Genomic DNA, 72,089 nt, shown 5'->3' with positions numbered 1-72,089 from the left:
CAAGGCTGCCAGTGTTGCCACCGAAGTATCAAGCTACCCACCAGAAGAGACCTCTGAAACCACCAGAAATCCACTGTGCTGGATGTATAAAGAGTAAATAAATATTTTTAAAAATGTGTTTTTTTGTACTTTTTGCAGTACCTAAGAATTTTTCATTATTTTTAAATGAATTATATGAATCCAAACATTCCAAATCTAAATTTATTTCAAGAGCTCATTTTTAATTAATTTTTAATGAAGCTCGGTTTCTCTCTTCCCGCCACTTCACATTCATGACCGAAAAGACTCTTTCAGTAAATGCTGAAGTGGCGGGAACAGAGAGTATAATATAGCTAATCATTTTTTTTAAACAAACAAATTCGTTAGGACATTTTTTTAAAATAAATTGCCATTTTTCTGCAGTGGACTTTTGCATAAAATCTTTGTTATTCAACAATTCGCCTTGGAGTTCTTTTAAAATAATAACTTCTGAATATAAACTGTCCATGTGTACTAGGTTGATCCAAAAGTAATGATAATTGGGTATTTCCTGTGTACATAAAAATATAAAATAACTGTTTCTTGCTTGCTCATGTACTCACTACGTTATCACAAAACTAAACTAAAGTAGCCTACTCACGATTCAATTTCAGTAACAATCTGCTGACACAATCTGCAGTGAGCTGACAGATTGTGTCGTGAATAGTATAGTTGAGGGCACGTTGGGGGCGTAACCCAACATGTTGTGTATTGGATCGGCGCGGAAGCAACCCGACAAATTGTCTCAGCAGATTGTGTGCGTGTTGGAACGTGAGTATTGTGATTGCTCCAATCTCGCAGTGTTACCAACTCTCAAAAATATTTATCCCTAAAGTTTGTGTCAAAAACTCCTAAAAACGCCTAAATTATTCAGTTGTCCCCCTAAAAAAACATACAAATATAAATTCATGATGATTTAGAAATAATATGCTGTAATATGTTTCAAAAGTCTTTTTATTACAAGTTATTTAATACATAAAATATTTCGTCTTCATCTGAAGATTCAGCGTTTTTGAAATCATACATGTTGAATAAATTTAACATTTTATTGGATGGATTAAAATATGTTGTACAAGATCCACCATTTCGATTTAATGTAAATCGGACCATCATGATGCTTTGCAAAATTTTATTTACTTACGTACTGGATGTCGCTATGAGTCGCTAGGTCAAGAAATAAATATTAAAACTAGTTATGTAATTATCAATTTAAAAATATTAAACAGTCAAAAAAAAATCCCTAAAAATACCCCTAAAAATTTCAGACCCCTAAAAAATTCCTATCTCACTTATTTACCCCCTAAATCTGGGGGGAAAACCCCTAAGTTGGGAACCGTGCAATCTCGGCTCAATCGCGCAGCCGCGTTGCGGCTGGGAGTCACTTATGAAAAAGTGTATAGGTAAACCAGAATCTGATGGCAATTAGGGAAATCAAAATTTAGAGTGTGCAACCCTGGGGAAAATGGACTGAACGATCTTGATACTGCTTATTTTTTATTTTGATCTCAATATAATTAGTCACATTACATAAGTGGACAATACTGTTCTTAATAATGAGATATCCACTTAATATTATGTAGGTACATACTTACATGTATAATATACAATTATACATATTACTTTTATACAGGTAATACATATTATTATTTACACATACCTATATTTGTATATTCATTACCAGTATGCCATGTGAAAATATCGATATAATGATATAATGTAGATCAAAACTGCTTATAATTTTTTAAAATAAAATAAAACTATGTTTATTTTCGTAATTATTAACAGATACACACATTATAAAATTGACTTGGACAGCTTGGACTTGACGAATAGCCGTATTGGAAACTCCTGTAATAAGTTTTCATAAAATTATATTCTAATCAACAAACAATATTATAGTTACCTACATATAATATTTTGTAATTTAAAGTATCAAAACGGGTAAGTCCAATTTACCAATAAAATCTTCAAAATTGAAAATTGTGATGTGTTTGACCCTTCTTCATCGAATGTTTTTCTATAGACATTATAAACAAGACCTCTTGCTTGTGATCGCAGCGGCTTTTTCGACATTTTCGAAGATTTTTTAGACAAAATCCTAAAAATTATTCATCAACTGCAAAAAAGACAAATAATTTGACAAACAATTTGATAGTTGTCAAATAAGTTGCCACATGAAAATCTTTTATTTCTTAAATATAAATATGCCATCAGATTCTGGTAGACCTATAACGCTCGGTAACGTTACGATGAGTCACCGAAAGAGGCACGCGGGCATGGTTAGCCCGCCTAAGAGCGAGAGAGACAGACATAAAAAGTCGTTGTCACGTAAAACTTTCGCCCGTATACCGACTTTACAGGCAACCAATTATTTTTATTTTTGTTACATTTAAAGATCATCTAGAAAAATCTGCTTCTTCTAGAGTTTCAGTACCTATGTGAAGAATAAATTTCTGTGATAGAAATTTTGGTGTGTATTGAGGTTTGGGCATATTTAATGTAAAACCATATTACTTCACAAAATTAATTAAAATACGTCAAGCTAGAAGCTACCCGCCGCGGCCGCAGCGTAAAGCGTTGCCAATACGTAGGTACTGACAATTATTGTTTTTGTACACAAATACAGAATAAACATATAACCTTTTGAATCATCAAATCATACTTTATATCAATAGTAATAAAGTTTATAATCAAAAATATTCAAGAAATAGACAAACAACGGAGAATTCCCGAATGTTCGTTGAAACAACATGACACAAAATAAATCTTCCTAGTGGTTGAATGTCGTACCTTACCACTAATTGAACTCATCTAAACCACTAGGAAAATCCACCAGCCACTAAAACCAATATTTGTCCGCTAAATGGGGGAGCTAAACCACCCAGATCTAGTGGAAATTCCACTGAGTTGGCAACACTGGTCATCAGATTGAGGGTTGGATGAATCGTGAGTAGAGAACGCTCAATCGCGACTGCAACAAATTGTTTCAGCAGATTGTTGGTTGTGTTGAACCGTGAGTAGGGCCTTTAACTACTAAGTTATCACAAAAAAATCATATCAATAGGCCACGTTTCCAAGTATTTACATTAATTTCTGTTGGCAACACTGATCTGCTGTACAGCAAGCCTATTCACGATCAAGCATGCACGATGCACGATGCGCTTGCACGACGTTCGCGGTGGTGGGGATGCTCGCTGGACGAAAAATTCGTCGTGCACATCCAGCAACGTAATAATAATAATTATTGACGTACGTCAAGACTATTCACGGTCGTTTTGCGTCGTGCATCGTGTATGACCTTGGCGGGACGTACGTCAAGATGGACCGTGAATACGACGTTTAAGACGTGTAACTGTTACTTTATACGCATAATTTATGTTTTTGAGAACATAATACTTATTATTAAATTAAGTTATATTTCCATAAAAAACATATAATAATAACATTATTATTTTATATCAAAAATTAAATGTTTAGAAAAAAAACCATCATGTAGGAAGATTATAGTATAAATATAAAAAACCGGTAAACACAGCAAAATTCGTCAGAAAAATATAATAATGTTATAAGACAAACGAAACGATGCAACGATCAACACATCAACAAAAAAATGTTACTCGACATGACGTTTCGATCTATAACCCAACCATATTAAAATGTGTTTCTGTTCTACGAAATTGGTTTAAAATGTAGGCCTACATGATTTATACGCATAGTCATGTAAAGTTTACTTTGAGACCAAAGTCATGATTATCGGCTCCTTAGCCTTTACTAAGTAAAGTATAGTTTCTGGAAAGTAAAGATGAGCTTGACACGACTAAGAAATATATTTTTGGTTGAAAGTAGATCTTTCCATCAAAGTAAAGTTAAAGTGCGATCTATGAATCTCGGCTTAGGCCGAGTCCCCATATGAAAATCACATTAAACTTCATTCATTCATTTAGAAATTAAAGACTTTTTAACGGATTTTAAACGCGATTTAATCATTATATTATTTTCCCGACGTTTCGAACACTTTACAGCGAGCGTGGTCACGGGGAGACTTAAAATAATATAATAATAAAACTTAAAATAATATAATGATTAAATCGCGTTTAAAATCCGTTAAAAAGTCTTTAATTTCTAAATGTATAATACTCGCGTAAAATCAAACCCTAGAAAATACTTCATTCATTCAGTTTTATCGAGAATCAGTTCATTTTAATTAAGTAAAATCAATAATACGATACGTAATATTGATTTTACTTAATAGTTTTTTTGTAAAAAAATATCACTATTTCCGCTTTACTGAAACTTTTTTATATATGAAACATTATTTGGTTGTTCAAAAGACATCATTCGTTTCAATTTTAATAAAAATATTATTTTCGTATTTTGGGTGTAAATAGAACAAATATCAAAATATTATTTATTATTTAATATTAGAAGAAATTGTTTTAATTCTTAAGGGAATTTAACATTTAAAAAAGTACTATTGTTTAAGTTGTCCAAAGGACATTATTTCCCGTGAATAGATCGGTTCGTGAAGTTAAATCCACAAATTTATTTAATCAACATCACTGCTGCTTATATAATCTTAATCTACGAAGAATTATCTTCTAAATGAAATAGTAAAATGCTGAAAATTAAGTAAAAAAAAAAATACGAGAAAATTATGATCGGGACCTTTAAAAATTGATTGACCCACTTATACTATATATAAAATTCATTTTACTATTTACAATTTTTTTGCAACAATCTACATGGTGCCTCCTTTTTCCCAACGAACCATAAATAGGACGTTAAGGGTCAACTCACACCAAAAGAGCGGCGAAGCGCAGCGAAGCGGAGCGCAGTTTCAGTGCCATATGAATTTTAACTTTATTTTCATTACTATAATACTTATTTTCGCATGCGAAACTCGAACGAGTCGCGCGGATGCCCGCGGAATTCCAGCGGCGCCGCGGGCTCGAGTTTCTCCCCCCCAACGGTCCAGGCCTTGTCGCGGCGGAGGGGCTCAGTAGCTCAGAGTTATGGCCCTCTGAGTGAAGCGAAATTGGACCAGCGAGGGGCTGAACGGCTGGTCTAGAGTCGGGGAGATTCGACCGGCCCGACGGCCAGGGCTAGGTGTGGCCCAGCGGCCGCTGTGTGCGGCGTGGGATGGCGACCAGAGGTCGTGGCTTGGCGGACACTGTGTCCGCTAGGCAAAGGTGGCGCTGAACGGCAGTCGGGGTTGCGAGGCCTCGACTGACCCGACAGCAGAGGTCCTGTTTGTGGACCAGAGAGGAGCCGGCTTTTATGCGGCGGTGGATGGCGGCCAGAGGTCGCGGCGCGGCGGGCTCGCTGGTTTTGCAAGCCACGCCGTGCAGCGGAGGGCGGGATCCCTACGCGTCATTGTGATGACGCGCGGAGACTCCTGCAGAGAGGTGTGGGGCGGTGGCCGCTGTAAAACGGCCGTCTGCCAACTCGTAATCCGGTCCGTGGGGCCGGACCGAGGGCCGCCACCTCTGGTGAGGTGGGGGCTGCGAGGTAATCTCTATAAAAGTGCGCCGGAGGGTCCCCCGACGTGTATTTCACACATCGGAGGACCTTCCGGCGTGCACCCTCCGGCCGGACGGTGTTGGGGTCGGGGGTTCGGGGGAACGCGGATGATGGAGCGGGGAAAGATCCATTGTCTGCGCGTTGGTGGCGTAAGCCTTCGTTCCAGCAGCCGCCAGCGAGGGGGGTTCTAGTGGTGGGCCTGGAAACGGGCATCTGCTGGGCGGGACACGCGGTAGAGTCGTAACCGTTCCCGCAGTTCCGTCCAAAGCAGCGCGATGGAACAGAGTGGGGTTTTAGTCGGTAAAAATCCGACATAACCACGGCTCCATCCCCGGGAGCCGGGGGTATCTAAGAAGATTTCCCCACTATAAAAAAAAGGGCTCGAGTTTCTCAGGCGATAATAAGTTTTATAGTAATGACAATAAAGTTAAAATTCAAATGACACGGAAACTGCGCTCCGCTTCGCCGCTCTTTTGGTGTGAGTTCACCCTAAATGTAAACTTGATAAAAACCAAATACATATCATCAAATTCATATTAATACCCAAAAGCGTAATAAATATGAAAGCATCTATTAAAAATATTAGTTTACTAATTATTTAATATAAGTATTAAAAAAGGATAATATAATATAAGTAATTTATAGTTACTTATCTTTTAAGCGGACTCATGTTGATGTAATTTCACTTATTTCGATGACATTTTAATTATTTTAAATAAAAAATTGCGTATGGCACCCATTTAACAACGAATAAAACGTCTTGCAATAAAAAAATTATGTCAGATGGATCTATCTAAAGGCAAAAGATTAAAAATTACGCGTTAAAAAATGACTAAAGTTAAGTATATCTTCCTGTGCAGATAAGATGCGCACTAATAAACGCAACCACTGCGGCCAGCCAGACAGCCCGGACTGTAACCGAAATAGCAAGAGAAACAGCATATCAAAAACCCAACTATACTAAAATGACTTTTTTTAAAACGTTGGTAGCTCCCGTACCATTAGATTATATTGTTAGTAGGTACATATTTATAGTAAGGATACTAATTTGTCATAAGTCATATGAAATTATTAAAATTATAAAAATGTTTAACAAAGTGCTCTATCACAATTTAAAATTCATTCAGTTTGGGAAACATCTTTGACGTAAGAGAAAGTGTCGCTGGTCACGGCATCTGTTGAGTAATTGAGTTACTAATTATAATATGTCAGTCAATTGTAAGAGCTATCGCGCACGAGCAACTTTGTCTCCGCAACTATTTTGTCTCTCCCGTCAATAATTGTATGGAGAGTTGCGTCGCTACGTGCGCGCACTTTCATACTAGCCCTTGGGTGGGAGAGACAAAATAGTTGCGGAGACAAAGTTGCTCGTGTGCGCTGGCTCTTAGGGTTCAGTTTATTCACAAGTAGGTTTCCAATAGTTACAGTTCGATTCAAACTTAATGGCGGTTCGGATGCTAGATGCAGGTGCAAGTGCGGGTGCTCACAGGTTTCTTAACGTCCCGCTAATACCTAAAATTGTTCAATGCGCATCGGATCGTACGATGCTCGGACCATCGTACTGTATGATGTATCTTTGTATGACGTATGTTACACTGCCAGGTAATAACATGATCAAAATCGAGAGATCGAGGAAGGCTATATCTTCGTTCTCATCATGCTAAGACCAATAGGAGCGGAGCAATTCGGGTAAAACCGCGGGGCAAAGCTAATCAGTTAATAAATTCCATTAAAATATTGTTTCCTAAAAACTCGCTCCCGATATATTTACAGTACCTATACACAGACGCGTCGCGTCAGTCTTCGAGCCGGTATAATACGAGCGATAGACGAGTGGCGACCGTGATCACCGCCTCCATATTATTCCCTGCTATGGCGGATGGCCGTATACACAGAACACTAGTACTCCTAGCGGAGGCCTTATACCTCACCGTATACGGAAGTACATTTGTTAGCCCACTGTATGATTTTGAAATGTGACGTAGTATTATATAATCTGTGCTATGACCATAGAATGCAGTAGGAACATAATATTATAATTAATAAGAGCCAGCGCGCACGAGCAACTTTGTCTCCGCAACTATTTTGTCTCTCCCACCCATGGGCTAAAATGAAAGTGCACGCACGTAGCGACCCAACTCCCCATACAATTGATGGGAGAGACGAAATAGTTGCGGAGACAAAGTTGCTCGTGCGCGCTGGCTCTAAGAGTTCGCACTGTTTTGTGTGTGATAAGTGATAACTCATATCTACATTATATATTTTTAAATTATAGATTGTTTTTTTTTTCTCCTACACTAAACCCCTACATCATAATTTTTCGAACTGTACCTACTAGGATGGTAATTATACTCATTTATTATTAATCTACCTTAAATTAAAAAGTTCGACGACATGTGTCATCCGCCAACACGCACTTGGCCAGCGCGGTGGATTATGGCCTGTACCCTCATAGGAGGCCCGTGTCCCAGCAGTGGGAACGTATATGGGCTGATGATGATGATGATGATGATGATGAATCTACCTTGGGACATAGATACCTTATCTTCACCTCTCTTCAGGCATCGATCGCATCCTTTCTATCTATACCTACTAATATAATAAAGCTGAAGAGTTTGAACGCGCTAATCTTGGGAACTACTGGTCCGATTTGAAAAATTATTTCTTTGTTAGATAGCCCATTAATCGAGGAAAGGTAGGCTCTTAGGCTATATATCATCACGCTAGTCGCTACGACCAACAGGAGTGGAGCCACGGAGGTAAAAGCGCGCGAAGCAGCTAGTAGTCGATAACACGTGAACTGAAGGTCCTGGGTTCGGTTCCCGGAACTACTGACACGATAGATACAGATAGCTGATAACCATCTTTGTCCGTAAAGCGTCAAGCAAGCGTTTTATGCTTAGTTTGGACACGGGAAGTACATACACTCGCGTAGTCTATCTTAATGTATGTCTGTGATAGCGACACACACAATAGGCAGTGTTGTCATACATATAACCTATTTTACACCAAATACTATTAACCCCTCAGCTGTCGCGGCGCGCCGCCTCAAAAAGGTGCTGTCTGTCGGGCAAATTCGAGCTTTCGGCGCTGATTTGCCGATTTTTTTCGATATTAAAATTTGTGATATAAACTTTAACCTGTGAGACTCTTGTAAATTTTGATGCTAACTAGATAACCAAACTTTATATTAGTTACCTTACTTACTCCCTGGCATGCTTATTTTACTTATTAGAAGCATTTTTTCCCACACATTTTGAATAAATGTTACATTGTAAAGAAAAATACTCATAAAAAAATAATATCAAGGTATTTTAGATTTTTATTTTTGTATTTTCATACTAGAATAGACAATCTTTTGAGTGAATATAACAAAAACATAGGTTTATTTAATAAAAATTCGAGAAAGTTGATTATGAATATCATGGTTTACGCATGAGCATAAGCGGGCGCGATCTCCAATCATGTTCATACAAATACAGACTTTACAGGATGCTCCAAAATGACAACATTTCAAAATTTTTTGCTACTTGTTTTTAATTTTATTTTAATCAAAACTAGATAAAAACTAACAGTAATTTTTACTTTTTGGAAATATTTAGGTTTTTATTAATGTTTAAAAATCGTCTTATTCCTAAATGACGTTATTCTTATAGTGGGCTTTGTTCTAACGTCTGTATGTATAACGTCTCCACATGTCTAATTTATTTTCTCTTAAAATTTGCATTTAAGAAAATATTTTTTGTGGTAACAATAGCATTATGAAGAAATGCTTTTTTTTTTTCATGTTCTTAATTATTATCTATACATATAATAAATCTGTAGAAGGGTCAATTCTGTACATTGAAAATATTAATAGTGTTACTGGATCGATACCAAGCCCAAATATGTGATTAAAAAAATTATTGTCTGTCTGTCTGTCTGTATGTGAAGGCATCACGTGAAAACTAAGGTTTCGGTTTCGATGAAACTTGGTATAATTATACCTTATTATCCTGGGCGTAAAATAGGATACTTTTTATCCCGGAAAAATACGTAGAAAAAAATCTTAATTTTTTCCGTGCGGACGGAGTCGCGGGCGGAAGCTAGTAATCGTATAATATGAAATGTTGTCCAACTACAAATGTAAAATCTACATTTAATTATACCATAACTTAATTATAAACCGTTACATTTAATTTATAAATCAAAAATTTACGGAAATTTGAGTTTGAAACATTTTTTATAAAATACAGCTTATGTAAAGGATAAAAATCAATAAGCTTAAAGATTCAGAATAAATAAACAATTACATATAAATGATATTATACATCTAAATGTTATACTTATCATTCTAAAAATCAACAAATAATAGGAATCAGAAAACATACTAAATGAAAATCATTATATTATGTCCCTAGTTGTATAGAAGAAAGAATCGTATAATATTATTGTTTTATTAAAAAAATGAACGTTATGCCTTAATAAAATTAACGCTCCCAATCCTATTTATGCATATATAACTTAGCCACGCGTTACTCAAATAATTTTGTCCGTGGGCTAAATTAGCTTATGAGTAAATAAATAGTACAGAGATTCTTAAAAAAATATCAATCATCTAACGGATTGAAATAATAGGTAAGTACTTAAATAAATTTTATTTAACTGATAGCACTATAAAAAATTGTTATGAAGCTTTGTGTCTGTACTATTATATACTCATGTGGTTGTAATGTGTGATGTTGACGCCAACATTGGCCAATTAATAGGAATATTTGCAACTTAGCACAAATAACGTCGAACAGAACGAACTTGTTCATTATTTCTTGTAATATATCGAACACAACGACCGCCTTGAGACGACGATTTATTACCACGAGGTTGCACTTGAATTTGATCAGGAAAGTGATGAAAGCTATCCAATCTAGTTTTTATTTTACTTCAATACATGCAGTATTTACAAGCATATTGTAATTAAGATATAAACTAATCGGTAAAATTGTATTAAAATCGGTTCAGTAGTTTAGTCCTAACTACTAAGTCCGTAGTACACAAACGGCATGGAACTTAAAATATTTTGATTGGAATAAAATAAAACGTAATGTGTAGAATTTCATGAATAATCCTGGTATCAGGAATTAAAAGCTGCAAATTCCCAGACACTGATCGTGTAAGTATTTATTATCTATTCATTTGACAAAGTATACAGAGTTATATTTTCTTGATTTCAAATACTGTTACGACCTATTGTTAAAGTAAGCCTTGGAGTGTCTTGTCTTCCATTGCCACAAGGATCGTTGTTCCATTTGAATTCTCTTTTATTGATACTCAAATGCTTACGAATCGGAAAAAGGTAATCCTATCAAATAGTTACTTAGATATTTTTATCTTCAAATGAAAATTAAAATATCAAGGTGGAAGTTTATTTAGGGTTACCTAACAAATAAGTAATTATTGATTATGTAGTTTTAGACAGCAATGTGATATCTTCAAATAAAAAAATTGCATTCTTCTTCTGGGTAATAGAAGCAGTTTTGACACCAAAAATACAATAATTGTTATCGCTAGTCATTTACAAAATGAGAGGATAGATTTATATTTTCAGGCGTACTGCAAATGATGCATTTAATTCGTTTTATTAAATCTGTAATGTTCCAAGGCTATTTAAAGTCATGAAATCAAAAAAATAATCGTCTTCAGACAGCGATCTACATCTATAACGTTCTGCCTACGAATGTACTACATATAGTACATAAGAATAAAAAACTCGCACACCGAGGGCTCCGAACAAACCTATTTTTTATTATGTTGTAACTCTAAAATTTTATGATTTTCGGAATTATTCCTCAATCTGCGCTATAAGAGCTTATTTTACCCCAATTTCAAAACTCTAGTCTCTACGTACACGGGAAGTACCCTGTAGGTGTCGATTCCCTTGCTAATGTCGAAATTTGCGAAAATTTACAGCATAAACGGCTGTATCTTTTGATTGCGTTGGTTTATAAGTTTGATTTTTTCGCAGCTTCAATCGACTCAAGTAATCAATATAAATTTCAGTTAAATGTCACATTACGCGCTCCTTATAAAATGGGTCTTGACAGACAGACAGACAGATGGGCAGATGGGATGGACAGACGTAATCTTATTAGGGTTCTGGACCCTTAAAAACCAAACCCTTTGGGATGCAGCCGTTAATACTGCAATTTTTAGCAAATTTTGACATTTGCAAGGCAATCAAAACCGACAGGGTACTTCCCAAGTACATAAAATCTTTAAATTTGGTAAAAAGCAATGTTTTATAAAAACAGATATAAGAATAATTGCAAAGAACATGATTTTTTAATTGCCATTTACAAATAAAAAAAGTACTTAATAATTTCAACTTTCAACTAATATGAACGCCTACGTGTATTAACTTGATATTCACATTTAAAACTCAGATTTACAATTTAAAATATACCTACAGCATAATAAAAAAAATAAGTTTGTACGAAGCCCTCGGTGCGCGAGTCCGACTCGCACTTGGCCGGCTTTTTATTTTTTCTGAAACTTAAGGTTCCCCAATAAATAATAATATGTTGTATTTGTATGAAGGTAAGAATATGTTGTACAATTAAAGTGTTAAATTTCTTTTTGAGTTTGTCCTACACAAATTACATAGTATCGCTTTGTCCTATATATAGGTCATAGTGAAAACCATTGTTCCCTTGTTCATTGTTGTTTGTAGGTTTTTTTACTATTTTTCCAGCATATATACACTTTTAACCATAATATACTAAAACTAAAAGAATTAAGAAAGAAAATGTGTCTCTGGAATTTTTTCGTAAGCAGGTTACGGACTATAATTTTTGTATTTGATTATGTATATCGTTTTTAACCTGAGGACAATTATAAATACCACAAAAACGATACCTTTCAATATAAACAAAACATATTATCATGTACATTTTATTTTGTATGAAAATGAAAAATTTAATTGAAGACGAAATTTAAAAAATAGTGACGTTGAATTTGTGAACATCCTGTATGCGGATTTTACGGGGAAATTAATGTCGGTTTTGATTTGAAAACGAAATATCTCTAAAATGGAACACAGTATCAAATTTTGAATTATATCATTAAAATCTTCATAAAATTTCTCGTAAAATGATGTAAAGAACAAATACAATATTTAAAAAAAAATGATTTACCAGGGGTCAAAAACTAAGCAACGTACAGTTAAGTGATAGATACATATTTGAAACCATTATTTATGGTATAATTGTTGGTAATTTTCATTATTTCGGCACATAAACATTAGGTTATATAGTCAATAATAATAAAAAGACCAATAAATAATTACCGTTTTTCAACTTTCCGCAAAATTTTACATTTTGTAAAACTTTAAAAGTTAAAAGTTACTCGACTAAAGTATGACATAATTACTGTTATATTTCGAATATTTATCGGTCAAATTATTATTGGATGGACTTTAAATATTCAGTAATTCATAAGCTATCAACTAAATAGTCGTTTATGCAGATTTGAACTATATTTGCGTTACAATGAGCCAATTTCCAACCGGCGGTGATTTAGCACAGATCTGTGCCCCGACAGACTACGGGTACAAAATTTTTGGCACAGATCTGTGTTCCGACAGACGAGGGTTTAATGTTGCCAAAGTATAAAGGTATTTTTGCAATTTAAAATTTTTCTTATAGATTGATCTTCGGGCAAAGATACCCCTGTGGGCAATGTTGGCCAATTTGATGGTGTGTATTGCATGATTTCATCTGCTTCAATACCCCATAAAAGTAAAGTCCGATGTCCCCTAGTGGGGTAAGGAGTAAATGCATTATAAATCCGTTTCACTGATCGATTTTCTTTAGGGACAAGTAGGTGATCAGCCTTCTGTGTCCTACCAGAAAAATACATTTTTTTCTTCGTCTCCACCGGGAATCGAACCCAGGACCCTTCGGTGCTACGCTCACGCGTCAACCATTGTACCAAGGAGGTTGTCTATCAACCCTACCCTACCAAACGAAATTGAATAAAATAAAATCAGGTTTCAAATTTAATACGTGATATGAAATATACGAAAACTTCCCCAAGTTTGCAGAACTTTTGGAATTCTTTTCACGACCATACAGCAAAAAATAATTTAATTGCAGTTCCGGACTGCGGACAAGGCAAAATGAGATTTATTGTCATCCCAATGTACCCTTCACTTAACCGAAGTTTGAAAATGGAATTATTGTGAATTGATTGTCTTGACTGACTGGAGTATTTTACTTGTACTGTGTACACGAAATTCTAAGACGAAATTAAATTTCTTTCTGTGTAGGGGAAATTTCATCTACAATCTTGCAAAAAAGGTTAATGGATGAGACCCTAACAATGATTTGCTAAGTCTGCATTGTGTGGAAATAGGAGCACATAAAATAATGAATCAGAGAGTTGCTTAAAATAATTTATTTAAGCTTTTACAGCATACACTCTAGGTGGAAACAGGGACTTCTTTCTGATTTCTTTCCTGGTCTTTAGTTTTGCTTCATGTTTGGTTAAAGCCTTGCGCATAGCACGTGTCTTCTTGGGCCTTAAATCTAGAGGCTTGTACTTCTTGTTTTTGTAATGGTTACGTAGGTTAACCTTCATCTTTTGGTGATATACAATGTAAACACGTGCAATCGCCTTGCGTACCACCCGTCTGGAAAATAATATAATATTAATTGCTTTATCTTTTCTTGTAATAAGAAGATAATACATTTTTGCAAAAATTTATAAAATCATGAATTATTATTTAACCCATTGAGCCCCGAGTGGCCCGATCAGGCCACGACACAATAGATTTTCTATTGTGTCTGTGATTCCAGGGGCTGAGTTATTAATTATACTATTTCGCAAAGTTAGTTGATATTTCTAGTTATTAATAGTAACAATTACTAATGTTCTTTAGTTAATATAGTGGATATTAAAGTAAAAGACAGAGAAAACTAGTTTTACATCGACATAGACATGAGAAAAGTCGCATTTACATTTATTTTTCAGTTACATTCACATGGGATATTTGGGATAACAACTATTCTATATACTTTTTCAGGTCTCAAATTATTTTGATCAAATGATTCATATGGTCCGGTGGTTAGAAAAATGGAAGAAAAAAAAGGGACATGCAAATTTAATAAGGATAATGATAAGGAAATTAGACAAAAGCAAGAATTTCTTTAGTTTAGTTGCTGATGTACCAGATTAACACATTCTGGTACATCATCTACATCATGACAAAGTATTATCAATTTCATTTCAGTTGTTTTAGTGTGAAGTCTGTACATTATTTCTTTAGGTACTAAAAATTCCATGACTTTTTCAGTGTTTTAAAAATATTTGTGGGATGTTAACTAAAATACATACTTCCAGAAATAACTTTACATAATATAATAATGATACATAATAAACACTAATAATGCTATAAACATAAGAAAATATAAACTAAAATATTGTAAAGTACCTATAATGAATAACAATCAATGACCATCAATACCACGACCCCATAACACTAATTAATATATTTAAGATTACTTACATTTTGGACAATTTGGAAGCAACTCCACCAGTTACTTTAGCAACTCGAAGATTGGTCAACTCTGTTTTCAACTCTTCTAGTTGTTTGAAGAGTTCTTTCTTGTCCTTGGTACGCAACTCGGAACACTTCACTTTCCCCTAAAATAACATATAAATTAAAATTATAACTTATTACACATAGAGATGGGGTTATGTTGTTGCCTGAAGTCTAAAAATATAGTTCAACTTAGAGCAATTTAATATTACATATACAATTATGAACATAATTAAATATTAAGTAATAAACACATAAATGTAATAAAATTCAAACATAGCACAAAGAGAGAGAGCTTTTCTATGAAAATCGTATGGTAAAGTTTTAAGAGATTTAATCCATAGAGCCGGTAAAATATGTATACTTCTACAAATCTTAATCGACATATATTAATATCTTTGGCATTGCAACATATGGTACACTATGATTCATAAAATATAATAAGATTTAATAAAAAGTTTAAACCAACCATTTTGGAACACCTTTAGCTACAATGTTTTGACATAAAAGAAATATGGAACCAAGTTTTTGACAATGACAAATGTGAAATCACAGAGCAAGTAATGTGAAATGTCATGTAATTTTATTTTTTCAGATTTCTTCAGAAGTCTGGATAACACGACTTTTTGACATTGTAGTAAAAGAGAACATTGACATGATCTCAAATCACTTCTTTACGGGCGGTACGCAAGGTACAATTATGTAGTACTAGATTTCCGCCCGCGGCTTCGCCCGCGTTTGCAACGGAAAACCCGCATAGTTCCCGTTCCCGTGGGATTTCCGGGATAAAAACTATTACATGTGTTAATCCAAGTTATCCTAAATAATATCTAATCTATCTGTGCTAAATTTCATTGTAATCGGTTCAGTAGTTTTTACGTAAAGAGTAACAAACACCCATACATCCATACATCCATACAATCTTTCGCCTTTATAAGTAATATAATATTAGATCACACTAGCTGCTCCGCGCGGTTTCACCCCCGTGGCTCCTCTCCTGTTGGTCTTAGCGTGATGATAATGAATGAAATGCTTTATAAATATAAATTTGTAAAGAATAGAAAAAATTTGAATGCCATACAACCAAAAATAACAATTCAACAAGAAAGGTCGTGTTCCATCGTTACAATATTGTATTCACTGTAAAGTGCTTCATATTGGTTGAGATGGTTGTTAATCATCTCAATAGATGGCGCGCGGTGTGTCCCTTTAACACAAAAAACTGAAAGAATAGAATAAATTCGATCGCTCTTGCGGGTCACGAGTGGCTGAGTTGGTCAGGCATCCGCCCCGGAATGGTTCGAACCCGCCTCGTGATCGAATTTTTTCTATTCTTTACAAATTTATATTTATAAAGCATTTGAATGCCATACAACCAAAAATATCAATTCAACAGATGCGATCTTTATACAGAATGGACTCCTAGTGACTATTTGTAGTTATAGGTCTACCAGAATCTGATGGCATATTTATATTTCAAAAATAAAAGATTTTCATGTGGCAACTTATTTGACAACTATCAAATTGGTTGTCAAATTATTTGTGTTGATGATTAATTTTTAGGATTTTGTCTTCAAAATCTTCGAAATATCGATAAAACCACTGCGATCACAAGCAATAGGTGTTGTTTACAATGTCTATAGAAAAACATTCGATGAAGAAGGATCAAACACATCACAATTTTCAATTTTAAAGCGCGTGAAAGATTTTAGTGCTAAATTGGACTTACCCATTGTGATACTTTAAATTAAAAATATTATAAGTAGGTACTTAACTATACTATTGTTTGTTGATTAAAATATAATTTTATGGAAACTTATTACAGGCGTTTACAATACGGCTATTTGTCAAGTCCAAGCAATCCAAGTCAATTTTATAATGTGGAACGAAAAACGAAAATAAACATGATTTTACATATTTTATTTTTGTTTTATTTTATAAAACATCGTATCATATCATATAGGTATTTTATAAACAATCTAGTTTTGATCTGGATTATCATTAAATCCATATTTTACAAAAATAGGTATGTATAAATAAATAATATATTGTATTACCTATATAAAAATAATATGTATATGTAATAAGTGCCTACATAATATTACGTGGATATCTCATTATTAAGTACAGTATTATCCACTTATGTAATGTGAATAATGATATTGAGGTCAAAATAAAAAGTAAGCAGTATCAAGATCGTTCAGTCCATTTTCCCTAGGGTTGCACACTCAAAATTTTGATTTCCCTATTTGCCATCAGATTCTGGTTTACCATAATTTAAAACGCATGCTGCCATATCTATAGCAATTAAAAAATAGTCTCTTTTTAACTCGTAGTCAGATACGGTATTTACAAATATATTTATTGAAAGGGCTACAAACTGAAACAATCGATATTTATTTAATGTGAATTGAAATCACTTTAAACTTTTTTCTATACTGAACGCTTTGTCTGTGGATGTGTCACTCGCTACCTGTGCTCGCTACTATCGGTCCCCCTCAATACCCTTAAGGATACTCGTAAACACGCTTGCTTGTGTGCGTGAGCCATTTCGGACATTTTGTATGGATTTTCCTTAGTGTATGTATCTGTATATTGTGATAATACTCCAATAATGCTCATAAGCTTAGAGTATACTACCACCTACTACTACTATAATATAATACTACTATATAATGCTATATAATACTACCTACCTATAGAGTGCGAACAACGAAGTGGGAACAGTAGACACAGATGGGAACAACACGACCTTCCCGCCGCGAGCGCTCGTAGACTTGGTTGAGTGCTATCGAAGTGAGTTTCTCTAGGGATTTTTTTTCATATTTACGAATAAACATGGTGAAACGAGCAGTTCGATCCTGCAAGGACGATACTAGAAAAAAACACAAAATTGAAATCCAGTATCAGATTTCATCGGTAAATCGATTTTTGTACTAATTTTTATGAAAATAAATCTAGCATCGCGGGGGTGAAGGGGAAGTGGGAGGCTGACACACGCAGGCTCGCTCGCGCACCCTCCGCGCACCTCAATGCCGCAACGTGATCGTAGTGATGTGACTTGACCAACGCTGTACTCGATAGTTTACAAGAAGAACTATATTTTACTATATTATTTATTAACCTTAAAAAATTAAAACTCTTTTGGAAATTTACTAAAAATAATTTTGTGGTGTGTTTTGTATGATACACTTTCTAATTTATTGAATGCGATTGTATTAAAGTGTAATTAATATAAAGTATGTTATGTTACGATATTATATTTTAACAGCTAAATTGATTTTTGAAGATTTTGGTAGGTATAGAATTAATAAAATTGAATAAAAAATTATTAATATTGTTAATTACTATTTTATTTTAAATTATTAATTATTTCTTATATTTATTTTTTAAATAATATTATTATTTGATTTATTATTGAAAAAATAGTACTAAACCCGATCTTTTATTTTAGTAACTTTAATATTTAAGAAGTCCACGCGTTTTTTAGATATTCCAATTAAACATATTATGTATTTTTTTAAAGTACTTATAATAATTAATACAAGAAAATGTGGTGGCCAGCTTAGCGACCGCATAACGGGACTACGCGCCTTTCACCCCGCGCCCGCGCTGGTTTGTACGCGAGAGTTGTTCGCGACGGTTCGTCAGCCTTCACTCCGCGGCGACTAGCTCCGACGACGGATGTGCGCTCAGTTTTAATCTAATAATCTTGTAATTGTAACGTGCGAATTAAACGCCTCATCGTGGATGATTAGTATTTTATTTATAATGCTCCTAAACTTACCACAAAAATATATTCAAATTTATGGAATAAACACACTCTATGCACTAGGAAAATAAATTTAAAATTACATATTTATACTTTATTCATACATTTCTCCTTTAATAACATATTGAACATAAAATTTACTTATGATACATAATTATTTACATAACTTATCGATAGCTCAACACACAATTAATATCTATCCATCCCTATAATTGGTCACACACACATCTATATATATATATACCTAGTGCACACTAAAAGTTTTGCGTTTCTAGCCACCCATAAATGTTTGAATTTTGAATGTTATATTTTTTTAACCTATGAAGTCTCATAAGTTGAGGAAAAAAAAATTTGGCTGGAAGCTCGTGTCAATTTTTTTTTATCTCAAGTTGAAGTTCGTTGTCCGTAGCAAAAACGGAACTAACACGAAACAATTTTAGGGCGATGATTTTTGATGATTTTAAAAGTTCGCTCTCTCCGAAAGCTTGCACTGCTCGCCTTCAAAATACTTTTGGGAGGGAAGCACCTTATTTGAGCACTGTAAGGCATTGATATGCTGAATTTCATCGCGGCCGTGTTTCTCTTCATGATGAAATTCGTGAAGGTCGACCCTCAACTGCGATCACGGAGGAAAATATGGCTACCATCAGACGACTAATTTAAGAAAATTGCCATATCACTTATTAGGATATTCGAGGACATTTGGGGATTGGTATGAGACAAATTCAGAAAATTTTACATGAACATTTCAAAGTTAGGAAGATTGGTTGCCGGTGAATTGCTCCCAAACTCACTCCAGAACAAAAACGACATCGAGTAGATTGGTGTTAAGAAATGCTATTAAAGTACAATTACGGACATTCTAATGCCGTGTATAATATCGTGACAGGATATGAAATATGTATATATGGTTATATTCCAGAAAGAAAACACCAATATTCTTTGTGGGTGTTTGAAAGTGACAGCAAACCAACCAAATAGAGGCAGGCGAGAAGGGTTGGCAAACAAATGATTGCATTATTTTTCTCTAAGACGAATCCTGTCTGCACTATCCCACTTGAGTAACAAAAGACTGTTAATGCCGAGTGGTACACCACTATTTTTTTGCCCAATGTCTTAGAAAAAATAAGAGAAAAGCGACCTAGAAGTCGCATCTTGTTGCACCATGACAGTGCTTCGGCGCACACCGCGAACAAAACAAAGTCATTTTTGGCTACTGAAAACATAGAGCACGTGACTCATGCCGCACGCAGTCCTAACCTAGCACCTTGCGATTTCTTCCTTTTCCCAAAAATCTATGATTCAATGAGTGGTTCGACATTTACGAGGCCAGAAGAGGCCGTGGTTGCTTTCAAACAGCACGCAGAAAACATACCCTCGGACCAATGGTCCTCATGTTTCCAGAAATGGTTTGAACGGATGAAAAAGTGTTTTAAATGTAGCGGAGAATACTTTAAAAAGTAGTAAATATAATATTGGACAAATAAATTGTTTTGTTTATTAGTTACGCAAAACTTTCAGTGTGGCCCACGTATATATATATATATAGTATCTATAGCTCATCTGCCTGCGATGCGCACTAAGCAATTTGAGCAATACACGCGCTCTATACTATTTTAATAAATACATAATAAGCTCACAAGCCTCCCCTGAGTATTTAACAATTAATATAAATTATGTTCTTATACTTTATAGCCCTTGAAATCTATCAATAAAATTGGAAAAAATACAAGCTTTACAAAGATAATTATCTTATATTTCATAAATTAGTATATCCATTAATAATGCGTATTATTGCGTTGAGGTTTAGCATCAGGCCAGGCATCAACGTGACGTGCACACGTTGTGGCAAGCAATCGCGGAATGAAATTGTGTCATCAGATTGAGGGTTGGATGAATCGTGAGTAGAGAACGACAATCGCGACTGCAACAAATTGTTTCAGCAGATTGTTGGTTGTGTTGAACCGTGAGTAGGGCCTTAATAAAAAGTTATCTGTGGGCTCACATGTGTCATAAATGTTCCTATCTTGCGTGTGTTTTGAACGGTTTTGAACTATTTTGAATAATGACAAGGTGTTGAAATATTAATACTGATGTTTGCCTGTGTTACAAATTATTGTTGTTTAAAATAAATATTCATATTTATTTGTGAAATGCTTTGTCAACTTTTAGTTTAAAAAATGTGATACCGATAGTGTAATTTGAATTGACAATCCATATAATAAGTACAATTGCTCAATGAGACATTCATAAAATCATAATGTCTAAGCGGATTAATTATGAAAAAGCTTTGGAATATTGGTCAGAAATTCCAGCTACAGTTGACGGTGTACTAGGAGGTTTTGGGTTCATATCAGATATTGATATTGTAGGCTCAACTCAGTTTTTACAGTCTTTATTTTCGTTGGAAAACAGTCCAGGAAGGGAAGTAGCGCTTGATTGTGGTGCTGGTATCGGAAGAATAACGAAACATTTGTTACTACCTCATTTCAATAAAGTAGATGTTATAGAGCCTGATCAAAAATTCCTCAATGAAATATTGAACTATGTAGGAGAAAATAGTTCAAATGTTGGAAAATTATATCACACAAGCTTGCAAGATTTTCAACCCGAAAGAAAGTATGACGTTATTTGGAATCAATGGGTCTTAGGTTATTTAAAAGATGAAGACTTAGTTTCGTACTTAATAACTTGCAGGTACATATTTTATTAATTTAGAATTCTGATTTGAAAGTATGTACATACAATGAACCCAAGGTACTCAACAAAAGTGTTCCAGGGCAGACTATCAAATTTATCTTATTATAAAGTAATTCCTATAGTCGGATTTGTTTCCCAAATAATTCCGGACTACTTTTAAATTGTTTTCTTCTTGATAACATCAATAACAAACAATTTTTAAAGAAAAGCACATTTACTAATTAAAACAAATTAGGTATGTTTTTGTTATATATATTCAACTATAGTCCTTTTCAACTAGGATGATTCCTGTGACACATCGATTGTTGACATGTGTAGAGATTGCCTTTACTGAAATCGTATCAATTGTTTCCGATAATCGATAATATTTTATATGGAAATGAAATCGATTTGAATAAAGGACCAAAATCAGTTATTTCGGCATTTCGCCAACAATTAACTAAGGAATCTTAGCAAACAACAGCGACAAAAAGTGAACAATTACAATTAGTAATAATAACACAATACCACGTAAAGTATCAATATAAAAATGCAACTTGTATACAAAGCTGACGGACTCGTACAGACGATTGATGCGATTGACAAACGATCACAAGATGGGCGTCGATTATATGATTTTCCAACTCTATAATTTTTCAACGTTCGATTTCATGTACACGAATTGCGTAGGTATTATTTTTTTGTGTTATTTTATTTTATTTTTCGTTATATTAAATTAAACAATACTGTTTTTGTTTTAGTAGCTTAAGATGTAAAATTTTTATATTTTTGGTAATAATGCCGCCTGGAAATAAAAATATTATGCATTAAAATTATTTTTGCTTTTTAAACATAAAATACGTAATTCGGAACACAATGAAGTGTCACAGGAATCATCCTAGCTGAAAAGGACTATAAACATCAAGTGATATTTTATATGTTCTCTTTTATTTTTGTTTTCAGAAATACACTTGCAGAAAATGGTGTTATTGTTGTTAAAGAAAATATTACATCTTCAGGGAAAACTGAGGCTGATGATGCTGATTCATCTGTAACAAGGTGTCTTAAGCAATATACTAAAATATTTAAACAAGCAAAATTAAAGAGAGTTAAACAATGCAAACAAACAAATTTTCCTAATGGAATATACCCTGTTTACATGTTTGCCTTAATTCCTGTGAAAGATCATGTTAGTGAAAATAAACATGAAAATGATTTGTTATAATATTTATTGACAAACATTTACAAATAAAATATTATGTCTACAATGTACTATACTTATCTATATTCTATTATAGTAACCACATTTTTCTTGTAAAATATTTCAGCCTTAAATTCATAGACTCTTTCAAAAATATATAAATTGTATTACTACATTTAAAGGCCCAGTAAATACTTCATAAATATAAGTACGTAGCTCTTCTATGTGCAGCCATCATGGGATTTTTTTTCAACTCAAAGCTCAGCTGCAAACATTCTGTTCTAGAGAAAAAATAAAAGTATCTAATGTATGCTTGTGAAATATTTTATCTGTCTGCAGAGCATTTTTGTATATGAATCTGAATTACTTATCAGTAAACCTAATGTTTGTGCCCAACCTTGCTAAGAAACAATCATTTAATATGTATTTTATAAATTATTGATATTGAGTTAACAATATTTTGAAAGTGCTGCAGTAGAATTTGTTTATTCTTATAACAATATTTTAAAACGTTAAATAAACGTAAATCAAATTATAAATTAAAATTTGTAGTTAACTACTATTAATTAGTTTTTTTTTAAATATTAAAAATTATAACAAAATATCTTGAGATGGGTGTCGACTGTCGAGGGACAACCGGATGGTACAGTACAATTCAAACTTAATGGCGGCTCGGAACATCGCACGATCTGACGCGCAGAAAACAATTTTAGGGCTACCGCACACGGGCCACCGGCCTCCAGCTACAAAATGCCGCCACCAGCATTTTTTTTCATACAGTTTATATGGTCTCGCCGCACACGGTTGACGCCGTTGTAGCTGCGTCTCGTGGCGGCGTTTGTGGCTGTGGCCCGCGGCTCGTGTGAAGCGACGCGGACGGTTAGATAATATTATGTACCGGATCGGGTCGAATACCTGCGCGCTCGTGCATTCGCAGCTAACTTCCGAACCGCCATTAAGTTTGAATCAAGTTGTTACTACAACAGCTGTACGATGTTCTATGAGAGACAGAGATACATCATACAATGTATGTCAAAGAAAGTTGAAACACTAGTACGCTGAACGGCTAACTAGCACAAAGTATTGTTACAACTTTTGGTCTTAATTCCGTCTAGTCCCCTTTCGCAACGCGCGCTTTGGAACTTCGTTCCAAAATCTCTAGCTGTCATATCTTCGTATAGGAGATGTATCAATATTGAAATTGTTTATTTTAATATAATTCTTAATATAATCACGGTCACTATCTGATAACATGGACCAACTTTCCAATTCAACCAAAATTTCCAAGCTCATACAACTTTGTATAATTCTTTCAATAGAAGCAATGGTTAAAAAGTCGGACTGCATGATGCGTAGTTCTCTCAGATAAATAAGTGGATTTTTTTCTAATATTTTAACCACAAATTCATCTGTTAATTGAATAGCAGTGCCAATTTGGATAAATTCTATATTGAGACAATTTGATAACAAAAATGTTAACTGTTCGTCTGTAAACGCGGAGACGCATGTTAATTTTTTCAAGTTTCTAAATGGTAAAATTTCTAATTTTTTTGTGTACAATGAGGTATGCTGTATAAGCGAACAATTATAAAACGTTAGTACTTGCAAAAGGGGACACATTTGACTTATGTACATTAGGGCATTTAAGTCAATTTGATCAACGTGCTCAAGATGTAGATATGATAAGTTACAACCCTTTACTTGCAGCACTTGCTTTATTTGATCAGCGTAAAAGTCACACGATAACAATTTTAATTCACACAAACTTTTTAATCCTATGAGTACAATCAAGTCACTTTGTAAAGTATTGTGAAATACTGTCATGTTACGAATTTCTGGACATGATTCTACTGCTAGTTCTAAATGCTTGCTATTAGCATATCGACTAACAAATATTTTAAGTCTTAAGGGTAGTGCTTCTGGACAATTTAAATGAATGAATTCCAATACTCTTCCAATCTCGTCGCATCTACCTATGTCCTCTAAGCTTCTGCAATTTATAAGAAGGTTAACGAAACCTTCCCATGTAACAAAAGTGTGATACAATTGTATACTCTTTAATCTTTTTAATTTGCATAGTATACTAATACTCTCATTCGTTATACATTTAGAACACGAAACATCTAATTTTAATAAATTTTTACAATTTTCAACAATGCATTTTAAAATTTTGTCTGTACAGTCGTAATTTATGAAAAGATACTTGAGCGAATGTAGTTCCTTTAGTGATTTTATAATAGACTCCTCCATGTCGGCTGTTTTCCACCCCCCAGAAAGTGAACCTAAATTCAAATATTCTAATCCAGTAAGCATAAATAGTTTTGAATAGAAAACTGATCGCATCATTTTCGGGATCGCATCTATAGAAACATATGTGAAATTTTTTGTGAACAATGCTTCTGTCATTTTAACAATTACGTTCATTTGACTAACAAATTTACTCATCGAGCCCCTAAAACCCATAGCATTTTTTGTTTTCTCTAATAATTCTGAGAGTGACTTGATAGCTTCATTTGCAAAAAGGTCATGAAGCATCCAAGGTACGTGGAAGTCTAAATATTGTCTGATGCTATCAACTCTACGTGCTAGGGCGATTTGGGCTTGATTTGGATTTTGTTGGGCGAGTAATGTTGTTGGTGTCATTTGTGCTTCTGCCTGCTGAGCTATCCAGTTTCCCAGCCGAATCAGGGCTAGACTTTCAAGCGATTTTGGTTGCTTGTATCTACTTGAGAACATAATGCATCTGTAAAAAAATTAAATAAACTTCATGAAAGTGATTTTTGAACATCAAATCTCTCTTTTTTATCCATAAATTTCACCTATTAAAAATATTAACTCAAACATAGTGGAAAAACACTATTTTTAATGCCTCCTCCACACTACTCGCGAAGTTGAACGAGGTTAGACGAATAGAATAATGTAGAGAGGCACTTCGGCTTACTTCGTCCAACTTTACCTCGCCTCGGCCGACTTCCGTTTGTTGTCGGTTTTTGCGCCCGAGTCAAAGGGCACGAAGTTACCTGAAGTTCGTTCTGAATATGAACGTATGCGTTCCTCGCGAAGTTGAACGAGTGTGTAGTGTAGCACCGCGGACTTCAGTCAACTTCGGCCGAGTACTTCGCCGAGGAACTTCGCGAGTAGTGTGGAGGAGGCTAACACTCATGATGTTTTTAAAGTCGTCTATGTTGTTTAAAATAATATTTAAAAATGTACTCTCTTAGACTTCCGTATGTGCGGATCCTGTATATGTGGTGACTCACAGGTGATGACTATATCTGAGACTATACTTTAAACTTTTTTTTTTGTATGAAAAAATGAGATCTATATTCTATAGGCGTGCACTATTAGATTTTCCATTTTTTTACACATTACAACATATAATATTGTTTTTAGTGTGAAAGTAGAAAAGCAAGGTGCGAAATGGCGAGCGCGAACATGACAGGTTGACTTTGAATCATCCTAGCAAGAGTTGACTTTGTGGTTGACTTTGTATACAGAATGTAGGTAAAATTGTTTCGTGTTTTCCGTGTCATTAGTCATTACTTTGTACAATTGTTTGCCATCATCATCATGACCATAACAAGTGAGCCATTTTTTCGCTCACCAAGCGTTTTCGGTCCTAAAGCGTAACATATTGTACTAGCCATGCCCCGCGGTTTACCCGCATTGCTTCACTTCTATTAGTCCTAGCTTGAAGATACATGTATAGAGAAGGATATTTACAGACAAACAGACAAAAGTTCGAAAAACTTGTTGGCATCGATATCAATAAACAAAAAAATACACATGTACAGTTTTAACTTTCCTTCGGAAAAAAAATCATGATAGCAACATTGATGAAGACGTTATAGCTAATAAAAAAGTTTGAATTTTCCCTTATTTTTTGTAGGTACTTTTTATTAACTAATTTCTTGTTGAAATAAAAATTACCTATATCGAAAAAGAGTTGATTGGGAGCTTCGTTAAAAAGTAATGTAGTGTAGTAAAAATATTTGTGATCTTTTTTCGAATTAAACGTGCATATTATTTAGGAACAAGGTGGGTACTTATATTATTATGGTATTATTATAATCAGCTATTCAGCTAGAAATTTATGTAGGAATTTTTAGGATAGAATTATTTCTTAGGTAGGTATTAATACCCAGGGAAAAATAAAGTAGAGTCTATTTATATCCAAAATCGAGTAAAACCGCAAAATTTTTTCACATCATCTTTATAGGTATGCATTCAATTCAATTACGCATGTTGATATTATCTCCGTGTTACTTGTTAAAGATTATATATACATATTATCAATGTAGTTACTTACGTATTAATGTAATAATTCGAGCACTTGCTATTTACAAAATCTAATAATAGACCAGTAAATAATTTATATTTAGTATTTTAAAATATTTTTACTGATAGGTGACCATTTCATCTTATATTATTAATGATGACATTCAAAATGTAACTAAAGTAAAAGTATCTACTTAAATCCATATTATTGAATTACAAATACACCAAACACAGTTGGTGCACCAAAAGCAAACAATTTTCCACTGCCGCGCCGCTGCTGTCAGAATACACATCCAATACCTATGTATCTATTTTTAGCCCGAAATGGGATTTGGGAACCAATTCAGTAGTTCGCTTGCATAGATAAAAATTGCTACGGAGTACTGGCCCAGCTATTAGCCAAGGCTCAGGTAATGATGATAAATAAGAATATTTAAAACAATATGTTTTATTAAAAAATCTGGTTCATCAATTTTTGAACATGAAGCTTTGCTGTCTATTGATAAGATAGGAAAATAATAATTGGATGAAGGGTGGATGTATTTTGTGAAGTTCTGAATATACCTATTCATACAGGGTTAGTTTTCAATGACCGGCCAAATTTTCAGAAATGGTTCAGAATCGATAACATTTTAGATGTACTTAATGAAAAAAAAAAACTTTTTTTTTTAAATTAGATTTTATTCCTCACAGAATTCCTCTAATTTAGGAGTCAGCGTACATATTTTTGTAAAGTTAATGTTTTTGGCAAATAAAGATTTATTACCTACTAGCTTCCGCCCGCGACTCCGTCCGCGCGGATGTCGGTCTTCGCGTGGATGGTTAATTTCTCCATTTTGAGTAGGTACCTAACTCTGACAATGACATCTTATAAATATCTATTGGACACAAATACGGCTAGGCTTATAATAATACGCAACATGTGTTCGCGGTTCTACAGAACAACGTCTATGGATAAAACTGAAAAATTAAGATAAATTTTTTTCTACGTATTTTTCCAGGATAAAAAGTATCCTATTTTACGCCCAGGATAATAAGGTATAATTATACCAAGTTTCATCGAAATCGAACCGTTAGTTTTCACGTGATGCCTTCACATACAGACAGACAGACAGACAGACAAAAATTTTTTTAATCACATATTTGGGTTTGGTATCGATCCAGTAACACCCCCTGGTATTTATTTTTTCAATATTTTCAATGTACAGAATTGACCCTTCTACAGATTTATTATATGTATAGATTTATTATATTCCTGTCCGCCACTAAAAAGCGAACGTGTGGACATTACAAAAGCACAATTCAGTTCAACAACCTAGATAGGTAGAAGCTGAAGTTAGCACACACATAAATTTAGCGATGCGCGCACGCACACAAGTGCATTGATTCTTGCGGTATTTACGATTTAGGATTAAGACATTTTCAAATAAATGCTATTATTATTATTTTTTTTTAATCGACAATTATATTTCAAATGTACCTTTGGTTTAATATCTAGATCTTAATATTAAATTTTGGCTGGTTATTATGAAAGCGGTTTTGTTTTTTGGTACGAAATAATTAGAGTCTGGCCAGTCAAAGCTGAACCCCTAAGAGCAATTAACCTATAGAGTACTTGTATCGAGCGTATACAATTTACATATATTTGTTTCTCTCTATCTAAAGAAAACGTCGTATGAAAGAATGAGACAGCTATAGACAACAAGCTACGTTTCAACATAGTCATGGCACCATTTTTACTATAGGTACGTATTTAGATAGATAGAAGGTGATAGTGATGGGATGTGCTTCAATCGATAAAATCGTGAATGTATTTTGCATTTACGGTTTCGTGAAATAATAAATAATAAAAAAACAAAACTTATAATTAATTTCAGTTGAATACATTATTTGTTTAATCCTACGTATATAATAAATGCGAAATTATGTGAGAAGGGATGTTACTCTTTCACTGCGGAACCGATTACAATGAAATTTTGTACATACACACATAGGTTAGGTTTTATCCCGGAAATCCCACGTGAACGGGAACTGTGCAGGATTTTCTTTAAAAACGCGGGCGGAAAGTAAGTACATTATAAAAGAAATTTTAAAACTTGAAATGTAATTTAAAATAAAGAAGGAAATGATGATAAAGTTAAAGGAGGGAGGAGAAAGGCACAGTCAGCATGAAGGAATCATGCAGCATTTTAACAAGTTAATAAAAGGACAGTCTTAATGAAAACATTTTCCTAACATCCTACTAATAAATCGAAAGTTTGTGAGGATGGATGTTTGTTACTCTTTCACGCGAATACTACTAAACCGATTACAATGAAATTTGGAAAAATTACTTTTGATCCCGTAAATCCAACAGGAATGGGAACTATGCGGGTTTTTCTTTGAAAACGCATGTATATTCAGTATGTATTTCAATAGTAGTTTCTCATCTATGAGAACTGTCATTTAATCAACCGTTTAATTTTCACATAGTTACACATTTAAAGTAGGTAACTTATGTGTAAAAAATTTCAAAATAAAAATTCACTCTCTTTAATCAAATGTATTTATTATCTACAGGAACAAAAAAAAAAACGTAAGCGTAAGATTGCACAATTCTTCTAGAGTATCCATCTTGATAACACGTAGGCTCGAAATGCAGTGAACACAATATTGCAAATTGTGGCGGCGTCCAATCAACTCATGTCTCACGTTTTATACCCATTTTTTATTTAGCTCTGGAAATCTAAAACAAAATGAATTTATTAATAATCTGAAAAAGAAATTAATAAACAACAAACGAAAACTAAAACACATAGGGCAAATAAAACAACCACGTGGTATGTTTTATTTTCCTGCGGTAAAAAATTTACATCTATTATTTGCAACAACAACTACATATAAATCTGATTTATGAAACAAAATAAATAAATCAACGTTAATATGAAATAGATTTTTTGTCATAAATCGATAATATACGCTAGATGTGTTACAACACTACGGTGGTAAACAAAATGCCAAACGTGATATTATTGTGACGTTTTTTAAAAATTATTTCATTATTTTATATTCCACAACCCCATAAAGTGGGTAAATGTTACAGTTACAACATAAAATTACAAAAAAGCGCTTGATAAAACCTTCAAATAGGTTTAAAACATAAATATTTATCAATTTGCTGAAAATCACTTACCGATGGAAAGATATTTTTACATTGTTTTTATCCAAAACTCCCATTCGACTAGTGATAGCCGGTTGCTAAACATACAATAGTTATTTAAGCACACTGACAAATAAAAAGAAACACTGTACACTTTATATTTTCTAAATATTTCGTTAAAAACACTTGACGCACTGAGCCCACCAGCTGGTTGGAAAACAAACTGACTGCCGGCGCGCTACGTTTGAAGACAGTGCAGATACTCTATCGCTATCTCAATCTGGCTTATGCTGTTATTGACTAAGAGTAAGTAGATTAGAAAATATGTATTTTGTTCTGTCTTAATTTAAGAACTCTATAGGTTAATTGCTCTTAGCTGAACCCAGTGTTTTTTGTAGCGGCCACACTATGGAATGTCATCATGGCGTTTCGGCGTAGTTAGTTGTCAGTTTTGTTGAAAAGGGTTCAAATCCTTTACTTTAATCTTAGACTTTAATAATGTTTAAATCCTGCTGTGTTGTGTACATAATGCACCTATACAGGGTGGAAGGTTAAGATGGGGCATGAAGGGCAGGTACCTTAACCGTTGTAGCTACATGAAAACGTTCTTAGGAGACTATCCTTAAATTCTTGAGAAACTTGAATCTGCATTCACAGATTTTTGAAAAAATGTACGGTCAGCAAGGAAATCGGCAGTTTTTAAAAAAAAATTTTTTGATGCCAATCGATCCAGTTTCTCATGGGGATCAAAACACTCTAAAAGACCAACTGAGGTATGAGTACTAGAAAAGTCAGAAATCGCGAAAAACTATTTTCATTCCTGAACAAGTAAAAAGACAAGGGCACAGCAGCATAACATGCCAGCGACGCAAAGGTAAGGTAAGGTCCAATCAAGTGGTATTGGTACAGATTTACGAAGGCACCCTGAACTCCGAAATCTACAACAACACCATTTTGAAAAATCTTGAGTATGTATTTACCACTGTCAGAATTGCGAAAAATTTATTTTCAGCAAGATGGTGCTCCACCTCACAACAGTCGTCAAACGCGCTCATACCTAAATGAACAATTTCGGGCACAATGGATTGGCACACATGGTCCCATAGAGTGGCCGCCCCGTAGCCCCGACTTGACACCTCTAGATTTTTTCATCTGGGGTTATGTAAAGAATGAAATTTATAAAAGATCATACAACAATGCTCAAGAACTAAAAGATTCACTTTCTGCAATACTTTACGGAATTCACCCAAATATGTTGTCGGCTGCTACGCGCTCAGTAGTAAAACGAACAAACCTATGTTTACGTCAAAACGGTGACCACTTTGAACATCTCATATCATAAGTTTTATGTAAATTATTTCAGAAATTCTGGAATTATCACCACTTTAAATACCACCACTTTAAATGTTGTTTTTTGTTATTATTTTGTTACTTTTATTTTCTTTGACAACCGTTTAATTAAATTAATGTTTCTTCTTATTATCAGTATGTGTTTTAATAATCAGAAACAAAAAATATTGAAGCCTGAAAATCTCTTTGGAGTTTTCTATTAGCGCATCTTTTGTTGAATCACTTATTTTCTTAGTGAATGTGTGGAAATAGTTTTTCGCGATTTCTGACTTTTCTAGTACTCATACCTCAGTTGGTCTTTTAGAGTGTTTTGATCCCCATGAGAAACTGGATCGATTGGCATCAAAAAATTTTTTTTTTAAAAACGGTCGATTTCCTTGCTGACCGTACATTTTTTCAAAAAGCTGTGAATGCAGATTAAAATTTCTCAAGAATTTAAGGATAGTCTCCTAAGAACGTTTTCATGTAGCTACAACGGTTAAGGTACCTGCCCTTCATGCCCCATCTTAACCTTCCACCCTGTATACTATGATCACCTTTATTAATATCAAAAGTATCAAAATGTTTTTTCCTACTAAAGCCGATGTTGCCAGGTCCATATTTTTTAAATTTGCCGCCTTTTACTGGGTTCAGCTTTGGCTGGCCAGACTCTATATTCTTAATACCTAATTGTAGCTCTATGATTAAGAGCAAAGAAATCTTGTAGCTGCATTGCAGACTGGCAATAGCTGTGGGTAGTTCATTAGAAATGTGACAGTGAATAATATAATATTTCTAATAAACTACCCACAATTACCTACATGAAAAGGGTACCTAACTTAATACTTATTCTGAGTGCATACTAAATTTTTTACATACTTTCTATTATTATGTAACTAACTATAGTTAGGTACATAATAATAGAAAGTACATACCTATGTAAAAAAATTCTGAATGGGTGTAACTCCCATGTGATAACTCCCATAATGCAACGCTAATAAGGTGATTGTAGTTTGTTTCCAAAAGGTATTGAGCGCTATTAACTTGCTGAGATAATGATAAACTTTATACTTTTTTTGATAACACTTTCGTTAATATCTATACTAATATTATAAAGCTGAAGAATTGGTTTGTTTGAACGCGCCAATCTCGAGAACCACTGATCCGATTTGAAAAATTATTTCCGTGTTAGATAGCTCATTTATCGAGGAAGGTTACTTATAGGGTATATAATATGATCACGCTACGACCAACAGGAGTGGAGCCAGGGGGTGAAACCGCGCGGAGCAGCTAGTAGTCAATAGTTTAGTTATAATTTCTAATAGACCACTTTTAGAAATTAGAAGATTGATCATGAATAAATCACGAAACTTCTCGTTCTATTTTTAAAAAGTCATTATTGTCATTTTACTCATTAGTTAAAGTAACTACTTTCGATAAGAGTAAAAAGTTTGTTGATACCTGCAATAGTCACGAAATAATCGCCTAAACTCCCTGTTTATAAAAGTATTTATATGAATCAAGTTTGTTTTCTAAATTCTATCTAATTTGCCTTTTAGGCGATTCAGCCAGTCAGAAACCGTCCTAACTTTTGAATTTAGCTTAACGCGAGGTATTTCAACGCGAGGCAAGATTTTAGGAGGTGAAGTGTGGGGGGCCGTTCGCGTGACTCGCGCTCCTCGCGCTCCTCGCGTCGTTTGTTTTTCGTAACGTTAGCGCTATGCCACAGTGTAAAATATATCAAAAGTAAATTGTGATCAATTTTTATTATGTAAGCAATGTAAAAGTGTTTGTGTCAGATTGTAAATATAAAAGTAAATAAAGTGAGCATTTACAACTTTATAAACTGAGATAAGTAGGTACTAGGAATTTATTAATTAGCACAACATAATTATGGAAGTACTTGGTGTAACTAATAAATATTACTTGCTGCTACCAGTAGAAGCTTAGAGTATTATATTAGAATAGTACTAGCTGTTGCCCGCGACTTCGTCCGCGATTACGTCGTTTTTCGTCATTCGTCGTTTAATATACTTTGACTGTTAGTCAAAGTTTATTTTTACTAACAACATGTAAATGAAGAAGAAATAATAATTACCAACGAACTAACCTTTTCTATAATACTTAACACGGCACATTTTTCAAATTATCTTGCTCAACTCTGCTCAAAAATTTGAGGGTTTTGTTGGAACTTTAATGTGTCAAAACTATGATATATCTAAACTACTATACTACTTGAAATAACTTGCATGCGGAAATGCTCATTACAATTGTGAATCTAAAGAATAACTAACAACATACTATTCAATTTTATTGAGCTGATGAATATCTTTTGCCTGGAAGAGATCACCGTCTCCTAATAAATATACTGTGTTTTCTTATAAAATCTTTACATAATTTATTTTATTTAGTAGTTTAGTTTTTGTTATTTTTATGTAAAAATGAGCTTGAGCAATGAGCTTATACATATTTGGCAAAAGTATACATAAATTTTTTATAATTTCAGGACCGCAACTTAAATGGGGCGCTCGGAAAATATGCCTATGGGTTATTAATAGAGAAATGATACACAACAAAGTTATGTTGGATCCATTTTATTTATAAATAATGAAAATTATATATTTATAAAATATAAAACATATTAGTTATGTAAAATGATTAAAAATAAATAAATGAAGCAACTACGATTCAAAGAAAACATCTTTTTCAGTGTGAAAATGCTCTTAGCAATCCTGGATGATGAACTGTATATCATGTACTCTGATCCCAGTACGGTCGGTACCTCGATAGCCATAACGATAAATATTATAATCAGATAACCGCAAAGTCAATATAAAAACATTACTTGTACAGTTGTGAGTGCAAAATTTACGTTTCATTTGGCAATAACATTTTTTCGGTACTAAAACGTAGTAGTTTGATATGTGGCTGGCTGCCCCTCCTCTCCTTCCTGAAAAATATCCTCCAAAATTTCCCGAGATACTTCCAATGATTGAACCATTATGATTAACACTATTATTGATATTGATCAATGATTGAACCATTGGACGTTGGACATTAACTTCAGTCAAAAATTAACGAAGCGGATGATTACTAATTTCCACTTAATCCTCGCTGCCACTATCTTTATCATCAAATCATCAATTTTCAAGTGGTGTTGTAAAATTGTCAGCAGAAATCGTCTTCCAAAGGCGATATAATTTTATGAGCATTGAATCTGTAAATAAAAAAATCAAAAGTTAACTGTAAATCTATAAAAAAAGCTACTTACAAATAAAATTTTATCAAAAACTACTGTTCCCAATGCACCTCAAAATCTTGTAAAAGTCATATATAAAAGAATAATACCAACAAAACACATGAATTGCTATCATTATAAAAAAATAAATACCTGTATGTAACAACTTACCTTGTGGGAACGCATGACGGTGAAAATTCACAAAACACTAAGATTGCATTTGATATTTTTGGTTTTATGGCATTCAATAGTCAAAAGTCGATTTCTCTGTCCCTATGTCCCTTTGTATGCTTAAATCTTTAAAACTACGCAACGGATTTTGATGCGGTTTTTTAAATAGATAGACTAATTCAAGAGCAAGGTTTTAGTATATAATTTATTAGGTTTTAGACAAAGCGGGCGAAGCCGCGGGCGGTAAGCTAGTAAATTTATAAAACACGAAGATTTTTAAAATTGTAACTAATGAACACAATCAATATTAGATTAATTACTGTAGATAATGGTGTCTAGTTTTACTTAAAATAATAAACATCTACCCTCACTTTAAAAAAATGTAGTATATTTATTATTTACACGAAATATACCTTATAGGGAAGGGAAGATATGGGTTAAAGAGTTAAATAAATAACATGATTATATTTAAATTATTAATTTTCAACAGTGTATTCAGTAGTGTTAACATGTAAATTGATTATTTTGATTTTTACGAAATCTCATATGTAGATGGCGCTGTTACAAAATTAACATTATACAACTTACATTCTTTAAACTATGTTTCTCTTCCCAAGTTACTTAAATGGCATAATTTTTATAGTTTCAATCTAAATATTGTCAAACAACATTTATATATACGTCATTTAATTATTAATTTCCAATAGTTAATGTGTGATTGATTTTTATAACACTGGCTATAGATGGCGCTGTTTCAAATTTGTCTTTATACTGCTAAGATTCATTTAACTGTTTCTCTGCCAAAATTACATAAATGACGTAGTTTTTATAGTGTAAAGGTAGATAATAGCATGGCTTACTCAAAAACAACATTTAAACATGAGTCTTTAGATTGTACGCTGTCGTAGTACACGGAATATGTAAGAAAAATAAAGGTTCACAGCTCCTCCCCCGTAGGTGATAGCTTGATAATATGTAGCCTATAGCCTCACCCGACCTGTTAGTAATATTCATGCAAAATTTGAAGTCAATCTATGCAGTACTTTTCGAGATTAGCCCAGACAAACATACAGACAAACAGACAAACAGACAAACAGACAAAAATTCTAAAAACTATGTTTTTGGCTTCTATATCGATTATAGATCACGGCCCAAGTATTCTTTTTAAAAAATATTCAATGTACAGTTTTGACTTTCCTACGATTTTATTATATGTATAGATAGAGCGCGTGTATTGCACAAATTGCTTAGTGCGCATTGAAGGCAGATGAGCTATAGATACTATATAGATGTGTGTGTGACAAATAGGGATGGGTAGGTATCAATTGCGTGTTGAGCTATCGATAAGTTATGTAAATAAATATGTAACATAAGAAAATATATTGTTCAATATGTTATTAAAGAAGAAATGTATGAAGAAAGTATAAATATATGTAATTTTAAATAATAATGTAAAGTCTTCTATTAATTATAAGTAGTTTAAAAAAAATGTATAATTAAAATATCTGAAAAAACGTGTGGACTTCTTAAATATTAAAATTAAGAAAATAAAAGATCGGGTTTAGTACTATTTTTTAATAATAAATCAAATAATAATAGTATTTAATGTTAAATAAAAATAAGAATTAATTAATAATTTAAAATGAAATAATAAACAATATAAATATATATCAATTCTATACCTACCAAAACCTTCAAAAATCAATTTAGCGGTTAAATATAATATCGTAACATTACATACTTTACATTTACACTATAATACATTCGCATTCATAATATTAGAAAGTGTATGATACAAAACACAACACAAAATTATTTTTAATATATTTTTAAAAGAGTTTTAATATTAAAGTAAACTATCGAGTACAGCGTTGGTCAAGTCACATCACTACGATCACGTGGCGGCAGTAAGGTGTGCGAAGGGTGCGCGAGCGAGCCTGCGCATGTCCGCCTCCCAACCTATAATCCCATATAATAATTACCATTCCGTATTCACGGTTTCTGTATTCGAGGTATATATTTTATGGAACATATACCCCGCCAATAAGGAACTTTTACTGTAGTGATTAATAATTATTATTAGTCAATAATCATTATTATTTGACTATTATCAATTATTTTTTAACTAATAATCATTATTGTTTTTTTCCTTAAAATAAACAACTGTAATTAATAATTATACGCCAAAATTATGCAAATAATACACCAATTACATAATAATAATCCATACTAATATTATAAATGCGAACGTAACTCTGTCTGTCTGTCTGTTACTCAATCACGCCTAAACAATTGAACCAATTTGCATGAAATTTGGTATAGAGATATTTTGATACCCGAGAAAGGGCATAGGCTACCTTTTATTGCGAAATATGTACCACGGGCGAAGCCGGGGCGGACCACTAGTATTATACATATATATAAAACAAATTATTATAAACTAAATAAACTCTTATTTCACAGTAACGCAGCTTTTATCGTTTTGAAATAAAAGCATACGAGGTGAAACTTTATGACCAACTGATATTTTTATTCTGTGTCATCAAGTAACTACGTTTTTATCATATTACTCAATTTACATTCCGTTTCTTATAGTTCTCTTTTCCTGTTCTTTTTTTTGATACTGACACTGCTTTCTTCCGAATTTTGTTTGTTTTGTTACCCATTTTCAATAATTTATCGTTACTCAAAACGTAAAATCGAGCGGAGTTATTTGACACAGGTCCTACGTTAGCAAGCGCCTGATCAAGACTGGCGGGGTAGCGGGCAGCGCGGTTTGTAAAGAAAACGCTGGGCAACGTTAAGTTCTGAGATATAATATGTATTTAATAATTATTACAGGGCTTCAGTAGAAAACCAAAATTTAGCACGTTTTCTGCAGTACATCAAAATACATATCCTTATATAAAAATTATTTCCAAAATCAGAAATTTCATTAATAAATAATTCGTTTTCGATCTTTATTTTAGCCTATTTTTATGATTTTATATGATCGACCAAAATACACGTGGTTGTGTAACAAATTAGCACACTTTTTAGGAAATATCTTGAAGTGTATTGATTATTTTTTGTACAAGCGTCATATACATGAAAAATTTGATCTTGCAAACCAATTTTACTCCGCTTCGCTGAAAGGACTCCCCTTAATGCATAAATAAAACACATAAATATCCGGAAGAAAGCTATATTTTCTATAATTATTTTTAAAGTGAAACTTTTATTACATCGTCTCAAACTTTTTGGTCTGTGTAGCAAATGTCGCGTGACGCACGATACGTACGATAATTATCGTACAAATACGATAATTTTTAGTTAAATGTCTATAGTGTGAAAAAAAGTTTCACTTTTACCGTGGTTTCATAAAACCACACAACATTTTTTTGATATATTTTATTGTTTTTTTGTTTGTTGGTGTATGTTTCCCCAAAATTTAAGGGCCCATAGAGCTTCAGCAGGGCTTCTTTCATGGTAAGTTTCAAGTTTCTAGAAATCTCCCTGCACTACAGAATAAGTAGTGTACCGTCACGTCCTCATGTGGTCCTCATATTACTGTGTGAGTCACAGTAAAAGTAAAAACAATGTTTTTACCGGACTGGTTTAATAATGCTGTTCTGTGGCTTGCATGTGGCTTGAGTTGAGTGTTTCTCAGTGAAGGACACATGACGCATGACATATTCAATATTGACATTAGCTGTTGTCATTTTTGACATTGCCATTTGTCAATTGTATTGTCATTTTTGTGCCTGACGTCTGTTATTTAGTTATTAAATGGTTTAGGTAGGTACCTACCTACCATGTACCTACCTACACTTTATGATTTATCATGGACATTGAGTCCGTTGTCATAACGTCGCGAATTCAGCGACAAATATACCACCATCAATCAATTATGAGTGATGTAAATAATAGATAAGTAGGAGTTATCAACCAGTATTATCCGCAAAAATTTTCTTATTGAGTATTCTGGATATCTTGAGCGTATTTTTAAGGCAGCAGTCATGACTTTACCGTTGCCTATACCTCCGTGTTCAAAAAGAGATGGTGTTAGCGGTTTAAGTTGTGATCATTTTGATTATACTGATCTGAAAAGTAGTATGGCTACAACATTGCTTGCTCCCGTAAAAACTGAAAGAGATATTCTTGAACACTCCATGTACGAAGACGACCCGAATGCTAATACTCAATTACCAAGTGAAGTGGGTACTCAACCTAGATGGGGACCGCGACATCGTGGTGCTCAAGAGCTTGCAGAGCTATATAGTCCTGGTAATTATTTATGACCTTGTTTTGCATATTTAAAAAGGATGTCACTATAGCAATCATAGGAAACAACACCTTTAATAATTATTAGAACATAATAAATATTGTATTATGAGTCGGCAACAAATAATACATTAACATGAACAATGAATATGGAATTTGTAGACATTGTATATGATTTAGATAAGTATAATTAATATGAATATATAAAAATTAAAATACATTCAGTGTGCTGCATAATTATAGGGTAAGAAGCTAAAATACGTTTTTATCAACTTTTATGATGATTAAGTCTCGTCTCCTTTTAATTTTGATAGCTAGATATGGGCAGAAAATATCTTTAAAATCTTAATTCTGTCCACATGACATTGAGTAAATTCTCATTAATCTAAGTATCTGATCTTTGTTTGGATATGATATGTCATCTCATCCAGAATAATAGATGGTTACTCTCTTAAGTACTGTGTAAAAACTTCTGAATTTAAAATCAAATTAATACTAGCTGACCTCTGGCCTCTGCCCACTTACCTGGAGTCAAACAAATTACCAATACATAAATTACAATTTACTGATTCATGAAAAAGTAAACAAATGAAAATATGTTTGTTTTTTTTTTAAAATGTTATATGTTTAATTCAATAATTCAATATATTACCTTTTTTCTTTAATAAAAGTTGTAACTACCAAGTCGTTCAAGAAATATTAGTATCCAATATAATATAAATTTTTTTATAAGAGGAAAAACATTGTTTTTATTGCCATTTATTTGTAATTATTGATAGGAACTAAATTAATGTAAGACTTATTACAAGTTTTTTTGTTAATGTAGTGCCATCTGGTTTATTTTGCTATTGGATTGAATGACTAGCGCCGCCATCATTGAATGACAACATTTAATTGGTTTAGAAAAAAAGAAAGCCAAAAGTGTTTTAAGTTTTTGTACAAACAGAATCCTCAAAAATATGATCTAGTTTAATATCATACTTTGTTTTTTTAGATTTGGTCTTGAATATTACAGATAGTAAATATTCATTCAATAGTATGCAGTATGTTACGTTACGTTACGTTTCGACAAATTACATTCTCACGAGTTAAATTATAATGTCCATGGTATATAATATTATATAATATTGGTTTAATCTATACTATCTATACTAATATTATAAAGAGGAAAGGTTTGATTTTTTGTTTGTTTGTTTGTATGAATTGAATAGGCTCCGAAACTACTTGGCAGATTTGAAAAATTCTTTCACTGTTGGAAAGCTACATCATTTCTGAGTGACATAGGCTATATTTCATTTTCAAAAAAAATAGGCATCCTTACTAAAATTACTATAACGTAATCCAAGGTGTGAAAAAAATATCAAAAAACTACCTTACATCGCGTGCGCTGCGAAAACTATTGATGATAGAACAAAATGATATACTACATTTTTTTAGAACACACCATTATCTACAAAAAATCAGCGGCAGCATATCTCTAACTATTACAGTCATGTCACAATAAGCGTTTTTTTATTGAAAAAAAGAAATTAAAATACCACCGCTACAAAAAGCTCTTTATTTGTACCTTGGTATTAACCCTTATCAAAATAAACGATGTATTATTTAAGACTGCTTCAATATCTTTATATTACTTTTTGAATTATTCGATTCTGACAATCCATTCAAAAGATATCACGAGTTAAAAAAAAATTAAAAAATAAACTGTATTCGGCTAGCTATGCGTTGTAGGCGTCACTCGGGCAGGGGTACGGGAGGGGGGTTAAGATCACGAAATAAACTTGCCGCGCGGCTTACTCGCGCGGTCGGCTCCCTACGTGATGGACGTGTGCGGAATTTACGCTTGATAATAATTCGTTTAGTAAGTAACTAAACCGATTTAAAAAGTTCTTTTCAGAACTAAACCCATTTATATAGCTTCCGCCCGCGACTCCGTCCGCGCGGATGTCGGTCTTCGCGTGGATGGTTTATTTCTCCATTTTGAGTAACTCTGACAATGACATCTTATAAATATCTATTGGACCCAAATACGGCTAGGCCTATAATAATACGGAACGTGTGTTCGCGGTTCTACACTCTACAGAACAACGTCTATGGATAAAACTGAAGAATTAAGATTAATTTTTTTTCTACGTATTTTTCCAGGATAAAAAGTATCCTATTTTACGCCCAGGATAATAAGGTATAATTATACCAAGTTTCATCGAAATCGAACCGTCAGTTTTCCCGTGATGCCTTCACATACAGACAGACAGACAGACAGACAGACAGACAGACATACAAAAATTTTTTTAATCACATATTTGGGTTTGGTATCGATCCAGTAACACCCCCTGCTATTTATTTTTTCAATATTTTCAATGTACAGAATTGACCCTTCTACAGATTTATTATATGTATTATAGATTACTAGATGTCGTTGAACACTTTTTAGATCGCGCTATCGAAGTGTTTTTCTCTATACGTATATAGAATTTTGTGTTTGTATGCGGCAATTCTGTTTTATTGAACTTTTTAGATCGCGCTATCGAAGTGTTTTTCTCTATTCGTATATAGAATTTTGTGTTTGTATGCGGCAATTCTGTTTTATTGATCTTTTTAGATCGCGCTATCGAAGTGTTTTTCTCGATACGTATATAGAATTTTGTGTTTGTATGCGGCAATTCTGTTTTATTGAAGAAATAAAGTAAGAAAGAGTGAATTTTTGAATGCACTATCTTAGTTCTTTTGAGATAGTGTAATATTTATATGTGAGATATTGTTCACTTAGTTATTAACCTAATAAATTACTTGAATATTTTTCATGATTTTCAATTTAATTTTAATAAATAGTAGGTAGTTGTGTACGTTGTAATATAGTAGCATATATAGCTTACAGTTATGCTAATTTAGTTCAAAGGCATTTTTTCTTTTGTCATTTTGAAATGCCTAAAAGATCAAGATCTCAACTTTCTAGAAATAGTTCCCAGGCCAGGGCATCAAAAATTCGTCGAAATGAAGAATCTTCATCAGAAACTGAAAATCTTCTTTCAATTCATAGACAATATGTGGCACAATCGCGTGCTAGAGAGTCGAGTACCGAGCGTTCGCAACGGCTCGCTGAACAAAATATGAGAACCGCTCAAAATACTCCATAATTTGGAAAATTTAATAGATTCTGTATACCCTGATATCGAGAATTTGCACGAAAGAGACTTCCATTGGCTGTGTTCTCGGGCTATAGTATCACCTAAGAATGATACTGTCAATGAAATAAACAATCTGATTGTTCAAAAAGTCCCCGGCCAAACAAAAACATACAAATCGATCGACACTGTAACGAATATTGAAGATGCAGTCCATTATCCACAGGAATTTTTAAATTCGTTGAACCCTTCTGGACTGCCACCCCATGAATTGACGTTAAAAATCGGAATCCCAATCATGCTTTTAAGAAATTTAAACCCTCCGAGCATGTGTAATGGGACGAGGCTGCTTATTAAGGAGTTAAAGGACAATTTAATAGTAGCAACTATTATCACTGGCCCAGCAGGTGGTCAACTAGCTCATATACCGAGGATACCGATGATCCCAACTGATCTGCCAATCCCATTTAAACGGCTTCAATTTCCGGTAAAAACATCTTTCGCATTAACAATTAACAAGTCCCAAGGCCAAACCTTCGAATTAGTAGGGATCGATCTGCGAAAGAAATGTTTTACTCATGGTCAATTGTATGTTGGTCTTTCGCGAGTCGGAGCCCCTGAAAATCAATTTATTTTGCTGCCACAAAATAAAACAACATCAAATATTGTTTACAGAGAAGCTCTAACAAAATAAATGTATTTTCTTTTAGGGTTATGAACTTATGACCTCAATAATTGAAAAAAAAAAACAAAAAATTAAAAAAATATATCAAAAAAAAAGAAAAAAAAAACCCAAAAATATACAAAAAAAAACACATAAATACAAAAAAATCATTAAATAATATCTGAATTTAATTATTCTTATTTTTTTTTTATTTACTCTTTTTTAGGAGCTCGACGCAAAAAGGGATGAATATGTGTCATATTATTATTATTATTATGAATGTGTTAAAATTAACAAATCTAAATGTAATGTTTAATGCCCGTGCGAAGCCGGGACGGGCCGCTAGTGGTATATATATTATCCTATATAGGATGACATTACGGCAAATTTTAAGACCACAAAATCATCCGCTTTTAACCGGTACCTACTAGGGAAGCGCGTACCACATGACCACATGTTAGCTTTCCATCAGGCGAGATTGTGATCAAGTGCTTCCTTATCTAGAATAAAAAAATAGAGATTTTCTGACAAAAAAAAATAGAGATTTTCAAACAAAAGGCTCCCCAAGTTTTTGCAAAAAAATCATATTTTGACGGGAGAATTTTCAATTGAAAATTAGGTTGTTTTTTCAGTATTAAGTTGAAATAAGGCGAAAAAATAATTATAATCAATCAAATAAATTACAGTGCATTTGAGACATAATAAAGTAAGTTTCCACCAAATTTCGTAGAAAAAAAATTTTTTAAAGTTAATAAAAATAAAAAACAAAAAACTTGGTTTTTTGAATTTTTCACCTAAATTTTGATTTTTGTGAAAAAATTGTAAATACAAATTGTAGATCTTTTTATTACCTACAGTTTGCCATTGAACTTTTTTCCGTAGGACTTCCGTGGTTTTGTCGGAAATCGAGAGAGACCATTTTTTTCTCACAAAACTTCCCCCCCTTCTACTTTCCGAACTTGGATTGACCGTAATTTATTTTTCCTTACTTTTTTAGTCACATTTTCCTCCTTTTCTAATGGGTTTCATCCTACTGCGATTTTTTTTACTTTTTATTATTTTTAAAGGCTTCTACCCTGGTCTGAGAACGATATGTTTTATCATTATAGCACTTCAGGCCTATTTAGATATCAAGTAATTTAAGAATTATATTATGACGATGGCTTTTTGAATTATGATTTTTTTTTATCTTACCGTATCGGTGAAAATCGTGAAAACCAGACATTTACCATTGGACGAAACGTAAAAATTGTTACGAGAAGTTTATTATTTTATGTTTTAAAAATTTTTACCAATTTTCGGCTGTATGGAAAGTTTGGTCAATGTGATCGGAACATCAAAACAGCTTGTCTATTATTTTATGAATATTCTTAATATCAAGATACATAGTATGTACCAGATACAGACATTAAGCCAAAAATAGCTTTCTGCACCTTAAACTTCTTCTAATAATATGTTATGTGTATTTCAAACATTTTCCTAAATACTTTCGATGCTTTTTTACCTATAACTTATGAATTATACATAACTGCGGCCCGGCACCTGCTTTGCTACGTGATTCACCATTTATAGAATTCATTAGTTGCAAAAATTATGACAAATAAAGAACCACTCTACCGATTTTGTATAATTTTCACAAATATTTAGCCTAAGATAAACCATCTAAAACTAGTCACAACAAAGCCTAAACATTGCATTTTAGCATTGATTTTTATTTTAAAGAGTATAAATTCGTTTATGAATATTATTTTCAATGTAGAAATATGAGAATATAAAATAATTTTTTTAAAGGAAAACGTCTGCAAGAATGGGTATGTGTCATCGTATGTTGCACTCTATGTGCAATTGCAGGACTTTTGATGGCTAAATATGTTCGACCGGATGCCTCTTTGCTTCTGGCGGCACTTGCTGGAGTTCTCACAGCTGATTTTGCATCAGGATTTGTACACTGGGCAGCTGATACCTGGGGTGCTGTTGATCTTCCGATAATCGGCAAGGTAGATTTTTTCTTCGATATAATTCCATAATATGTATATTCCTTAACCTTTTAACCGCCCGACTTCAGAACAGTTGGCGTGTCCCTAGCGCCCGGCACAGAGAATCGAAAATTAAATACCTAAAAGAAAGAGGGATGTTCAATACTTAAATTTGTGATGTCGATATTTCGTTTTAATAACGACATTTGCATTTGCGAGCGTGGTTAACTAACAACTACATCTCACCAAGCTAAGTTTACACCTCGCTGGAATGCGGCATGTACCCGTATAATATAATGTTAAAAACAACAAATGCAAAGTAAAATCTAACAAACATTTGTTTACTTTTTTAAAGTCATAGCGAATCCTTTTTTACAGCCCGTACCTACCTAAGCCTCAGTGTGACGTAAACGACGTTAGGTACCTTACGAAATTATTCGACATTTTTCGCAAGTCAGTAAAACAAAAAGTGTTTAAAAATTTGAACGATTTATTAATTATTTTCATCGCCTTCTAGAATTCGTATTAACTCTTCAAAAGTCGTCATGATACATTTCTATCATGTTCATTTATCGACATACGAACGTAAAACTTCATGCACACGCACAACACTGATGGAAAATTCCAGAAGTCGGCACTCGTTTATGACGTAAGAAGCGGTCGTCTTTATCCGACCGTAGCGCAGGGCGTACTAACAAAGAAAGTTTCGGAACATGTAGGCTAGGGATGGGAACCATCAATTGAATCGCTGACATTTCATATGTAAATTTACTTAATTTTAAAGGAATTAAAGGAAATACTCACAAATATTTGTAAACAAATGTTTTATTAACAATTGCTGTATTTGTTTTAAAGTTAATTAGTCAGTATAACGAGAAATATTTTGATTTATGTTTATTTTTGTATCGAAAAATCTTGGCATATGTCCCGTCCCTCATGTCGGATTTTGTCGTCATGGGCGTTGCACATCAATACAATTTTATAAAAATAATGCTAGTAATTCATCTAACTTTGGACATTATTTTAAGGACTTCTAATTAAGAGACTAAAGTGTATTAAACTGTAAATGATTACTTAGTTAACTATTTGCCTAATATAAACATATTTTTGATAGAATGCAGCGTAATTAAATAAAAAGCTGATTAAACGAGCACTGATATTTTGGTCGTAAATATACGACTCTGGCGAAATGGGCCCGAAAATATTTGTCGGATTAATCCGACGTAGGCGGTTAAAAGGTTAATATAACAAAAAAAACTAGAATCTATCTTATGCTTTTTTTTCACACACAATGTTCATCCTTCACTCGGTGTTTGATCTTTGATCAGATTCGCGGGATTTTTTATAAAATGCAAAAACCTTGAAATGTATTATATGGCTAATGGTCCGGTCACACTGAGCCTTCAAAAGGCCTACGAAATTTCAAATCCAACTGAAAATTGGTATAAAATTGTTCGAAAACATAATTAAAATCGTTTCATATAATGTAGGTCTGAAATGACTTAAGAAACGTATGCGTAATATAACGACGATCAACTTTCGAAGCGTTATATCACAGAAACAGTGGCTCTTAGAGTCTTAGGAAAAAAAACATTAATAAATATTATTTTTATAAATAATCTTATGTCGCGGCCACACTATGCTCCTCGCGCTGCTCATCGCTCTGCTCGTCTTGCTGCCGTTATTCGCCGCGACTTTGCCCGCTCTGGCCACATACTGCTCTACTCGCGCGATTAATCGCGACGCTCCTCACTTGTCATTTGCTTTGTCTCACGAAATGGACGTTGAAACGGTGATAGCATGCGCGCTTTGCATTTTTAGTCTAATTATATTAATATAGTAAAAAGAAATATACATCGTTGTCGTCGTCCTCAAACATAAAAAAAAAACTTGAACAATTTTTCATTTGACCATTTCATGCTTGGCGACAACATAATTTCCAATTTTGCATACGTGTACCGCGTGTGCGTCTTGCGCGAGCGCTCGATGTCGATGCGGACTGCGATCGCGCGAGTTTGTGGCCAGGCATTCGCTCTCGTATTGCCGGTCCTTTGACTCGCGCGCTGATAAAATAGGGAGCAGTGGAAGATGAGCACGACGAGTGGCATGACGAGTAACGTGGCCACACTATGTCTCTACCTACTTTCCTCGTTACTTCCCATACCATTCGTCGAGTGTGTGGCCGCGCAGTTACGCTCTATAATTTTGATCAAAAGTGATATTACCAATTTTCTGCTGAATGGGAATTTTGTTCTTGTGTGACCGAACTATGTACATGTCATAAACTTCTTTCACTAATTGAGAAAGCTAGGTACTTACATAACACTGTTAAATAGTAATCTATACTTACTCATAATAATAGTAATCTATACTTACTCATAATAATATAAAGCTGGTTTTGTTTGTTGTTTGAACACACTTATCTGAGAGTTTACTAAACCCTTAAACTGAACCGCTTTCAAAAATTATTTGAAAGACAGAAAGAAATAAACATTTATTTGACTCCACAAGATACAATTATCAAATAGTAGCTTATTTCATCGTTGTATAGGTATGTATTGTATCGGGGCGGACCGGTTCAGTTTTAAAAAAGGCTCAATTTATCATTAAATTTGTATTATTTTTCTATTGCAGAATTTTTTGCGTCCATTCCGCGAACATCACATTGACCCCACCTCAATAACTCGGCATGATTTTATTGAAACAAATGGAGACAATTTTGCTATAACTATTCCTGTTTTAGCGAGAATAGTGTGGCAGTTATTGACGTATGATGTTGTCACAATTAATGAACAATTTCACTGGATATCTTATTGGTATCTGTGTTGCATATTTGTGGCGATGACAAATCAGGTGAGTATAAAAAATATTCTTAATATGATTTTATCTGCATATATGAATTTGAAATTCAATTTTTTTTTCTATTCCATTTTCAATATTATTAAATTTTAATTCAAAATTCCCAAGCAAAATTCAATTTAATATCAGCACCTTAGATTACAAAATAAAGTACAGATGGAGCATGGCAACCGCCCGTCGCCCTTGTCAAAGAAAATACGAAATCAAAAGCAAATACGTCGCTGCACCAGTGCTATAGCGCTTAGAGTGTCATGCAATACGTCAAAAAGGGCTTGCAATTTTAGTAAAAAAATGCTGTCTTGTGATAATAAAACGCTGTAAAATTTGTTCCCGAAAACAAAAAAAAAGATGAAACATCGTTTCACAGGTTTTCTGTAGATTATTTGCCAGATTTATTTCTTTATACGAATAATAATTTTACAGATATGAAGGAATACAAAACTTCAACGTATGTTGCCAGTATTTTGAAAATGAATTTGCCATTTTTATTGGTAAAACGGTAAAATGGTTAAAAGATCTTCAGGGTAATGCTGTTGGATTTTTCGATCGTGAATGTGATTATTTGTATAGTGCACTAAAGGTTCATGATCATTATTAGATTATTTTAATAAGCATAATTACATTATTTTGTTACTTTTATAAAGCTTAAAAACGTCATAGTCATTTTCGCTAGGTAGCGATTTAATTTACGTGAACTCCATGATGAAAATAAAATGTCCCGTATTCTCGACTAAAAACTACCGCTATTCGCATTTCGCATTCATTTAATTGAAAAATAAAAAATAATTTAATTATTATAGTTAATATTGAAACTTTTTTTATGTGATTTATTTAATTAAAAATTGAATATAATTATTTTGTAAATATATAACTTTAGTACTTATATATATAATAAAATAGCAGGTACATTATAATAAAAAAAAAAATTTTACAATAGATATTATAAAAAAAAATGTTTTGTGGTTTTATGAAACCACGGTAAAAGTGAAACTTTTTTTCACACTACTTATAGACATTTAACTAATAATATAAAGTGAAAAAACTAAAACCCAACTAGGTACGACAATAACCGGCGCTGAAAAAGTATATAAAACAAGATTTCAGAATACTGAACTGAACAAAGTTGCTAATGTAGTTGCAAGTAAATGGACTCAGTAGACTCAACCAAGATGCCTTCGTTGTAAATTGACAATAATGTCATACAATACTATTCTGAAGTATGCAATATTCCACTATGTAAAGATAAATTTTCATGTTTGGAAAGGCGTAGTCACACGTTACATACCTAATATACCTATCTACCGTAGCACTTCAACAACGTAAACCCCATATAGCCTATAACCAGCGGACAATTAAGACGCTTCTAATAATATGTCATTTGTCGAATTCTGATAAGTAGTTTAGACGTTACGAGGGAACAGATGAACATACATACATACATACATACATACATACATACATACATACATACATACATACATACATACATACATACATACATACATACATACATACATACATACATACATACATACATACATAGCCTGTCATAATCATAACCTTCCTTTTGCTTTGCCGTAGTCGGGTAAAAATGATCGTATTTGTACGATAATTATCGTACGTTTCGTGCGTCACGCGACATGCGCTACACAGACCAAAAAGTTTGAGACGATGTAATAAAAGTTTCACTTTAAAAAAATATCATAAGCCCGAAATTATATTAAAATAAAAATTAAAACTTGACTGCTTATTTATGTGTTTAGCCTACGTCACTACCGCCACTAACATAATAATTTAGATGATTGCAATGAAACCTCACATCTCAAAATCGATCCAACGGTTTATACTGCAGGGCGTGTCAAAGAAATATTATACATACATACATAAACTCGAAAAACATAACCCTCTTTTTTCCGTAGTCGGGGAAAAATTTGGGAAATTTTTCAACATACGGTAACATTACACGCACACAGAAGCACCATGTACGTACAGTGCAGCGGCGAAATGACAGCACACATAGCTTTATTGAAAATGACGATAAATCATTCGGTTTAGTTCGGCAACGCTCCATCTGTCTTTTATTTTGTAATCTAAGATCAGCACTATGAAGTGCTGATATTAAATTGACTAGCTAGCAGGGTCAACAATTATATTATATATTATAGAGCATACTATATAATCAAGACAAATATTAAAAGCTATTTGAACTAAATTTAGAGTTATACATTTACATTAAAGTTTCTCGAATACCTATCTGTAATTAATATCGTCTTGCATTAATTTGTAAGATTTGTGGTCACATTTATATACGTCTAAATCTACGTTAAAAGCATTAATAAGAGATTGAAAATAAACATAAAAAAACCATCATTCACATTATTTGTTTAGATCCACAAATGGTCCCACACCTATTTCGGCCTCCCCACTTGGGTGGTTTGGCTTCAAGAGTGGCACATAGTGTTGCCTCGACGCCATCACCGTATACACCACGTGGCGCCGCACGAGACTTACTTTTGTATAACTACAGGTTGGTTAAACTGGCCTCTAGAGAAATTGCACTTCTGGTCCAATCTAGAAAACGTCATTGAAGCTCTCACTGGATGCAAACCAAGGGCAGATGATATGAAGTGGGCACAAAAACGTTCTTAGAAAATGCCTGACGACGTTTTTTCTTATAACTATAATAGCTAGGTGAAAATGACTTTGTATTGTTATACTATTATTAATCTCATTGATATGCAAGTCGTGATGGTTGCTTTTAATAGTATGGTTATTTATTTATTTATACATATATATTTGAATAATGTATGTTTACCACAAAACTTTCCAAAGAATTAATAACTTTAAATACCTGATTATTGGCGACTAAAAATATAGATAATAAGATAGGTACAAGTACAACAGCTATTTTTAAAATTATGGTACTTTTTTAAAATAATAATGTATCAGCACAATTTTTCTACATATAAGTAAGTACTATTAGTGCGTAATTTTATTCCTGGAATTCTTTAAGATATTACAAATATTGAGTAAATATAATTTTGGATTTTTTTGCAGCTTAAAATGACAGTCGCTATTCGCTGCATTAATAAATAATTTAATGTGCCTTATGCCTTTCAAATTCGATTTGAATAGTAAACCACTAGAATTTATTAAACGGTTATAGATTCGGGGCTCATTGTCTGTTAATACGCGTAATTTGTATTAATTTATAAATAGTTCCTAATAACTTAACTTATAAAAAGATAAATATTAAATTTAGAAGAAATGAAACAATTTCATCCTACACAAAATATATTTTGTGAAAATATATTTTCACAATATTTTCACAAAATATATGTTAAAACTAAAATTTGTAATAATAAATTGTCTAACTAGCCTATGAAATTAGCGTTTAGGTCTTACAAAAAAGATCGTCATTTATTTTTATTATTATTGTTGTTTGTTTTTACTGCGCGGCCACACACTCGACTAGTGGTATGGGAAGTAACGAGGAAAGTAGGCGAGACATAGTGTGGACACGTTACTCGTCGTGCTCATCGTCCTGCTCACTGCTCCCTATTTTGTCGGTATTTGCGCACGAGTCAAAGGACCGACAATACGAGTGCGATTAGGGATGGGCGTTGAATCAACGGACTAGTTACATTAACCGTCTATGTACACTCAACGATTCGGCTAGTCAATCGCTCACCATTGTACTAGTTGATCTTCAACGGCTAAACAAAAGAGCCGAAACGCTCGTACAACTTGCAACGCGACGGTTAACTCTTCAACGTGGATGTATAATAGTCTACTGCTAAACAAGAGAGTCAACACGTTTGTTTCAACTTGCGACGCGACTATCTTAAAAATGTTAACTATAAAACCATAGTAGCAAGTGCGATAATGTTTCGAAATGTTTTGTTAGTCGGAAAGAAAGAAAGGAGCGTGAAAGAAATAGTGCGTAACGCGCGTGAACTGTTGAATTTGAATTTTGTTTGTTTTTAGTTTGTGTGTAATTACGCGCGCGTATAGGTCGACCGTGTCAATCGTTGTCAATTCGTTTCAGTTTACACATCGACTAGTCGAAGATTTTAACCAGTTGAAGGACTAGTTAATGAACGATATTTAACGTACAAGTGTCGTTGATGAAAAATACGTTGACAACCAATCCCTAGTGAGGAGCGTCGCGATGAATCGCGCGAGTAGAGCAGTGTGTGGCCAGAGAGGGCAATGTCGCGGCGAACACAGAGCAAGTAATATAGCGCGATGAGCAGAGCGATGAGCACAGTGTGGCGGCGACATTACATAGTTTATATCGTTAACAAAAATCATCGTCTCTGAAAATATCAACTACCAACCTATCTATCACGGCTCAGAGAATTTAAAAATAGTTACGGTAAACGCACCAGTCATGGTCACTTTTATGTTTTTAAATTTTATTTTCCGAAATATAATTATCTGATTAAAACCATATATGTTTCAAAACTGTTGATATTTGATTAAGGCAGGATTCCTATAAACACGAAAGCTTATAAATAGGTCTTGTCTTTAATAGCAAAGTCAAAAAATGAATTTGAAAAGTAGACAGTTCCAATGATGGACAGCCAAAAACCCAAAATAATGTGTGTTATTCATGATAATAGAAACAATTTAATACTGAACATAGAATCTTACAATCTTTAAACAATCAAATAAAAATCAAGTTGAGATCAAAAATGGTTAAAAATAACTAACACTTTTTCTTAAGATACATTTCAGTCTCATTGTTGAGAGTTAATAGTCAGAATAACAAATAACTTCTAACCCGACTTTGTATCTCTTTTACAAGACTTTGTATTAAAGGATTCCATCCTTAATTTATTATGATTAGCTGATAACCTACAATCATCAGTAAAAAAGTTACAGTACAAAGTCTTCTAAAATAGAAACAGTCATTTACAAAATTAGTACAATTTAAACAAGCTTTAATTAAAGAAAATAGTACATTGTGTTTATCAAGGAACCTTTACTGAAATATCTTTATCTTTAAACATTTATAAATTATCCATTTCTGGAATAATAAAACGGCCTTATTTAGCAAACGTAGGAATAGCAAATTGACATACAATGTTATCCCAACTATATAATTGTTAGTCTTTATTTCTTTTGCATTTTTTGAAGCAAGATACTAGGACCTTGGTCTAGGGCCCTTCTTCAGACATAGAAACAACTTGTCCTGGGAATTTTCTTTCTTTCCAAATAACAATTACGTAATCTTCAGCGGAAACGTTGCAAGACTCGGTAGTATTATTTCCGTTTGGAATTCCACAAGACATTTTTTCATCTAAATTATTATTTGATGTCACAGGCAAGTTATAAGGTAACTGTTCTACTATAACTTTAGGTGATGACACTAGATTCTCGTCAGACGTTTTTGCATCAACTTTTTCCAAGGATTTCACTTTCTCCTGACTCCACATATGTCACATTACCTTGATAGTATTTTTTATTATCTTGATAGTATTCACTGAAAATGATTGAGACATGTCTGCGTTTCTTAAAATATTGTTTACGCCTACTTGTGTTATTTTGTTTATCAATTTTGGCTTTTTCTTTTAACTTTCTAAGTTGTTGTTTTCTTTTTTCTTTGATTTTTTCCGCATATTTTTTTGCGTGAAATTCTCTCCATGCTTTACTGGTTATAGCCGACGGTATTGTCTCTTTGGTAATTTTACACTTCGCTTTGGTTCTGGCCAAAACAGAGCCTTTTTAAACGGTGATGCACTTGAATATTAAGCATGTGATCAGCAAAACTTGCAGTTGATGAATTAGATGGTATTATGTCGTCTTTCGACCTTGCAAGAGCAGTTGACGTCGAAGGTGTGATTTTGATCGGAGTTTTTTGCACGAAAGGTAATGTAGCGCATGTAGACAACAGGTCCTGATTTTGCTTAGTTTCACCTTTTTTATTGTCACTTCCTTTCTTATTGTTGTGTTTAGGCTGATGCTGACGTGACTTTGGACGGAGTTTTTTGCACAGAAGCTAACGCGCTTATATCGAATTCAGAGAGTAGGTCCTGATTTTGCTTACTTTCACTTTGTTGATTATCACTACCTTTCTGATTGTTGTTATAAGGTCGAATCATCTTTATTTTACTTGTGCAGAAGAACTTGCAGATGTTGGTGCAGAATCATTGTGGCATTCCATAATTTCAGAAGACGTCGTTTTCACAGCAGCAGTTATCGTTCGGTTCTTATTTTGCTCAACACGAAGTTTTTTTGACCATAAACAGCTTTTGTAACGCTTTCATATCCAGTAATTCCACAGTCCACACAAATGTTTATAATTGGCCCAGATAGTGTACACTGTCAAACCTTCAGTCGGTAATGCAGCTGCCAATTCTGACTTAGGTAGGTAAAAACATTTGTTAAAGGGGTCTAGTTTAGACTGTGTAATTCGTGTAATCTTAAACATTTCTGCTTCGAGGTGGCTTAAAAAACTTTTTTTTGTAGAATCACATGCACCTTTATTTGTCGATGTTCTGTTGTGAACTTTTAACTTTGTAAAGTCTACAAGATTTGGACCATAAGGAAAGAGCCCTCCCGCTCGAAACCCATTTCTTATGCAGCTCGGAGTTATACTTTCTAATGCACGTTTTACTATTGGGACAAAGTTTTCTTTATTACTTGTTCCTCCAGATTTTCTGTCTTCCGTTTCTTTGTTTCCTGACGCCAAAGCAGTTTCAGTGGCCACATCCCTGGGTTGTAACTTGTAGCAGTGAGTAGTATTTGGGTGTAGGACAATTACTTCAATTTGTTAATCGCTGCAGGAATCGGACAAATGTTCTGTCAAATGGGAAGCATGACTATCTAAAAAGATTATGGGGAACTTCGTTTTGTTTTGATGGTTCAAAACAAAACTAAGTTGGTACCAAGGATAGAAAATATTGGTTACATATTCGTAAAATGTACTCCCGCACATCCAGCCGTTTTCTAAACGACCAAGTCTCCAACTTTCGGGAATACTTTCGGCAATTGGCCTCGGAATACGTTCGTAAGAAAAAACTACCATTGGTGGAACCAACTGTCCAGCTGCATTGGCTGTTAAAAGTAAGGTTCTCCTTTTCGTTCCCTGATGTTGAATAAATGTTTTTGTCCCCTCGTTTAACTAAAACACGGTCAGGTTTGGTATTTAAGAAAAACGCGCTTTGGTCTTTCGTATTGAATATCCGCGTCGGATCCTTTAAAATTTCTGAAAGATAATTTATTTCTAAATACTTCTCTACATCCGTAAACCATTTGACTATAGGCTCTTCTTTTACAGATTCTTTTGATGTGGTTAAGATTTGCGAAACCCTCTCAGATATTTCTGGATGTCTCCTTAAAAATACATCGAACTATTTCCTTCCGGGTCTGTCATTTGTAAATGGATTTTTCTTATTAGCAGATTTTATAATTAGTTGAACTGAATCTAATATCTCTGTCATTGCAAACTCTTTCAATACCTATGACTTCCTCATTCGTAGAAAGAATTTTAAGAGGACCCATATGACAGACAGCAGGACTCTTTCCCGTGACTTTGTTCTTTAAAGTCATTCTCGGTACACCATATTTCCAAGCTGCTACTGAATAACTATATCCTTTTCTAACAGCTCCCATCGCAAGACCCATTTTATGGGGCGTGTAGTCTTTCTTTGGTGCTAATGTTGTCTTATAAAACAAATCAAATTCCTAATTGATAAATTTGGCACAAGTTCATTAAAAAAGTACGCTCCTACTCCTATAAAATATAAACATTACGGTTTGTGATTCAACATCCAGTCATGGTCACCCCAATAATGGTAACTTGGGTTGACCATAACTGGACCGTTATTTACAAACAAAATAACGATGAAATTGAACCTTATTTCTGTGGACAAATATTCTACATTTGATCAAAAAAGCAAAAAACCTTATTACACCAATCATGGTCAATTTAACCATCATTGGAAATATGATTGTTGGACGTTCCAGTAATGGCTGACCAGGCGCAGACGCAATTAAGTCTCCAGGATAGAATTATGTGCATTTTTTGGTATCATTTGTCCGACAGGTATGTTACCTTAGGTATCACAGCAAAGGTATCTCAAAACCCTTATTTTATCATAATAAAACGAGCAGAAGTACTCACCAACCTTATCAAAAATAACACGTAATTTACAATTTCACCAATGCATCCTGTATAACCGCTCGCCATAGTGCGAATGTGAGTGTCATATTGAGAAACGTCATTTTTTGACAAGCAGATTGTCTATACTCTATAGTTTATAATTAAGTGTTGCCATTTTTCCTACAACATTAAGATTTCTTATTTCGGCGTTTTTTTTCAAAATCGACCAACAGTACAGGTACAGTTACCTTAGGTATTATATTATTGATAGAATTAGTTTGAAAGAAAATGTTGTCGAAAACATGGCAATCTTAGTAGCTAAATTTAAATTTAACACTCAATTATGTTCCCACTCGAAAGTATATCATATTAGTTATTATAAGAGTTACCACGTGGCTTATTGAATGGTTCTATATGAATTGAAAAGTCGTGATAGAAAATTAAGAATATAATGTTGCCTTACAACTTACTTTGGAAAATGTATAAATAGGTACGAATTACGCGTTTTTTAATCCCCCTAGACCACTATATTTTGCTAGATAAAAATGGGTGCTAATCACGTGCTAATCTTAAATTATATCTCAAATTGTACATTTTGACTTTATTGTTGGTTTTACGTTGCAAGGTAAACCCATTTAAATGGGCTTAATTAACAATATGTTTATAAAAGTATATTAAATTAACAATTCTCGACAAATACATTTTTGGCACTCTCGACAAATAAAAGTTAACAGTTCTCGACAAATAAATTTTTGCCACTCAGTAAGCAAATGTAGTGAGTATTATACACCAATAAGGTAAGGTTATTGTTATACTTTTATTCTACCCGATTCATCTCAGCTCTATTTTAAGTAACTAATTACTAAAGGTGTATTAAAATTTAAAGTTACTAATTTTTTGTGTCCAATGGGACATATTGGTACAAGAACCAAATAAGACTTCTAAAGTGATAGATATTTACCAAAGACAATGTACCTCTATTTTGCTCTTTTATTTTATTAAATGACAAAAATGATGATTACTTTCAAGCCATTTTATGTGTCCTTGGAAATTTGAGGTGATCATTTCAGAGACGCCCAAAATCATTTAAATATGTTGATAACATGTGTGCAACATGTAAACGAAAATAGTTTAAACTATTCTAAATAAAAGCTATTATATATATAGAAATATGACATTAAATGGAAAAAAAATCAGGGTAAATTTTTATTTTCTAATGTATACAAATTAATAAAATAAATGGCACATAATTATTATCAATTTATCTTGTAAGACATGTTTTTTTTTCTAATTAAACCTGAGATAATTCTAATGGGTAATTTACAAATTTTTGAAACAATTATCTTATATACAGGGTGTCTCAAAAAGTAGTGATGAACGGAAGCTGGGACGTAGAGTACCTAGAGGGCTATCCGAATCACCCTCGTGTATGTTATGCGATTTTTCGGAGTTATGACGTTTTTTTCAATTTTTCACCTATCGCCGATATTTTCACTCATGGTGACGTCAATTATTGCGCTAGATGCTTGATTTTTTTTTGTTTGCTAAGCTGAAAGATAGGCCAATTCAGTATTAGACCCACAGAACAGTAAGAACATAATAGAAGTGCGATGTGGGCGTGGCCCACGTGTCACTAGTAAGGTAAGATCACCTAACTCGCTCTCAGTTGTGCGCAGAAAAATATTCGAGTCGGTTGTCAACTGTCAAACCTTATTTCCATATTTATTCATTAATTAGAGCGTGTTGTTCGGTATTAGAGTGGAAAAATGATAGCAGACGAAATAATATCAGCAATCGAGGCATTTCATACCATCGGTAAGTCTTATTTTAATTTATTTTAAATATATTTTATATTACAACTTCGCTTGTCGTAATTTGTCAAAAATTTATAAAAATATTAAGTCAAAATGAACCTTAATCCATAAGAAATAAGTACTAATATAGATTGAACGGCAAACAAGACTTTCTGGAATATTATTGAAATAAACAAACGAATGTCGGATTAGTGATGCATGTGGCGCATATCGACAGTATCGATACTTTAGAAAAGACAAACATTATAAATATTAAATTTTATTTTATTTTTCCTTAGCTTTCATTTGTCCTATTTATTTATAGATTTTCGAAAGAGGCTAATTTAAAAGAGAAATGGATAATAAATGCAACGTGACGAGTTAACTGGATGCCGAACAGCAATAAGCAGTCTAACAAAGGCCACCGATACAACAAACCTACGGCAGTTCCAAGATTTAAAATAATGCATATTTTCTGTTTGTTTTGTAAATATAGATTTATACTATTCTATTCCGTTTTTTATTTAAATATAATAATATGAAAAGACGTACTTAGTAGTAATAAACATACTCCAAAATGTGACACATTATCCTATACTCATATAATAGAAAGAAAAAAAAATGCACAAAAATATATTTATTGTGAATTATCGATAACAAGGCTGACATCCCTTAGAGCATAGCATCAGGTTAATGTCAAGTTAATGTCATTAATTTAGAGTGACACAAATTTCAACCTTATCTTTATGTGTTGAGGTTCAAAGTTATATGTATTGAAAACCAACGCCCTCTGTTGTGGAATAGCTGAATGTTTTCGAATTTGGAATTTCTGAGCAAAGAGAAACAAAACAGCTAATATACCTAGGGATGTTATACTAAAATAAACCGTAACTTGGTTCGTTAGGGTACATATTGAAATGCTGAATTTATAACCTAAGTCAGTTTTTACTCAAATTAAGCTGTTCAATCAAAGGCATAGTTTACTTGTAGTGTACTGTATAACTATCGGTTTAAATGTGTGAGTTTGGCGACACTGGTTTTCATACCAATTATGACATTATAGCACTTCTATTATGTTCTTACTGTTCTGTGATTAGACCAGACTCTCAGTGGAGTTTCGTTTGCAAAAATAGCGGACCTAAATCTGACTTCTGATATATATTGTATAGATCCCAGACATCATATAGACAGATGTTGCTAACCAGTTTTGTGGTCCCCCTCTCCCCACCCCGGTAATTAAATATGGCATACAAAGAAAAAAATAAAAATTTCCAAAACATGCCGTGTGGGGTATCAAATGAAAGAGCTTATTGAGTAGAACACGAATATATAGCATACTTACATTTCTTACACTTTCTCTAAGATTTTTTAGAAAATTTACGAAAATGCTCCATTTTTGAGTTAACTTTAAACCACTATAGATTGAAAACTCATGAATAGCCCAAGGTGCCCTGTGGGGTGACTGACTGCACGGTTGGGATATCTATTGTAGATAATATGCCAACCGGGGGCGATGGGGTCGTCACATCCCTACGCCTTTTATTATGTAACGAAAGGTTAAAATCCCATAAATGGAAGAGTATTGTGTTAAGTCTAATTTCGGTTATAAAAAAACAAGTGATTTTTATTTCCTTTTGAATTGTCTAGGAGCTATGCTGTTCATAGTTTAATGTTTGCGTAGCTAATATTATAATAATATGTATATGTATTATGCTATTCAGAAACCTAACAAAATTATTGGAAAAGTATAAAGTAGGAAAACGTTTTTTGAATTAATTACAGGGGTGGTTTTGGTATTTCATGTGAAGTTTTCCTATACACATATATGTAGGTACCGTACCGACGTAACTAATGACTTACATATAACTACAAACTTTTACAAATAATATAAAAAAAGACGTGTGGCACTCGGGGTCTGCCGCGGTAAAGCTATTGCATAGCATGCCTTCAAGCCACACCTCCGTGCCCGTCGGAGTGGGGAGCGTGAGGTTTTTTCGTTACGAAATTTCTGGATTTGGTCTCCGCGCTCAAGGCCCGCCATAGAAGCTACGCAATAGCTTAAAAAAATACATAAAGACAATACATATTTGTTTAGTGTAGTGTGTCGAATGTTTGCCAAGTGTGATACTGTATTTGATAGACTTACTATTAATACTATATTTACTAGTAATTGATACAAATGTTTATAATAAAAACAACACCAGGATGGAACGAAATTCTATGAGCGAGAGAGAGAGAGAGAGCCAAACAGATAGAGCAACCTGCACGGCCCGCGGCCGGCCGCGGCGTGGCACGGCTTGCAACTATAACAAAAAGTGTTGTTACAATTTTTGGTCCTTTCGCGACCCGCGATAGGGAACTTCGTTCCAATAGGTGAGATTTGTTTTGCCAATTCATACTTTGTAACCATAACATTAAGGTCGGCCGCACATTGTAAGAATTTTTCTGTCAGAAAATTTCTGATGCCCGGACGCACTCTTTTCATACATTTTGTTAGGGATCCCGCATACCTACTATCAGAATTCTGACGAGTCTGACGTCCGCTTCTGAATTCTGATGGGTGCCGGATGCAAACGATCGGAAGAATTTTTCTGATCAGAAATTCGTTTCATGTGAAATTGCCTGAACTTATGCAATCTCCTGCAACTTAGAAACCCAGTATAGACGTTTAATTTTATTTTTATTAACTAAGTAGAACAATGATGCTATTAAAAGTAACTCGTCATCCGTTTTGTTACTTTTTGTAAATCCAAGACCATACTTACTATCCGTCATCCGTCATCAGCCCATATACTTTCCCACTGCTGGGACACGGGCCTCCTATGAGGGTACATGACCCACTATGCTGCCGGCCAACCGCGAACTAAACTCATACTTGCCGGAAGGAAATTTCTGGCAAGTGTGCGGTGTGGTGTCTTCGAGCGTCCGAATTGTTTAAAACACTGTGCGGCCGGCCTTGATCATGGCGTTGCACTATAGATAAATGTTACCGTGTATTTTATTTTCAATCCACACCGTACTAAAAAAATCAATATGACAGATTTTCTGGAAATACAATAATCCAAAATATATTGTCAATTTCTTTTAATTATTTATTTTAGTTATTTTTTTTAATTCAATTAACTATAAATGCGTCAATAAGTATACTATCAAAATAAGTATCTGTGATAACCTAAATCGCGTGTCGTTAACGTATAAAAATAGTATAATGAGTCATTATTAATGACGATTTGAATTTTTAAAATAATATCTGAAAAAACAAAAAAGATATACCTAGTTTTCATCGACCAGTGAGCTTTAACAACTTAAATTACAAATATCATTTTTTTACTTTTATTCGTTTTGAATTGAATACCTATTTATAATTTCGGTCCAGTTTTAAGTCCATAGTTATGAAAGTAAAATCTTGTCATATTACAACACTTTTATAATTAACAAATTATAATTAAGTGCAAAACTCTCACGTGCAAAAACTTGCCAAGTATTTATAACTATATATAATGCAAACAATTTTTTTAAAGAAATTAATTAACTATAAGTACAGGTAGTTAGTTAGTTATATTCTCTGCAAAATGGAACAATCGTAAAATAAATCAGGGGCGTCAGGTGCATGGGTGCTCGATGATAATGCCATTGACTGAGATATTTAAAATTAAAATAGTCAAAAGTAACCGAAAATGTTAAAATCCGTAACGATTAAATACATATTGAGTACCGGCTCTCCTGATTTTTATGATGTATTCTATGTTCTTTTAACTACGTTGTGATAAATCTGATAATAAGTTATTTTTTCTTTTCGATGTCAATTAAGATGTATTTAATTCGAACATACAGGTAATAATTAATATCAAGAATCGTCCTTCCCTATAAAATATGTTATTTTGGCTAATCTCTTTTAAACTAAATTTTTTGCATCTCCTTTGTAACAAATATACTCTATGTTAAAATGTACTCATATTAGCGATATAATATTTTAGGTACAACATGCTTTAATATAATAATTTATTGTACACGCATGATGCAAATTTATTGGTCTTATATTGCAATAACATTTAAAATATACATATTATTTATTATTACATGTAGTTTTTTTTTTATTCCTATTACCCAAAGGACAATTACTTGAATAATATTTTACAATTATGTACCTATATTATGTAATCATAAATGTAATTTAATTACCTAAATATTGTAAAACATGATTTTATCAAATTGGGTTCACCCAATCGAAGGTTCACAGTGTACGTGTACAGTCTAATTGCAAACCTGCTTTTTTAGAGTCGGTAAAAAGTAGACTGAGGGTTATAGTATCGATTCATTTACCTCATCTCACTCTGCAGTCAGCAAAGCTTTGGTGGGAATGGCTCAGCGGTCGCGTAGTTTTATGTATAAAAAACAAGCGAGCGAGGCGTGCGAGGAACGTGTGCGAGATACCTACGTTTATTAGTTCTTTAATTTTGAGTTATAAGACATTTCAACGCATTCTCGCACCTCACATTTTCCTCGTACAGCTAGATTTTGCGAGGATTCGCACGACACATTTGCCTCGCACATTATTGGTGGAAACCACCTGGAGATTCATATAGGTATACATCTACAAAATCTCTGTATACGATTCATAATATATGGTCTGCGGAAATATGACCATGTATCTGAGTTCCGGTCTAAACTCAATTGGCTACCGATCCGATTTCGACGGAATGCTCATGTGCTGCATCTCCTCTATCAGGTAATGTTCAACCCAAAGATGCCGAAATACCTAAAAGAAAAATTTGTCTTCAGGGGTAACAATGGAGAACCTGTTCGCTCCACTGAAATGTATCGTTTACGTATGCCACCACACCTTACTTATTTCTACGATACTTCCTTCACTGTTTAGGCTATTAAATTGTGGGACGCTTTACCAGAACCAATAAAAAAGGCACAGTCATTATATAAATTTAAAATAATGGTACGCGATTATTATCATTCTTCTTGTCGTTCTTAATAGGTAATCTATTTTGTATTATATATCTTTATCGCTTTATATATTTATTAACATATTTTTATGGCCTTTATTTATTCCTTGCTATACCTACTAAGTATTGTGAATATAACTAATATATTATATTTCTCGATAATCTCATAGTTACATAATAAAGTCCTTTCCACCTAAGATGATTTCTGTGACACATCGATTTTTGACACGTGTAGAGATGTCTTTATTGAAATCGTATCAATTGTTTCCGATAATCGATAATATTTTATATGGAAATGAAATCGATTTGAATAAAGTACCAAAATTAGTTTTTTCGGCATTTCGCCAACAATTAACTAAGGAAACTTAGCAAACAACAGCAAAAAAAAAGTCAACAATAACAATTAGTAACAATAACAGAATACCACGTAAAATATCAATATAAAAATGCAACTTGTATGCAAGGCTGACGCACTCGTACAGACGATTGACTCGATTGACCTAAGAGCAATTAACCTATAGAGTACTTGTATCGAGCGTATACAATTTACATATATTTGTTTCTCTCTATCTAAAGAAAACGTCGTATGAAAGAATGAGACAGCTATAGACAACAAGCTACGTTTCAACATAGTCATGGCACCATTTTTACTATAGGTACGTATTTAGATAGATAGAAGGTGATAGTGATGGGATGTGCTTCAATCGATAAAATCGTGAATGTATTTTGCATTTACGGTTTCGTGAAATAATAAATAATAAAAAAACAAAACTTATAATTAATTTCAGTTGAATACATTATTTGTTTAATCCTACGTATATAATAAATGCGAAATTATGTGAGAAGGGATGTTACTCTTTCACTGCGGAACCGATTACAATGAAATTTTGTACATACACACATAGGTTAGGTTTTATCCCGGAAATCCCACGTGAACGGGAACTGTGCAGGATTTTCTTTAAAAACGCGGGCGGAAAGTTAGTACATTATAAAAGAAATTTTAAAACTTGAAATGTAATTTAAAATAAAGAAGGAAATGATGATAAAGTTAAAGGAGTGAGGAGAAAGGCACAGTCAGCATGAAGGAATCATGCAGCATTTTAACAAGTTAATAAAAGGACAGTCTTAATGAAAACATTTTCCTAACATCCTACTAATAAATCGAAAGTTTGTGAGGATGGATGTTTGTTACTCTTTCACGCGAATACTACTAAACCGATTACAATGAAATTTGGAAAAATTACTTTTGATCCCGTAAATCCAACAGGAATGGGAACTATGGGGGTTTTTCTTTGAAAACGCATGTATATTAAGTATGTATTTCAATAGTAGTTTCTCATCTATGAGAACTGTCATTTAATCAACCGTTTAATTTTCACATAGTTACACATTTAAAGTAGGTAACTTATGTGTAAAAAATTTCAAAATAAAAATTCACTCTCTTTAATCAAATGTATTTATTATCTACAGGAACAAAAAAAAAAAAACGTAAGCGTAAGATTGCACAATTCTTCTAGAGTATCCATCTTGATAACACGTAGGCTCGAAATGCAGTGAACACAATATTGCAAATTGTGGCGGCGTCCAATCAACTCATGTCTCACGTTTTATACCCATTTTTTATTTAGCTCTGGAAATCTAAAACAAAATGAATTTATTAATAATCTGAAAGAGAAATTAATAAACAACAAACGAAAACTAAAACACATAGTGCAAATAAAACAACCACGTGGTATGTTTTATTTTCCTGCGGTAAAAAATTTACATCTATTATTTGCAACAACAACTACATATAAATCTGATTTATGAAACAAAATAAATAAATCAACGTTAATATGAAATAGATTTTTTGTCATAAATCGATAATATACGCTAGATGTGTTACAACACTACGGTGGTAAACAAAATGCCAAACGTGATATTATTGTGACGTTTTTTAAAAATTATTTCATTATTTTATATTCCACAACCCCATAAAGTGGGTAAATGTTACAGTTACAACATAAAATTACAAAAAAGTGCTTGATAAAACCTTCAAATAGGTTTAAAACATAAATATTTATCAATTTGCTGAAAATCACTTACCGATGGAAAGATATTTTTACATTGTTTTTATCCAAAACTCCCATTCGACTAGTGATAGCCGGTTGCTAAACATACAATAGTTATTTTAGCACACTGACAAATAAAAAGAAACACTGTACACTTTATATTTTCTAAATATTTCGTTAAAAACACTTGACGCACTGAGCCCACCAGCTGGTTGGAAAACAAACTGACTGCCGGCGCGCTACGTTTGAAGACAGTGCAGATCGCTATCGCTATCTCAATCTGGCTTATGCTGTTATTGACTAAGAGTAAGTAGATTAGAAAATATGTATTTTGTTCTGTCTTAATATAAGAACTCTATAGGTTAATTGCTCTTAGCGATTGACAAACGATCACAAGATGGGCGCCGATTATGTTTTCCAACTCTATGATTTTTCAACGATCCATTTCATGTACACGAATTGCGTAGGTATTATATTTTTGTGTTATTTTATTTTATTTTTCATTATAATAAACTAAACAATACTGTTTTTTATTTATAAGCCTATGATGTTTCATTTTTATATTTTTGGTATTAATGCCGCCATAAAATAAAAATACTATGCACTAAAATTATTTTGGCGTTTTAAACATAAAATACGTAATTCGGAACACGACGAAGTGTCACAGGAATCATCCTACGTGAAAAGGACTTTATTATATTCTTACTTATTATATTTATGCTCTGCCCTATTCCTCTCCTCAAACTAACTTCCTTCCGTACGTCTGGTTGTCTGGAAGAAATCGCTATTTAGCGATAAAACCGCCATTTGTTTAAATTTATAATTAGATTAAGTTCCTAGTAATAAAGTATGAATAAATAAATAAGTATTGTATATTCGTATATTCTCAATAATGGAGAAGACACCGCCTACATCACGTTCCGCTCAACATGGCTGATGGTCAACCGACCTGCGAAGGATGAAAATCAATTACCTATGTATCCATTTTTTTTTGTAGGTAACATTGGTTGGTTTTAATTGAAAAGTTTATTAATAACTAGCTGCGCTCCGCGGTTTCACCCGCGTGGCCCCGCTCCTGTTGGTCTTAGCGTGATGATATATTATTTTGTTAGATGATGATTATTATAGCCTATAGCCTTCCTCGATGAATGGGTTTTCTATAACGAAAGAATTTTTAAGATCGGACTAATAGTTCCTGAAAATTAGTAGGTATAGATTCCTTTATATGATATAGTTATTTTTTTTTTTGTTACATTGATTGTTTTTAATTGATAAGACGTAATAGGCAGAATATTTACAAAGTGTCGCCACTATAGCGATTAGCGGTGAGTCGATGATATCGCATAATCTATGACTCACTAGCCGCCCCGCTTCCGCGCCTGCAGCACAGATTTTGTTTCTGGTGTCTTCCCTATTCGTGGTAATAATAGCTCAATGTTCGGTAGAGGAAACCTCGACACCATGAGAATGTTTGGAATGTACCTTTATATGTAGTATTTATTATAGTCGAGCCAATTTAATAGGCAACATTTGACGTCTATCAATTTTATCTTCGAAGAGAGGTAACCTGCTTAAAAACATCGATTAAAGTGAATTAATCGATAAGGATTTGAAACATTTGTCAATCGAATTTATTAATTTATGATGATTTTTATTCACAAGTAATCAATGCATTCGATTCTAGATGTCAGATTTCGATTTTTAGAGTAACGTCTCTGGTATTTAAAAAGAAAAAAGGTTTATTGACACAAAATTGTAGCGACGTCAGTTGTTCAATTCAGAAATTGTTTATTATGTTTAGAATGATTTATCAGTAAAATGAAATCTTAAAATTACTTGTATCGGTCATTATTATTATAAATATGTAGTCGTAATTGAAAAAAGTTCAGCAAATGTGCAGTTCTAACAAAACGAAATATCATGTTATTCTATGTCGTCGTTACTAGGTTACGTTGTTGAATTTTGTTGAACTGTCAAATGTTGCCTATTAAAATGGCTCTACTATAAAACGTCGTATTCACGGTCCATCTTGACGTACGTCCCGCCAAGGTCATACACGATGCACGACGCAAAACGACCGTGAATAGTCTTGACGTACGTCAATAATTATTATTATTACGTTGCTGGATGTGCACGACGAATTTTTCGTCCAGCGAGCATCCCCACCACCGCGAACGTCGTGCAAGCGCATCGTGCATCGTGCATGCTTGATCGTGAATAGGCTTGCTGTACAGCAGATCAGTGTTGCCAACAGAAATTAATGTAAATACTTGGAAACGTGGCCTATTGATATGATTTTTTTGTGATAACTTAGTAGTTAGTTTAGTTTTGTGATAACGTAGTGAGTACATGAGCAAGCAAGAAACAGTTATTTTATATTTTTATGTACACAGGAAATACCCAATTATCATTACTTTTGGATCAACCTAGTACACATGGACAGTTTATATTCAGAAGTTATTATTTTAAAAGAACTCCAAGGCGAATTGTTGAATAACAAAGATTTTATGCAAAAGTCCACTGCATAAAAATGGCAATTTATTTTAAAAAAATGTCCTAACGAATTTGTTTGTTTAAAAAAAATGATTAGCTATATTATACTCTCTGTTCCCGCCACTTCAGCATTTACTGAAAGAGTCTTTTCGGTCATGAATGTGAAGTGGCGGGAAGAGAGAAACCGAGCTTCATTAAAAATTAATTAAAAATGAGCTCTTGAAATAAATTTAGATTTGGAATGTTTGGATTCATATAATTCATTTAAAAATAATGAAAAATTCTTAGGTACTGCAAAAAGTACAAAAAAACACATTTTTAAAAATATTTATTTACTCTTTATACATCCAGCACAGTGGATTTCTGGTGGTTTCAGAGGTCTCTTCTGGTGGGTAGCTTGATACTTCGGTGGCAACACTGGCAGCCTTGAGCTGACGTACAGCGGGGATGGACCGTGAATATGCGTCGTGCATCGTGTATGACCTTGGCGGGACGTACGTCAAGATGGACCGTGAATAAGACGCTTAATAGCAATGTACAGTGCGACATAAAAGAGATGAAATTAATTAATTTGGAACTAATTTTTTTTTTTCATTATCTGGCAACCGTAAATTTTCAATGCAGCTGTCAAGTTGAATAAAAATTTGTTGTTTTTTTGGTGAAGTTGAGAATTCTTAAGATAAAATTGTAATTTTGAACAAGAAATTTACTCAAAAAAGGAGAAATCATGAAAAAGGTTAAACGTAGCGGTGTCCGTGATGCCATGTATAAAGTTTTAATTCGGTGTTTCTCATAATTTCAAGCTGAAAAACGAGAAAAATATTTGGAAAACGTTTCAAAACGTACAGCAGATTATACCGGTGAGATTCCATTTGTTTTTGCTCAGTACTACGTAAAATAGAATATTCCATTAGTGACGAGTGTTTAATGTACGTATCTAGGGCGATTATTACGTTTTTGAAATTTAATTTGAGGTTATTTGTATGTAAACAAAAACTAGTTTTTATAGTGCGACCAGCACAATTTGAGTCAAGAAGTTATATCCAATCCAACCAGCCTTAAATAGTATAGTGATAACTATTTTCATACAACTACCTATGAATCCTTACTTACTACACTAGAGTGGCGCAGGGACCCAAAGTGAGTCTTGGCCTCCGACATAAAAAAAATATTTTTAAGCTACTAAATAAATATGTTAATGTTAAATGCACTATGTATTTGATTTTATTCATCTTAATTCGTTTGTTATAGGGGTTTCTGAAAGCACAGTACGCAGGATAGTGGAGCAATGGAGTAAAAATGAAGGAGAATATCTACAAAAAATAAATAAAAATATGTAGTTTTCAAATCACCTTGTTTTTTTTTTTACCTGACGGACCCAGAAGGAGGGTAATGTGTTTGAGCCTAAGGTTTGAGCTGTATGTATGTATGTTTGTTTGTTCGTATGTTTGATTCTATGTGCGCCTCTGCAGTCTAAATGGCTTGACCGATTTCTATAAACTAATTCCAAATACATTTAAGTAAAATTTGACCTAGGTAGGTTATTTAAAATACTAATGTATTTTTGTCTTAAATTTACACGATGATCAATGAAACAACTTTAAATCGCGGTATTTATTACTTTTAATATTTTGATTTTTATTCTATTGTTAGACGTAACTTTTGATTTAATATTTTTGTGGATGAATAGTTGTCAACATAGTTGTCATTATTTCAAGTCTGAACATGCTTAGCTGTCGAATACTATAAAAAGCCGCTTTCCTTTGTCTCGTGGCGCATTCGTACGAATCGTGCCTAGGGGCTCGGACGTTGTTTATACGACGTTCGACCCAACTACCTTCACTTTGCTAATAGTCGTTGACTTGCTGCGTTTTGTTATCAACTACCTACATCAATTAGGTAGCTGTGTAGAATCGCAGTACATTCTTATTACATTCAAATTAATATTTAACCCGGCCTCGCGTGTTATTTCTTACATCAGAAGTGGGATAGAATTCAAGCCCATACTTTTTAAATGTGTTTGAGTTTACGTAGTTTTGTAACGGCATACTGGCGTTTGTGTTTTTTCGTGCGTAGTGTAAAGTAAAAGTTTGTTACGTGGATTATTGTAACGGGAATGTAGTTCATCGAAGGAGTTGTGTGTGCTATCCGGACTGCGCCCTGCGGTCCGGGGTAGTTGAGCCTTCATTTGTGTTAAGCGAACGTCGTGCCTATGTCACAAATGAGTAGGTGTTGTTCCCATGATACGCGAACGTAGTGCCTATGTCATGTGGATGTGATTGTTGTTCTGTAAGGTCAGTGTGGCCGAGGCAGGATGGTTGTGTAATCCAGAGATGAACTACCGTTGTACTGTAATACGAGAAAAGGCGTACGAGGACGTACGATTGTCAGTATGGCCGTGTTAGACGTAACTTTTGATTTAATATTTTTGTGGATGAATAGTTGTCAACATAGTTGTCATTATTTCAAGTCTGAACATGCTTAGCTGTCGAATACTATAAAAAGCCGCTTTCCTTTGTCTCGTGGCGCATTCGTACGAATCGTGCCTAGGGGCTCGGACGTTGTTTATACGACGTTCGACCCAACTACCTTCACTTTGCTAATAGTCGTTGACTTGCTGCGTTTTGTTATCAACTACCTACATCAATTAGGTAGCTGTGTAGAATCGCAGTACATTCTTATTACATTCAAATTAATATTTAACCCGGCCTCGCGTGTTATTTCTTACACTATAGTATCAAGATCGCTTGCGTCGCAGTATCAGTGTTGCTATATGAGCGACGGTGGCGCCCTCATTTTTTTTCATCTCTTTTGTGTCGCACTGTACCGTTATTCGCTGACGACAAGATTCAACAAAAAAAAATATACAGTCGTGATTGTTGAAATGAACCAAAATGGATTGGTTAATTATCTTATTTCAATGTTATTGTGGTTATCAATTATGGTATATATGCTACAGTCAAAACCCTGAACCAGTCAATATCCTTATTGACGGTTATTATGGTTATTGACTAAGGGCGTCGGTTAATATCCTTATGGACTGATTTTATCTGATAAAATCAGTTAATAAGGATATTGACCGACACCCTTATGACCTTATTAACTGATTTAAAGAGCAGACATTCAGTCAATGTAGTAATTTTAACCAACGTACTGAATAGATTTTAACACTTAAATATTTCTGTAATGGGCAAGGAAAACAATAGCGAGTTTTACTTGCGCATCACAGAAAGGTGTCAAGTTCGACCCAGTAGGTTAGGTTAGGTTTGAACCATGTTTGAACTGCGACCCTCACGCACGAGCCGAACGAGCGAAGCATGAGCGAAGTGAGCGTGCCGCAGCTATAGATATACAACAACACAACGCAATAGAAATGATCTAAGCACAGAGCATATAGAATTTAAGAAATGGTAATACTGGTGACGTGTTCGGTGTTTATCAGTTGTCAATTGTCATAACATAAAGTAGATTTGAAAACGTATGAAGATATTTTATCAATATAATTTATGTAATAAATACATAATAATTAACGTAATAAATTGCAATTATTTATTAAAAATGGATGCAAGAGCTGAAAAATTAGCCAATGCTCGTAGAAAGGTAAAGTCAGTTCTACATGAAAAATAAGTGGTTTGTAATGTTTCAAGTTTAATGATCTATTATTAATTATTACCTTTTTGCAGTTAAGAGATCACCAAGTAAAGAAAACTCAAAAAGATTGTGTCGATGTTAGTAGTGCTGAAAATAATGATGATATAGATGGAAAACAAAATACAAATATGGTAGAGATAGCAAACATTGTCCATGATGAACACAATTCTGGTTCGCAAAATGAGGCTCTGAGCTCCTATGAAACTGAAAATCCTAATGTGGTTAAAGATAAGCTTCAAGACGTTAACATGACAGAATATTTAATTTATAATCAAAAGTGTCTTGAAAATGAAGTACAAAGTTTACAAAACAAATTATCAGAGTTGAATTCATTGTACACTAATGAGCAGATTGATCACAATAAATGCAAACAAAAAATCAATGTTTTAGAAACAGAAATAAGCATATTATCTGATAAGTATTCTAAAATAAGCCAAGAGTTGAAAATTAAAGATGATATGGTTTCTGAAATAAAAAACAAAAATCAGATGTTGTTGGATGAAAATAATAATTTAAATGAACAGTTGGATTTTACCAAAACAATGTTACAAACAAAGGAATCAGAGAATGCTCAACTACACAATCAGGTTTGTTTATATTACAGCCAACTAGAAGCAGCTAGGTTGCAAGTGCAGCAACTCACAATTGATTCCACCACAGAAAATGTTCACAAGAATTCCAACAATGCAGAAATTGATCAATTACAAACCAAAATTAGTGGATTAGAGCAAAAAATTGCTATAATGGAAAAAGAAAGAGAACATATAACATCTTATTATGAACACTACATGAAAGATCTTTCATCACAATTAAATTCTACAACTTTGAGAAATGAAGATCTCTCAAAGGAATTGAACAGACTTTCTGACCGCGAAACCAGTCTTATTGAACAAATCAGTGATATGGAAATTCGTCTACAAAATTTTAATAAAAAGGATTTTGAAGTTGAAACTCAAGTTGATACTAGTGCATTGCAAAAACAACTGATTAGTTTACAGGTGGGTCCTTAAGGCATATCCATAGGTCTCCCATTATAAAAGACTAGATTACTGCCCGCGACTTCGCCCGCTTTGTCTAAAGCCTAATAAAATATATACTAGAACTTTCCTCTTGAATCACTCTATCTATTAAAAAAAACCGCATCAAAATCCGTTGCGTAGTTTTAAAGTTTTAAGCATAGAAAGGGACAGAGAAAGCGACTTTGTTTTATACTATGTAGTGATATTA

The 72,089-nt window shown here is 33.4% G+C and overlaps 5 protein-coding genes and 2 long non-coding RNA genes across 7 annotated transcripts in view; 4 read left to right on the top strand and 3 right to left on the bottom strand.

The window, feature by feature from the left end:
• Positions 1-13,952: 13,952 nt before the first annotated feature.
• On the bottom strand, positions 13,953-15,715 carry LOC123706390 (60S ribosomal protein L35). Its single transcript, XM_045655647.1, has 3 exons — positions 15,582-15,715; positions 15,080-15,216; positions 13,953-14,203 (listed from the first exon to the last, which is right to left on the bottom strand). Exons 1-3 carry the CDS (start codon positions 15,582-15,584, stop codon positions 13,972-13,974), a joined length of 372 nt encoding a protein of 123 aa, XP_045511603.1. The 5' UTR covers positions 15,585-15,715; the 3' UTR covers positions 13,953-13,971.
• A 5,196-nt stretch (positions 15,716-20,911) lies between these two features.
• Positions 20,912-23,326, top strand: LOC123706083 (alpha N-terminal protein methyltransferase 1-like). Its single transcript, XM_045655223.1, has 2 exons — positions 20,912-21,581; positions 22,527-23,326. Exons 1-2 carry the CDS (start codon positions 21,145-21,147, stop codon positions 22,786-22,788), a joined length of 699 nt encoding a protein of 232 aa, XP_045511179.1. The 5' UTR covers positions 20,912-21,144; the 3' UTR covers positions 22,789-23,326.
• Positions 23,327-23,462: 136 nt separating this feature from the next.
• On the bottom strand, positions 23,463-27,312 carry LOC123706082. The gene is made up of 2 exons (XM_045655222.1): positions 27,074-27,312; positions 23,463-25,507 (listed from the first exon to the last, which is right to left on the bottom strand). Exon 2 carries the CDS (start codon positions 25,498-25,500, stop codon positions 23,923-23,925), a length of 1,578 nt encoding a protein of 525 aa, XP_045511178.1. The 5' UTR covers positions 25,501-25,507; positions 27,074-27,312; the 3' UTR covers positions 23,463-23,922.
• A 9,458-nt stretch (positions 27,313-36,770) lies between these two features.
• On the bottom strand, positions 36,771-37,742 carry LOC123706302. The gene is made up of 2 exons (XR_006753392.1): positions 37,548-37,742; positions 36,771-36,878 (listed from the first exon to the last, which is right to left on the bottom strand). It is a non-coding gene; the product is annotated as an uncharacterized LOC123706302 (long non-coding RNA).
• Positions 37,743-38,693: 951 nt separating this feature from the next.
• Positions 38,694-51,425, top strand: LOC123706104 (plasmanylethanolamine desaturase). The gene is made up of 4 exons (XM_045655258.1): positions 38,694-39,185; positions 44,763-44,968; positions 47,582-47,800; positions 50,195-51,425. Exons 1-4 carry the CDS (start codon positions 38,918-38,920, stop codon positions 50,453-50,455), a joined length of 954 nt encoding a protein of 317 aa, XP_045511214.1. The 5' UTR covers positions 38,694-38,917; the 3' UTR covers positions 50,456-51,425.
• A 16,400-nt stretch (positions 51,426-67,825) lies between these two features.
• LOC123706210 lies at positions 67,826-68,559 on the top strand. The gene is made up of 2 exons (XR_006753383.1): positions 67,826-68,071; positions 68,463-68,559. It is a non-coding gene; the product is annotated as an uncharacterized LOC123706210 (long non-coding RNA).
• Positions 68,560-70,660: 2,101 nt separating this feature from the next.
• LOC123706250 (golgin subfamily A member 2-like) overlaps positions 70,661-72,089 on the top strand; it is a 3,361-nt gene continuing 1,932 nt past the window's right edge. The window contains exons 1-2 of the mRNA XM_045655433.1: positions 70,661-70,811; positions 70,895-71,860. Of these exons, the coding sequence (XP_045511389.1) occupies positions 70,692-70,811; positions 70,895-71,860 (1,086 nt within the window). The 5' untranslated portion in view covers positions 70,661-70,691. The remainder of the gene's footprint in view (positions 70,812-70,894; positions 71,861-72,089) is intronic.

This window comes from Colias croceus, chromosome 3, assembly GCF_905220415.1.
Source record: "Colias croceus chromosome 3, ilColCroc2.1".
Lineage (NCBI taxonomy): Eukaryota > Metazoa > Arthropoda > Insecta > Lepidoptera > Pieridae > Colias > Colias croceus.
Note: the sequence above shows the minus strand (reverse complement) of the source record. Positions and strands in the feature narration are given on the sequence as shown.

Bases quoted from the DNA above. Each gene is read 5' to 3' on its own strand.
- LOC123706390 (XM_045655647.1), bottom strand. The intron at 14,204-15,079 runs GTAAGTAATCTT...ATTATTTTCCAG, and splicing joins GCTTCCAAATTGTCCAAAAT to ACGGGTGGTACGCAAGGCGA.
- LOC123706083 (XM_045655223.1), top strand. From the start codon at position 21,145: ATGTCTAAGCGGATTAATTATGAAAAAGCTTTGGAATATTGGTCAGAA. The intron at 21,582-22,526 runs GTACATATTTTA...TTTTGTTTTCAG, and splicing joins TCGTACTTAATAACTTGCAG to AAATACACTTGCAGAAAATG.
- LOC123706082 (XM_045655222.1), bottom strand. From the start codon at position 25,500: ATGTTCTCAAGTAGATACAAGCAACCAAAATCGCTTGAAAGTCTAGCC.
- LOC123706104 (XM_045655258.1), top strand. From the start codon at position 38,918: ATGACTTTACCGTTGCCTATACCTCCGTGTTCAAAAAGAGATGGTGTT. The intron at 44,969-47,581 runs GTAGATTTTTTC...TTTCTATTGCAG, and splicing joins ATCTTCCGATAATCGGCAAG to AATTTTTTGCGTCCATTCCG. The intron at 47,801-50,194 runs GTGAGTATAAAA...TTATTTGTTTAG, and splicing joins TTGTGGCGATGACAAATCAG to ATCCACAAATGGTCCCACAC.